Source organism: Narcine bancroftii, chromosome 10 (genome assembly GCF_036971445.1).
Source record: "Narcine bancroftii isolate sNarBan1 chromosome 10, sNarBan1.hap1, whole genome shotgun sequence".
NCBI lineage: Eukaryota > Metazoa > Chordata > Chondrichthyes > Torpediniformes > Narcinidae > Narcine > Narcine bancroftii.
Window position 1 is genome coordinate 73,232,381 of NC_091478.1, and position 72,089 is coordinate 73,304,469.

A 72,089-nucleotide genomic window follows, 5' to 3' on the forward strand; every position below is an offset into this window, starting at 1 on the left:
TGTTTTGAAAGACTGGCTGAACAGTGACATGGAGCCATTCCAATTTGCATATCGCAGAAACAGGTCTATGGAAGATACTGTCTTGCTAGCTCTTTATTGACTGAAGTTTGGCGTACAACAACGCCATCCTCTCAGAACTGATCAGCAAACTCAATTCGATCTTGGATTTCCTCACCACCAGACCCCAATCCATGCAGATTGGCAAAAACATCTCCACAATCTCCATCGGAGCACCATAGGGTATGTACTTAATCCCCTGCTCCATTCACTTTTCATCCATGACAAGGTGGCTCAGTTAAACATCATTTACAAATTGCCTATGATATCACAGTAGTGGGCATAAAAATAGGCCAGCATACAGGAGAGAGAGAGAGAGTTGAAACTTGGCTGAATGGTGTACTAACAACAACACTGCGCCAAGTCAAGGAGCTGATTGTAGATTTTAGGAAGGGAAAGCCAGAGGGGTGCAATCCAGTGATCATTGGGGGATCAGAGGGTGAGAAAATTTAAATTCCTGGGAAACACCATCACGGGGACCTTTCCTGGACCCAATGTACTAATGTCATTGTGAAGAAAGCACGTCAGTGCCTTCAGGAGTTTGTAGTGGTTCGATATGACATCGGAAACCTCGGCAAATGTCTACAGATGTGAAACATGAAAGTCTGCAGACACTGGGATTGTAATTAAAAACACCAAAATGGTGGACGAACTTAGCTGGTCTTGTCAGCATCCAAAAAAAAGCAAAGATATATTCTTGATGTTTTGGGCCTGAACCCTTCAAGGAATAAGCAGAATGAGCCAGAAGCAGGGTCTCAGAATTCAGACAATGCCGGCTGGGGGAAGAATCCAGACCAACCAAAGGAGTTCACTGGATATGATGAGGGAGGATGTAAAAATGTGTCTGAGTGAAAGAAGACAGGAAAGGGAGAGACTGAGTTGGGGGAAGGTGGTGGTGGTGGTGGGGGGTGGAGAGAGGTGGTTTAAAGAAAGACAGAGAAATTGATTTTAATGCCAACCTGTTAGAAAATTAGGTGTTCCTCCAATTTGTGGGTGGTGGCAATGCATGAGACTGGACAGACATGTCAGCAATGGGATGGGGAATTGAAATGGGTGGCCACTGGGAGGGAGATCCACGGTATTGCAGTGGATAGAGCCAAGAGGCTCAACAAAGCAATCTACAGATGTGTAGTGGAAAGTGTGGTGACCAGCTGTCTTACTGCCTGTTATGGGGGCACCAATCCCTCTGAACAGAAAGCCTTGCAAAAGGTAATAGACATATCTCTGAACATCAGGCAAAAGTCTCCCCACTGACGAGAAAATCTACATGGAACATTGCCATCAGAGAGCAACAGCATTTGTTAAGAATCTGCACTGAGGTTCTCACTGCTGCCATCAGGAAAGAGGTATAGGTGCCACAATGTATCACCATGTTCAGGAACAGCTGATACCCCTCCTCCATCAGGCTCCTGAATAACAAACTCAAATCAGGGACTCATTTAAGGACTCTTACTTTGCATGTTAATTATTACTGAATATTTATTTTTCTGTATTGTGCCATCAGTTTGTTTATATTTTTCTTTTGCATGCGTATCTTTTTCTTGAGTGCAGTTTAAAGTTACCGATAAGTAGAAATTCTGTCTATCCCATAAGAAAAAGAAACTCTGGGTTGTATGTGATGCTGCAAGCAATCTGACATTAAATCTGGGAATGAGTTTACATTAAATCTGGGAATGAGTTTACATTGAACTCTAGCTTCTGAAACGTACCAAAAATTGTAAACACTTGCCTCATGTAAATTGAAGCCATGAAGATTTTTGATATGTTCAACAAATAATATTTTTTGCATTTGTGTTCCCAGCTTCAATAAAATATTACTTTCATATTGAACTTTTAAGTCACTACTAATAATACACAATTAAGAAGGTTCTTTGGTTTACTATACATTGATTCTCTTATAAGTTCACATACTTTCCCCTTGTGTTTGGAACATTATGAATCCTTCCAAGAGGATATATTAATTTGGTATCATGCCAGCTAAATAGAAGACAGCAAATTTGACTGGTGTAATTATACTGTTGATCAGTTTTATTGATGGCTTAATGTTGCAATATATATCTAAACACCAGGTACAAGGACTGAACATAGCTAACGTGAAAGGATAACTTCAATTGTAGCCTGATATAGACTTTGATATTGGGATTTTTATTAGTGATCTTTAATCAAATGTTTGACTCTTTTTAATCTTGGTAAGATGTGTAAGCTGCTTTGAGGTATGTAGTTCAGGTGTAATGATCCCAGACTAAAATATCTTGCATAAATTTTATTTTGATTATTGAATTATCTCAAATATTTGTATAGTTGGTTATTTCTGATATTTTTAAAAACAAGAGGACAAAGTTTTCAGAGGGGAGGCAAGTGTAGTATGTTGACATAATTCTGGAATGAAATGTGGATAAGTTGAAAGCTGCCTTGAGCCTGCTCCAAAGTTCATCAATCACACCTGATCTGCTGGCCTATTTGTATATTTCTTCATTCTTTTAATATCCTAAAATCTGTTGCTCCTCTGGACTCTGACTAGGCTAGAGAATTTTCAAGATGCACCAGCCTATGAGGGAAGAGGCTTTTTCTTGATGTCCCCTCTTGTTCTGTGTGGAACCTTAAAACCTAAAAATCAGCACATCCCACCCACTGGTTCTGCCTCATCTCCTCTGCATAATACATCTTCAAAAGAACTGGTGAGTCGAACATGATTTTAGAATTTGTGGTGCATGCTATTGCAAGCTTCAAAATCTCTATTTCAATAAATCACTTCTTTCAAAACTTGGATCCAGATCATCAGCTGCTTGGGATGTATTTGTCACCAAGCTCATTAACTTCTCTGGTAGTGTTTCTTTACTAACACATTTGTTTTGTCATTGGCACTGAATTATTGGTATTTCATTCTTTGTGGGAAGTTGGTTCTGTGGTCATTGATGAAAACAGAATATTGTTTAAATGCCTGCCATTTCCTCCTCCCATTTCTCCCATCTCTGGCTACACTAATTAGTCTTTTTCTTAAATCATTCTAGTAGCTTTTACTGCTAGTGTTTCTTGCTACTTTACACTCTTTATTTTTTCATCAGTTCTTGAATATAAAAAATCGGGATTTACTACCAGTTTAAATTGTGTAAAGAATGCTTGGACCACTTTAAAGTTTTGTCTTTGCAGACCATATCACTATTTTACAATTCCATCATCCCCTTGTTTGTTAATCTACATCAGCACCAGATTTGAACAATGCCTCTAACTTTTCCAAATCCATTACCTCATTTTTGCATCTGTCAGCAAAACAACACATGGACTGGAGTTCCCCCAGTTCTGGCCACTTGAACATTGCTAAATTAAGTTATTACACCCTAGGCCACAGTGTCTTCAGCTGCCAAAATACTAAGAAGTATTACATTTCCAAAGTTGTTTTTGCCTTTCTGGCTCTACGTCAGACTGTCAGGTTGTCAGTTTTACCTATACTATGGTGAGCCAATGCATCTGGCACAAGTTCATTTATTTGTCATTCATTTGTACCGGTACAACCTTACGAAACAGTGCCAAGTAAGTGTAGAGACATAACATTTAAACAAATGATACACATGCAGAGTATATTAAAATGCATATTAAGAAATAGTCAAGTCACAGACTTGTTCTTAGCAGTCATTCACCAGTCTTTACTGCCTGTGGAAAGAAACTGTTCCTAAGCCTGGTGGTTCGAATACTTTTATATCTCCTATTGGGAGTAGCTGGAAGATTATGTTAGCCTATTTAAAAAATAAAATGATCCTGGTAAATCCCATTGATTTGGTGGGGGGGGGGGTGATCCTCTCTGCCACTTTCACGGTCCTGTGGATTGATGTCCGATCCGATACTCTGCAGCAATTGTAGTTCCCCAGTTGCAGCTGGCCAGAACACTCTTAACAGAGCTCCTATAGAAAGTTGACAGATGGCCTGTAGCCTTACCTGCCTCAGTCTTCCAAGGAAATAAATTTGCAGTTGCACCTTCCTGACCTGAGTTGTGTCCAGTAGGTCACTTCTTAAGTGGGCTCCAAGGAACATGGTGCTTTACATTACCAAGCTATTAATGTGTATGAAGGGTGGTTGTTTCTGGTCCTCCTGGAGTCCTCGGTCATCTCCTTCATTAAGACTTGGGTTGTTATGGTGTGAGAATATCATGAGATTTTCCACCTCTTTGTATTTCAACTCATTGTTAGTGATGAGGTCAACTGCTGTTATCTGGAAACTTGATGACACTGTTGGAGCTGGATCTAGCAATGCAAGTCGTGGGTCAGTCGTGTGAATGGGAGCAGCCTAAGTACACATCCCTGAGGTGTGCCAGTACTCAGAGTGATGATGCCAACCCAAACAGTCTGCTGTGTTTCCATTGGGAAGTCAGGAACCCAGTTACACAGAGTAGTGTGGAATCCAAGCAAGGGCAGCTTCTCCACTAGCCTCTGGCACACGATTGAATTCCGAGTTGAAGTCGATGAACAGCAGCCTGGCAAATGAGGTGTCATTCTCTAGGTGGGTCAAGATGGAGTGGCGGGACCTATCCAATGTCAAATGTTATTTGTACAGGCACTCTTGGCTTATTAGCTCAAAAGGTACAATATTTATGTTTCTTGAAGATGGTCTTTTTCCAAACAAAAATAAATGATTGCCTTAACTAGAAAGTAATGAGTTTGGGTTTAAAAACCATATAACTGTTTACAGCACAGAAACAGGCCATGTTGGCCCTTTGAGTCTGCACCAGTTCACTTGAATAACTCCACTAGCTCAACCCTCCCACTCCCTGCCTATAATCCTCCAACCCCCTCACATCCATGTACACATTCCAACCGTCTCTTAAATGACAGATGGGACACTGCCACAACTATCTTTTGAAAGATTGTTCCATTCTGCCACCACTTGCTGAGTGAAAAAGCATCCTCTAACATTTCTCCTAATGTTTTGCCCCCTTACCCTTAACTTATGCCCTCTTGTTCCAACCTCCCCTGCCCTCAGGGGAAAGAGTCTGTTTACATCTAGCCTATCTATTCCTTTCATAATTTTAAAAACCTCTATCAAGTTTCCTCTCAGCTGTCTACATTCCACTGAATAAAGTCCCAGTCTCCTTAATCTCTCCCTGTAATCCAGATGCTGTTAACCAGGCAACATCCTTGTAAACCTTCTCTGCCCCTCTCCACCTTATCTATATCCTTTCTAGAATTTGGAGACCAGAACAGAGCACAGTACTCCAAACCTGACCTCCCAAACAGCTGCAGCATGACTTCCCAGCTCCTATATTCTGCACCAGGGGTTCCCAACCTTTTTGTTCCTCTGTACCCCTTGGGCATTTTTATAGGATTAAGGATTTTAAAAAAAACAACGACATTGTGCAATCTGACCGCAGATGACAACACCATGTATTTATACAGTAGTGGTCATTCTCTCAGACCCCAATGAACCCCCTGAAAAGTGCAAATGTACCATTGGGGGTCCATGTACCCCAGGTTGGGAACCCCTGCTCTACACTATGATTTATGAAGGCCAGCATACCATACTCCTTAACATGAGGATCCACCTTCAATGAACTCTGTACCATAATCCCCAGGTCCCACTGCCCTCCCCTTCAGTGCATATGTCCTGATTATTTTTACCGAAATGAAAAGAGGAGAGAATATTGTAGTTGAGAAAGTATTAGATTCAGAAATATCCTGCCAGCAAGTTGGTGATATCTGACGTGAAATTCTGCGATGAAGGGTGTTTGAACAAGTGGCAGAGAGAGAGAGCGAGCAAGCAATCTCATCGCTGGACATTGAAGTGGATCCGAAGTGCTGACTCCGGGGCCAGTACATCACATGCTGACCTCCAAAGAGTTCTGTTTCACTTTTTAGTCGGAGCCTGCAGCTCGGCGGTGCCCAGTCAGGGGCCAGGGATCGCCCGGAAGGGTTGGAGTGGTCCGGATCGTGTTCAGTGGGCATCATGCAGTCGTTGTTCAGCGAAAACAAAAGAGAAACCCCAGAGGCGATCAGAGCAGAAATTCAAGGTGAGAAGCACGGCGAAGGTCTGCGGCGGAGTTGCGTGTTTCAGTTTGTAAGAGAGGCGATGAAGATTGTGCGAAATCACCCACCTCCTGAATTTTGGAGGCTGGTCAGTGCGATAAAGCACTGGCTCCCATGGATCGGGGGGCGAGGGGCGGGGGGTTGGTGACCCCCCTTGGGGAAGGCGGAGCGAGATCTTTTCATCCTGCGTGAATAACTTGTTTATAAATTGCGTCCATGTCAAGGTCTTTTAAAAAAAATCGAAAGCAGAGCCCGTCAACAAAACGGGCCGTTACTCCCCCCCCCGCCCACAATCTGCTCAACTTTCCAGCAAGTTTTCTAGTTCACCAACTTGTTGGAATGACATGGCACTCAGCCCGGTTCTTATCATCGCGTCGCGCCTGCATTTTGGCCAAAGAAAGTTACAAGTCTAACAAAATTTATTTGAACAGGTGAAATTCCAAATTGGCTACGAGGGATACTCATCCGGAATGGACCAGGCATGCATAAAATTGGAGACACTGTCTACAACCATTGGTTTGATGGGTTATCTTTGTTACATAGTTTCACCTTTGAAAATGGTATGTCCAGAAGGAAATGTTGGAGATCGCAGGGCGGTGATAGACTTGATCCATTTGGTTTTAGTTGGTGTGCTTGTCAACAAAGTAAACTGCAGCAAAATCCAGATTTGGGGGGGGGGGGGGGGGTGGGAAATAGAAGGCCCAGTGGCTGAACCACGCACATGGAGGCCACTCAAAATAGGTGATTGCAAATAACGAGGCCTGTGGCCGTTTCCTGTCAGGCCTTGACCTGGAGGCCGCCCGGCCACGGGAGCGGCTTGAAAACTTGGGACTTGCCTTTCACGCAGCAGCCCGGAAAGGCCGCTCCAGTGGCGCGTTCCTCTCGGGAGGCGGGGCGACGGGTCCCGTAGCGTCACCCCGCGGAAAGATGCGGCAGAGCCATGGCCGTCATCCTTACCCATAATCCCCCACGCAGCTGGAACCGCTCTGTCTTCCTCAATCGTTGTGCCGCGTTTTGAGCCTCGGAGAGCGACCCCGACAACTCCCCTGCCTTGAGGGGGGGGCGATAGATAGAGGGAGGGGGGGGTGGGGGGAGGGTTGGGGGGGAGGGGGGTGGGGGTCAGTGGGGAGATGGGTCGCAGGCTGACGGCATGTCACCCCGCCCCTCAGTAGCCGCTTGCAGCGGCTGCACATTCAGGTCCGGCTCCGCTGATCATCCTTCCCTGAGAAGGGTCGGAATTGGCGCCTTTAGCCCTGAGAATGAAGATCAGAATCTGTCGCCAGGCTGAATATTCACCCCCTGATCCCTACCCATCATCCCTGTGGCACCTCCCCCTGTGAACGCAGGGGATGTGCCCACACCTTCTCCCTCTCCACCCTTTTGGGGCCCTTCCAAGTGAAGCAACATTTTGGAAGGGGTCACCTACTCCATCCCGTTGAAGTCTACTCCACGTCGGAGAGACTGGGCGAGCTCTTCCTTGAGCACCTCCGCGCTCTCCGCCGTAATAGCATGAGGCACCCAGTGGCCATCCGTTTCAGTTCTCCACCCAATTCCCTTGCCAACATGTCTGTCCATGGTCTCGTGCACTGCCAGACTGAGCCCACCTGCAAATTGGATGAATAACAGCTCATCTTCCATTTGAGCACCCTCCAATCGGATGGCATTAACATTGACTTCTCCAGTTTTCATTTAAACCCCACCCCCTAACCCCTTCTTCCCCGTCGTCTTTCCCCCATCTCTTTCTCTTTTCCCTTTTCCCTCTGTCTCCTTTCACCTCTCCTCTTATCATATCTAATGAACTCCTCTTGTAGGTCTGGACCCCTCCCCCAACCAGTCTTCTGTCTTTATTCTGACACCTTTCTGTTCTTTGCTTATTCCTTGAAGAAGGCTCAGGCCCATAATGTATGGAAAACATTGTGATCCATCATATTTATGACCCTGGTTATTAGGATCCACTCTGTCTATCTTTGCTTCTATTCCCCTGTATATCGCCACTCAGTGTGCAGCAGTTCAATACAGAACCGATTTGAGCCACTCGTTCTCTGGTCAAGCCATTAAGCGAGTCTCAATCCTCTCATTGACTTTAACTGTAATCAGAAAGACACAGTTTAATTTTGTGAGGATGGGGAGAATGCAAAATTGGTACTAAAGTATATATTAAAAAGGCAATTCTATCTGGGAGATGAGTTGAATAGCCTTAGAGTGCATTTTCCACACACGTACATGTGCTGGAAGTTATTCTCCATAATTGGAACATGTAAGGAACTATAGGTCCAACATCTATTATCCAGCGGTCTGTGGTCCAGCACATTTTGAATCTGCTGCCATTAGTCCAAGCTCCTTAAAGAGAGCGCAGGATTCAAACCTTGGTCCCAATCGCTAGCACTGTAAAGGCCTTGTGTTACCCGCTGCACTAACCTGGATTTAGTTTGTGATCCTTTTAGCTCAGAAAATGAGTCTGATTGAGGCACCTGCCACACATTTGACAGCTATTTTCTGTGGATTTTCTATTTTCCGACATTTTCTGTGGTCATGCAATAGCCAGGTCTTAACTTCTTCGGGTTGGAGAGGTTGAACCTGTATTTTATAGTTGACACCAATGCTAAAACTCCAGGGAAACAGATGTCAGTTACTTTGAAGAGAAGAGGAATTGGGGTGGATATGAATTGTTCTGAAACACAAATGGAATGTGGTTTCAATGCATGTCCAATAGCCTTTGATCAGTTGAAGTAATGTAATTGTAGCAGAAAGGAAAGTTGAAAATTCTTTTCTGCCACCAACAATGGTTACTAGCTTTTATATTCTTAAACCTAGGTGAGGTGTTCTACAGAAGCAAATATCTCCAAAGTGATACTTACAAGCATAATATAGAAGCTAAAAGGATTGTCGTGTCAGAGTTTGGCACAATGGCTTATCCAGACCCGTGCAAGAATATTTTTTCAAAGTAAGAAATGAGATACTGATATTTCTTCTTAATTTTAACTTTCAATTGCATTGATACCATGTAACTGGAAATTTGCAGAGTCTTGAATGGAGTCCTCAACTTCCATCCTACACGAGTTATGTCCACCCACACATAGGACCAATTTTTAAATAAAATCTTTATTAAAACTACTGTACAAGTAAATATTTTGTATTAGATGTACTGTTTACAGCCCGACACCAGAGTCCAATAACTTTATACCAGAAGTTAATAAGGGGATTGGGGAGTATCTTTATTGAAGGTAACGTACATATGTTTACATTATTCACTAAAAATTCATTTGTTAAAAATCTTTTTAAACATTTCTTTATGGTCTCATTTAATCATGCGTGGTGGGCGAACCCGACTTATGACCAATCCATCAGTCCTGACCGGTCGTAAGTCAGGGACCACCTGTTGTCCTCTTATTGTCCCTTCCAAGCAAGCACAGGGAAAAAAAAATCATTTCACATGACAGCCCTTCTTCAAAAACATTTTTTCTCAGCCTCCTTTCATTTTTTAAAAAATAAAGTAATAATTAAAAAAAAAATTTAGACATACAGCAGGATAACAGGCCCTTTCAGTCCACGAGCCCGTGTCACCCAACTTACACCAATTGACCTTCAACTCCCAGTGTGTTATTGAATGGTGGGAGGAAGCAGGAGCCTCTGGAGGAAACCTGCGCAGACACGGGGAGAACACAAAAACTCTTTATATCAGCATGGGATTCGAACCATGGTTCCGATCACTGGTCCTGACCACTACCGCTATCTGTGCTGCACTATTTTGTTAATTTTGAGTGAATGATTTTTGTTATCGGTTTCCCAATGAGTGATGGCTTTTCATGATTGTAAAAGCCTCAATTTAATATCCCCATTTATTCAATGTAGTATCAATATATCTGTGAGACTAGTGATAACTCTGGTTTCCCATCTCTGGTAAACCTGTGTTTACCACTTTGACAGAGTAGCAACCACACGACCTCATAAATTGATGTTTGTTTCATAAATTGCAATAATGTTTTGGTACCTGTCAAAATGCAAAATTTTATTGTTGTTTTTGAATTTAAATTTTGTTCACAGCATGGTAAAAGCCGATTCTGGCCATTTAAACCGATGCCACCCAAATTAACCTACAACCCCGTACATTTTGGATGGTGAGAGGAAAGCAGAATGCCTGGAAGAAATCAACGCAGACGCAGGGAGAATGTGGAAACTCTTTCCAGACAGCCATGCCGCCCTTTTAACAATTTCCATCATCTTTCCTTTTGAAGATGCCAAATTGCCATCTCCATGTCCACACCTTAACCCAAGTTGCAAACAAACGTTTCAAGCCTTTCACCAGCAAATGCTGAGGGACAAAATGAATCAGTGATGATACTCAGAACTTTTTTTTAACAGCTCAGACCTGAAACGCTCATTATCAATCATTTTCTTTCCCATGTAAGTGGCATGATTGGTATAGCAGTTAGCGTAACACGTTTACCGCGCCAGCGATTGGGACTGGGGTTCAAATCCCACGCTGTCTGTAAGGAATTTGTACGTTCTCCCCATGTATGCATGGGCATTCTCTGGGAGCTCTGATTTTCTCCCATTATTCAAAAAAAAGTATTGGTGGGTGTAGGTTAATGGGGTCTAAATTGGGCGGCATGAACTTGTGGGCTGAAATGGCCTGTTACCAAGCTATATGTCTAAATTTAAAAAAAGATTTAAAAAGTGTGATTTGAGTTTCTCCAGCAGCATTATGTTTTTACTTCCAAACTATCAAACTGACATGCCATTCGAAATTCTGTGCTGGCCGCCACGGCAAACTTTTACATTTCTCAATGTTTTAAACATGATCTTGTTCGCAGCTCCTTTCCGTCGTTTATCAGTTTTCCCCTTCCCGTCATTTTAGAATAAACTCATCACATCCGCTAAATTTCCAGTCAACTCATGGTGAAAAATTTGCGCAGTGAAATTATCTTCAGAATCCCAACGAATCATGACTGATTTCTTTCATGCTCATAAGGACGAATAATCATCTATATCGGCTTCCATCAATTTTTCAAAACCAATCAATTTCTGTGGTAATCTCTACAAATTGTTACATTGTAATGAACTCAAAATAGTAAAGAAATGAAATAAATATAAATAGTGCCTGTGTTTTTCTATTTTTGCAGGGCAATTTCCTATCTCGCACATGTTATTCCTGATTTCACTGATAATTGTTTGATTAACATTATCAAATATGGCGAAAATTTTTATGCTTCATCAGAGGTCAACTATATCAGAAGAATAGACCCAAGGTCGCTCGAAACATTGGAAAAGGTAAAACTCTTGGTTTATATCATTGTGAACTACATGGTAATTATTACAACTATTTAACTGATGTACATTCTAAAGTGTAAAAGGTATCCTCTAATCTGTGACTTCAATGTGTAATAATGTAATATACAAATGTTTCTGCGATTTGAAATGCAATTGGATTTCAGAGAGAGTTAGCCCATTGACTTTCCAGATAAGCCATTATCTCGATGTTTTAGATAGGCAAGGAAAGGTGCATAAAAATGTAATGTTGATTGTCCTGTTGACCTTGTGTGAAACAGAGGTTGGCAAGACCTTCAGCAGACAGCTCTCAGCTCACTGCCCATGCCATTTGAATGTGCAAAGAACTATTCAACTCTCTTAAAAATGAGTCATCCCTTTGCTTATCTCATTTTGTCCATGGAAAAGGATCCAAGTTTTTTTTTAGTGGACTTTATCATGCTTAAACATCATCGAGCACTTGCACATGGGTGTGGAGGAAAATTAAAAAGGAAATATTCCAAAGTTCAAACAAAAAATGTCATTTTACCACCACTGAATCTTTTTAGGAAAGAATTGAGCTTCTTTGTCCAATACCCAGATGCAACATGCTTTTGTGAATGAAATTGTTTTCCTTTTAACTTCTTGATGCTTTCCAACATTCGTTGATTGAATTTTTTAAATAAGTTTCTCCGGAGAAAATTATAAAGGAATATTAGATGTTCAGAGGTGAAGAATAGTTTTTTTAAATTTATTTGGCATATTTAAATAGGTGGACTATGCAGATTATGTCCCTCTGAACCTGGCTACATCTCATCCACATTACGATGGAAATGGAAACACCTACAACATTGGCACCTCCATCGTGGAGAAAGGCAAAACAAAGTACCTGATTTTGAAGGTACCAACAATACAGCCAGGTAAAGGAAAATCAAATCCAAACGGAAGTACGAAACAAATGCAGAAAATATGGGAACTATTCAGCATGTCAGGCCACATTTTGGAGAGAGAATCAGAGTTAATATTTCATATCAAAGACACTTCATCATTTATAGTGGCCATTCTAAATTGGGGCAGCAGCACATTTAAGTAAAAGCCTTGCTTTCACCTCGCACTACATAAATATTTCATTTTAGACATATAGTACGGTAACAGGCCCTTCCAGCCCACGACCCTGTGTGGTCCCAAATGCTTTAATTAACCTCCCCCACTGGTATGTTTTTGAAGGATGGAGGGGAAACCGGACCACCCAGAGGAACCCCACACGTACACAGGGAGAACATACAAAATCCTGACAGACTCAACTGGATTTGAATCTGGGTTGCTGGTGCTATAACAGCTATGTTAGTTTTGCCCAGAGGAAGGGTGCAATACACGAGTCTGCTGGAGAAACTCAACAGATCATGCACCCTCCATTGGAGGTAAAGGGTAATCAACGTTGCTTCCCCTTAACTTCCAGTGGATGCTGCCCGACCTGCTGAGTTGAGATGTGTTGGGTGAATTGCTCTAGATCCCGGCATCTGCAGTTTTTGTTTAACTCCAATTGGGAGAAAGTTATTCTGCCGGGAACAGTTAATTCTGCGTCACTTCCCACAGATGTAGTCTGTTCTGTTGAGAGTTTGCAGCATTTTCTGCAGCTCCACGGACCCACTTTATGATACCTAGAAGTTTTTAGTTTTTGTCTGTAGGCATGGTTCATTGTAACTGTATTCAATGTTTCTATTGCCATCTGGATTTTTGTTCAGACGAATTACTCCTTGAAGCCGTCACACTGGAATAGTTGAGGGGTATTGATAAAATGGAAGGGGTTCTGGGATATTCACATTTTACCTGTACAACCCAATGAAGCAGCATTTTCAGGTTCTTGGTGCAAAATCGCATGAACACACAACCAGACAAAATGCACATACAGGCGAATGGTACATAGATAAAAATAAATAGTAGTGTGAGCAGTTCCTTTGGTCATTAGCTGTTCCTCAGCCTGGGGGTGCTGGCTCTAATTCTCCTATAACTCTTTCCCGAGGGGAGGAGCTGGAAGATGCTGTCCACGGGGTGGTAAGGGTCCTCAGTGATTTTTTTTTTTGAGTCCTCTTCAGACAAAAATCCCAATAGATTACGTCGATTGCGGGTGGGGGAGGGAGACCCCAGTGATATTTCATTAATGTATTTGCCCCATGCCTCATTCCATCCTTTACACCTCTTACTGCAAGTCAGAGCAACAGGGTCAGGTCTGAAGGGTTTCACAATGTCCTTGGAGGACAAATCATAGATCACATATGGAATCACATGCTGATTTTTGCTCCTTGTGATTCATTTGTTGATTGGACTATAAACTTCATTCAACACTTTTATGTAATTGCCATATTATAAAAAAATATTTTTGCTAATAATAAATCTTCTTTCTTCTTTCTTCTTTGGCTTGGCTTCGCGGACGAAGATTTATGGAGGGGGTAAAAAGTCCACGTCAGCTGCAGGCTCGTTTGTGGCTGACCAGTCCGATGCGGGACAGGCAGACACGATTGCAGCGGTTGCAAGGGAAAATTGGTTGGTTGGGGTTGGGTGTTGGGTTTTTCCTCCTTTGCCTTTTGTCAGTGAGGTGGGCTCTGCGGTCTTCTTCAAAGGAGGCTGCTGCCCGCCAAACTGTGAGGCGCCAAGATGCACGGTTTGAGGCGTTATCAGCCCACTGGCGGTGGTCAATGTGGCAGGCACCAAGAGATTTCTTTAGGCAGTCCTTGTACCTTTTCTTTGGTGCACCTCTGTCACGGTGGCCAGTGGAGAGCTCGCCATATAACACGATCTTGGGAAGGCGATGGTCCTCCATTCTGGAGACGTGACCCACCCAGCGCAGCTGGATCTTCAGCAGCGTGGACTCGATGCTGTCGACCTCTGCCATCTCGAGTACCTCGACGTTAGGGGTGTGAGCGCTCCAATGGATGTTGAGGATGGAGCGGAGACAACGCTGGTGGAAGCGTTCTAGGAGCCGTAGGTGGTGCCGGTAGAGGACCCATGATTCGGAGCCGAACAGGAGTGTGGGTATGACCATCTAAATAAGTGTATGTGCTGAAATTAACTGAATCAATGGGTTTGACACTTCCCGCTGGGAATACCACTCCCTGTGAGCTGATGCCATTATTTACAAAGCCAGCGCAAGGTTCTTGGTTACTTGCGAGATGAGTTGTGGGCCTGCAGCTCAGAGGCTAGCCAGAATCCTCAGCAGGCGAAGGAAATTAGATGTTTTTAAAAAAAAAATTATTAATGTTACTTACAACCTGGTAAAAGCCCATTCCAGTCATTGAAATCAGTGTCACTCAAATTAATTTTCAATCCCCATACGTTTTGAAAAGTAGGGGGAAACAGGAGAACCTCGAGGAAACCCATGCAGACACAGGGAGAATGTACAAACTCCTTACAGACAGCTTTGAATTTGAACTCTGGTTGCTGGTGTAATAACCGCTACGCTAACTGTGCAAAAATAACCATACGGTAAGACCCACTAAGGAGCTGATTGTTGACTTCAGGAAAGGAAAGCCTGAAGTTTACAATCCAATGATCATTGGGGGATCAGAGGTGGTGAGAGTGAGCAAATTTAAGTTCTCGGGAGTCACTATCTCGGAGGATCTTTCCTGGGTCCAACACGCCAACGGCATCGTGAAAAAAATAACACGTCAGCACCTCTGCTTCCTCAGGAGTTTGCAGAGATTTGGTAAGACACCAGAAATCCTGGCAAATTGCTACAGAGGTTTGGTGGAAAGTGTGCAGAACGGCTGCATCACGGTCTGGTATGGGAGCGCCAATGCCCCTGAGCTTAAAGTAGTGGTTCTCAACCTTTTTCTTTCCACTCTCATACCACTTTATGTATTCCCTATGCCATAAGTGCTCTGTGATTAGTAAGGGATTGCTTAAGGTGGTATGTGGGTGGAAACAAAAAGTTTAAAAACCATTGTTTTAATTGTACCTAATTGACTCGTTATGTGCACCGTTTCACAACTCCAAAGGAAATGGACCAATGACTATTTTTCTCAAGCAAAATATTTCAGTAACAATTGGGTCTAGAGCAGTGGTTCTCGTTCTTCCCACTCACATACCACCTTATGCAATCCCTTACTAATCACAGAACACCTATGGCAAAGGGATTACTTAAAGTGGTGTGTGAATGGAAAGAAATCCCTCCAAAAGGTAGTGGACATAGCCCTGGGTATCATAGGCAAAACACTCTTCACTATTGAGTAAATTTATAGGGAATGTTGCTGTCAAAGGGTAGCAGCAATCATTAAAGACCAACGCAATCCAGCACACACTCTGTCCTCGCTGCTGCCATCAGGAAAGAGGTGTAGGTGCCACAAGACTCACACCAGCAAGTTCAGGAACAGCTGCCATCCCTCCACCATCAGACTCCTCAATGACAAACTCCAATCAGAGACTCATTTAAGAACTCTTGCTTGTGCACTTTATTGATTTTCTTTTGCATTACATATTTGTTAACTATTTGCAGTTCTTTTATTTGTTTACATGTTTACACTGTGTGCAGTTTATTTTTGCACCCACAGGAAAGAGGAATCTCAGAGTGGTATGTGATGTCATGTATGTGGTCTGACAATAAATCTGAAACCTATAGGCAAATAATTGAATTTCACAGATACTTTAGCAAGGACTCGTTATGAAAACAGTCAAATCACTATCATTCTATAGCCAGTAAACCTGCTGATTTACCCAAAATACTTTATACAATTTTATAACTGATGTTTAATTCTCTTTTTAATCATACAGATGAAAAGAATGCTTGCTTTAAAAATCGTGAAATACTGTGTTCCATTCCTTGTCACTCACTTCTCAACCCCAGTTACTACCACAGTTTCGGTATGTCCGAAAACTATATCGTCTTCTTGGAACAGCCGCTTAAACTGGATATTCTTAAAATGGCCGCAGCCTACTTCAAAGGAGTGAACTGGGCCAGCTGTCTTAGTTGGCAACCAAAGGAGAAGGTAGTATTTCTTTTTTCTGCATTTGACATGTGTGGCAGTATCGTGGTTGAGTTATTGATCAGGATAAGAGCTTTGCTGCAAAAGCAAGAGAATGAATTGCCCTTTGGCAACAGGAGAATTTACCCACTTAATCATGCTTAATGGCTACATGACATCATGTTTAAACTTAGACAAGATTAGATGCTCAATTTCCGATTTGAATTTAAAATTTAAAACACTGAGGGGACCCCTTTTGAGTTACTTTTATAATCTTTGGTTTGTCATGAAGGTAGAAATGTTGACTAATGAATTAATTTATCACACTGATAAGAATTTTTTTTGGCCAAACAGATTCTTTCTTGGTAGTGGGGTTAGATTTTCCTCTTTATTATAATAAAAATAATACAATATAATCTGTTTGATTTAAAATGTGGGATACCTTGGATGAAATTATATGATTTAAGTGTAATGTATCTTTTTGACTTTTAACATTTATTATGTGTTTTTTGAATGTGAAATTTCTATGTTAATAAAACTTGAAAAAGATAAACTATGCTGTTAATATTATGCAAATATGCATCTTGGGGAATGAATTGTAAAGAGTAAAATGATTCATTTACGACATATTCTGTTTTAAAACGTACAGTGCTCATCTTTGACTCATGTTTCCTGAAGTTCCTAAAATGAATAGTACTTTTTTCTTCTAACTTGATCTAGTTTTACACCACAGAAGTTGAGAATTTATAGTTAGACAAGAAAGTCTGCAGATGCTGTGATTGTAGTTTAATACCCCAAAGTTCTGGAGGAGCTCAGCAGGTCACGCATTGTTCTTTTCGGTTAAGATACATAACCAATGGTTCAGGCCTGAGCCCTTAATCAAGGTATGAGCAAAAAGCAGGCAGGTGTCTGAGTAAATCGGTGGGGGGAGAGGGGCAGTGGGATGAGGACAGACCCACAGACCAGAGGTGGATGTAAGTGGAAGGACAGAAAAAAATAAAGCTGTGATGGAGGAATGGAGAGGGAAGGTGGAGGGTGAGAGGAAAGGAGACGAGGGTAGGGAAGAGGTGGACCTAATAGAAACCCGGGAAGTCAACATTAATGCCATCTGACAGGATATTAGGTGTTGCTCCTCCAATTTGTGGGTGGCCTCAGTTTGGGAGTGCATGAGGCCATGGGCAGACGCACCAGCGCAAGAGTTGAGCGTGGATTTGAAATAGTTTGCCATTGGAAGATCACTGCCGCTGCTGCAGACAGAGCTCAACGAAACGTTCTCCCAGACTGCAATAGTCTATGAGCTCTTGCCTGTGGGACTGTGCTCCATCCCCTCCTCCTCCTTTCTATTCATTTGCCTTCCTGCTTTATGCTCATATCTTGATAGAGTCAGGCCCGAAACATTGGTTATGCATCTTTATCTTTATCTGCATAAAGATTGCTGTGTGACCTGTTGAGTGTCTCCAAAACTTTTGTGGAATTGAGAATTTATGCAAGCAGCTGATAAACATGTCCCTGGCTTTGCCTCTTTAACAAGTGGATACATTTGGCATTCCTTTAGTGCCTGTTTTTGTTTTTGTACCTGAGGTTCTCCATTAACACAGGCACATCCTGTCTCTCAGTCGAGCAAGGAAGACCAGCAATATTGTGTTGACTTGAATCTCACGCACGCTACCAGTTGGCTTTTCCAACTGTGGCTCGTGCCTAACTTGGAGCCGCTTTAGTGACCAAGGTATGAATACTGGTTGAGCATCAAGAAGAACTCAGGTGTTATTGCTCCCCAAAGATTGTGAAGGGTTCTTTTAATTCCACTTTTCAGAGCAGTTGAGGCCTTGATTTAACATCTAATTGAAAAGATTCTCCACTCCTTTATTGTGGTGAACTATGGTCTGGTATCTAGGTTGAGGTATGACTGTTGTCCTTGGAGGTGAAGGTGCTAATCAACTATGTTGGCATAAGTATAAACTTCAAGTTGTAACATAATTGTTGATGTAAATATTAATTTATGACAATTATGTACTTAGAAATGTATTTAAATGGCTCTTATGCCCTTTGCATCAGTGGACTGAAGAATACTGCTGTCAGCCTCCCAGTATAAGTGTTGTCCACCAGACCCTTGGAGGTCGTTGCCAGATCTCCCAAGCTCAGGACATGTCTTTTCATTCCACATCAGTGGAAAATGAAAATGCTACAAAACCAGCTGCGCGTTCCTATGTCATTATTCTGTCTGTGCAAAGTGTCTGATAGCATTAATGAATAGCAGTTCAAGTGTCTGCTCTGTTGTTACAGTGCCAGCGATTGGAACCGGAGTTCAAATCCAGCACTGTCTGTAAGGAGTTTGTATGTACTCCCCCTGTCTGCATGGGTTTTCCCTGGGGGTTCCAGTTTCCTCCCACTGTTCAAAACGTAGCAGGGGTTGTAGGTTAATTGGGTGTAATTGAGCAGCACGGGCTTGTGGGCTGAAATGGCCTGTTACCGTGCTGTATGTATAAATAAAAAAAATTGGAATATAAAATGTCTGTCCCATGCGTACGAGGATCAGCTTGAAGGACATCCATACAATAATCCATCAAAGGCTTGCTTCCACCGCCACGTGTCCTTCCCGTCTCTCACCCCAGCATCAAAGACTGTAGGATCTTTACCAAAAATCAAAGCAGACAGATTCCCCTTCTTTTTGGTCTTCATCCATCCTTCAGACAATCAAACCATGAGGCTGCTCTAAATTTACGGGTTAAGTTTTATGTATAAAGTTTAAATTAAGACATTTGTGAATCAAATGATAGCTGAAAACCGTGGAAATTTTAGAAGGCATTCTGTTTCTTATCTGCTCCTCATTGTCAATTTATGATTTTCAGACCTATATTCACATCATAGACCGCAAAACAAAGAAGGCTCTACCCACTAAGTTCTACACGGATGCACTGGTAGTCTATCATCATGTTAATGCTTACGAAGAGAACAGCCATTTAATTTTTGACATCATTGCATATGAAGACAACAGTTTACATGAAATGTTCTATTTAAGAAACTTGGGCTTGCCTAATGATGAATTTGAAATGAAAGGCAAAAGCTTCACTCTGCCAAAATGCAAAAGATTTGTAATTCCCTTGGACATCGACAAGGTACAGATGCCTTTCTGCGTTATGCTGTGAATCTAGAGAATGCATTGGATGTCCATCTTTTTGAAATACGTGCACGTCATTCACACTATTCCAGGTGGCGTTTCTCATTCTGTGGAGATGGCAGAGCAGTATTTTTGCACTTAACTGTCCAAGCAGTTGTGGGTTTTAAATTATCTAGAAATTGCAACGTAATCTTAGTTTTGTTAGTAATAACCACAAAACCCGATGCCTTGTTATAAGGAAATTTGTATCTGCTTTGGCCTCACGTGTGGATCCTACAACCAACCGCATATGGTTGACTCTTTAAAATGCCTTCTGAAATAGCTGCACATTGGTCACTACCGCCATCAAGGGGCAATCAGGGATGTGTAATGAATGCTCATCTTCTCAATAAAACACTTAAAAAGATGATTAAGTCAAACTTCTCCGAATTTGTGTGGGATTGCAATGTTTTTTTTTAACGTTATCTGTCCAGCAAGTCAGCCCATACTTTATGTACAACTAGGGCAAAATAAAACAAAGACTCAGGTTTTGCAGCAAAAAAACAATTAGTTATGAACAGTACAATTAAGATTGTTGATGTGTGGACTAGTACTGTGCTTCTCTTTTAACCTGGGGTTTAAGGAGAGGGGACAGAAAGCTTACTTTCTGTAATTATCTGTTGCTTTCTTAGAACACAGAATTGGGGACAAACATGATCCGAATTCCCAGCACAACAGCAGAAGCTCGGAAGGAGCAAGATGGATGTGTATACTGCACACCCGAGATGTTGTTTGAAGGTACCAACAGTCCTTGTGTTGCATCCTTTTCAGCAGTCCTGAATGATGTGAAATATTAGGGCAAGTACTGAAAGTCTTGGTCATAAAGATACGAGTTCCAAGCATTCCTTTGAAGGAAGGAAAGGAGTTAGAGTATCAAAGAGGGCGAGGGAGAGAATTCAGGAGTATAGAGCCTTGGTTCTGAAGTCCCAGCCGCCACCAATAGAACAGTTAAAATTGGCGATAGACATGAGAATACATACCATGGGGGAACGATCTTCAAAGGCTGTGTATACTACAAGAGACAACAGAGCTGGAAAAGGTAGAAGAGGTGATAATATGTAGGTTTTTTTTTCCAAAATTAAACTTTATTAGCAAATCTTTATGGAGTAAAACCAAGGTGGTGACCAAAGATGTGATCAGCCAATTTTTACCTTGGGCATTGGAGTATTGAATTCACCTTAAGTTTGCAGAGAATGGAAAAGAATGCAAGCTGGAGGTGAGTTGTAAAGGTCCAGGTGTGGGTTTCCGCGGCAGGTGAGCACAGGTGGGCATTGGAAAGGATGTAGAAATAGACCATTCTCAGTAGTGGTTTGCATGGGGTTTGTAAATTTCAGGCAGCACAGCAAGGGCGAGGATGGAATCATTTGCTTAAGAGATAAATTTATTGTAGGGGACAAGGGCAATGGTTCTTCTCCTTCTACACTTAGTGGCATATTTTGCTTGTTCAAAGATGTCTGTTAGACAAGCAGCATTAAAATTGAGAAACAGTACACTGGTTAGTGTAGTGTTTAACGCAATGCTGTTGCAGCACCAGCGACCGGAGTTCGCATCCAGTGCTGTCTATAAGGAGTTTGTGGGTTCTCCCCGTGTCTGCGTGGGTTTCCTCCCACCATTCAAAATGAGGGGTTGTAGGTAATTGGTGTATTTGGGTGGCATAGGCTCGTGGGCCACAAGGGTCTGTTACCATGTGGCATTTCTAAATTTAAAATTGGGTGCAGGAATAAAGATGCGTAATAAGCCATACAATTCAATGCAAAACAGAAAATTAAGTCTTGGCATTTCAGATGTAAATTTGAAGATTCAGAATTACTTTTGTGTTATTTGTTAAATAATTTGATCCAAATATAGATAAATAATATCTATATTTATAAATATCTATAAATAAGATAATTGCATTACCTAAACTCTCTTTCCAGGAGTAGAGCTTCCTCGAATAAATTATGATCACAACGGCAAAAAGTACAGGTACTTCTATGCGTCCAAAGTTCTGTGGCGGCCAATTCCAACCAAGGTAAAGTTTTAAATCCTGTATTCATGAGATGAAACTAAACTCGAGGAAAATCATTCAATTACATGTGGAGTCTTCACCAATGAGGAAAGTTTTTGCTTTTGTTGCAAGCTCTTATTTTTTTTCAATGAGTTACTTTGGAGGTGAGAACAGGTTGCAAACACTCACAGATATAATAACATTTTCACAGAGGAACAGCCACCTAAGAAGGCATATACAGAGTTAATGCTCTCAACTAAAAAAACTAGAACAATGGTTGTTATTCCAGGACACTTGAAGAGAGTGGTGAGTAAGACCAGATAGGACCTTTGCAAATGGTATGTTTATGACTCCTGCTTTTGGGAAATTGAAACTAAATCAATATTGATCAAGCAAGTCATGTGATTGAGACACTTGAAGAAGCAGCATTTAGTATCATCAGCAAGTCATTTGAAAAGACACAATTGTGTGAGATGGACGCTTCTGCTCTTTCTCTTTGTCAGAGGGAAACTGTGATCTGCTATGACCATTGTAATGGTCATTATTGATAGACTTATGTCTGGGTAAAGGAAACAGGATCATGACCATTCTGATGGTCATTTCGTTTAACCCTTGCTTGGGTTCATGGAATCATCATGGAAGTCACAGGTTTCTTAAACCCTATGCAAGGAAAAGGGGAGTTTTGACAATCATCGTATGAAGGAACATTTCTTTGAAAGCAACTCGACAAGAATTCATGAGTTTTGAGAAGTCTGATGACTCGGTGTCTCGCCTACTTTATAATTACTTCTGGACATCATTTTAAAGGTTTTGAGATTCAACATAGGATTTCTAGGACTGAACTTTGAATTGACTTTCCAGAATTGTGCCTAAGCTATAATGGATTGGGTAATCCATACACACACATACACATTTGTGCATAGTTGGGGTTAAGTTTAGATTTAAGCAAGATGTTATATTATTAGTAATTTTTAAAAAAATATTGTTTTAAAAATACCATTGTCTTGATGAATTTCTATTGTTGCTGGTTCATGAGTTAAATTGTAACATCTGCTTTAAAATGGGTGGTGACTTGTGTCCACCATCCCTTCATTAAGGTTTTGTAGAAGATAGAAGGCCAATTTGCAACTGAATCAAAGACTAGCATACTTTTGCAAGATCTAAGGATGTGTTCTCTGCATTTGGTTTGCTTCGTAGTCCCAATGGTTAAGGTTAATTTGCCCTTGTCTATTTTAGATTAGATACTATTTATTGTTATGTAATAAAACGGAAATGTAACATTACACAAAATCGTCTTTAGTCCTCCATAAGGTGGACAAAGATTCACCATTAGCATTACCTGGCACCCTTTACAGTCAGAGAAAGGGGGAGATTCAAACTGGAGGACATGGTTTAAGACTGAAGGGAGAAAATTATAAGGGGAACATGAGGGGAAATTTCTTTATGCAGAGGGTGGTGGGGATGTGGAATGAGCTTCCGGCAGACGTGGTCGAGGCGGGATCATTGGTTACATTTAAGGAAAGACTGGATCGTTACATGGATAGGAGGGGACTAGAGGGGTATGGACCGGGTGCTGGTCAGTGGGACTAGGAGGGTGGGGATTTGCTACGGCATGGACTAGTAGGGCCGAACTGGCCTGTTCTGTGCTGTAAGTGGTTATATGGTTATATTAAAGTGAAGCAAAAGAGAGTCCCTTTGGTCATTGAGTGTCCATGGATTCGCCTCCGTTCTCCCACAGCTTCTACAGCCGCACAAGATTCCACTCCAGTTCAAACCATCAGCAAACCTCCAACCCAATCAGAAAGTCTTCAGCGCCCAAGACCTTTGGGAGCCTTCCTTGCCCTCAGCACCCTCTTGAATCCCGGTACGTGGTTCTCAGGAGCCAGTGTCCCTCAGCCCGATAGGAGTCCTTTGATCTCAATTCGCCAACAGCTCACTGCCTTTGTGTGGTCCTTCAGGTGCTGAGCCCCACGCTGGTCTGCCACCGTTGTCACCATCCTTGGGGTGATCTCCCCTGCTTCTCCTTCTCAGCAGGAGGTGCTACTGGTGCCCTACATCAGTCCCCTACTCCCCTGGAGTCTACGACCCCTTGTGGCTGCTGCCAAACACAGCCATCTCTGGTTTCCTCTCACCCTCCAAATCATACAGGTTAATTTGGCTGAAATTGGGTGGTACGCGTTTAAAAGGCTGAAATTGGTTTCTACCATATTGTAAAAAAAAATGTTTTAATTAGACATACAGCATGCCAGCAGGCCATTTCGGCCCATGAGTCCGTGGCGCTCAATTTACACCCCCGGTACGTTGGGAACAGTGGGAAGAAACTGGAGCCCCCCGGGTAAAAGCAATGCAGATGCAGGGAGAAAGTATAAACTCCTTACAGACAGTGCAGGATTCGAACCCCAGTCCCGATCACTGGCGCTGTAAAGGTGTTGTGCTAACTGCTGTGCCAACCGTAAATTTTTTAAAAATTTAAATATTGGGCCCAGACCCTGCAAGCACTGGATTTTTTTTTTTGCATGAAAGTTTTCCATCCAAATTAAATGTAGGTACTCCCTGTTCTTGCGATGGGAAGGGAGTCTACAGTTAATCCTTGGCAGGATGGTAGTGAGATGTGTGCTTTACCTGAGTTACACATTCAAAAGAAAACTTGTATATTCCACTACAATCCTGAGATAAGACATTCTGAATAAGCTTTAAAAATATCTTAATCTTGGAACTTACAGAAACAACATTCTAGAGTGTTGGATCTGTGCCAGCTGAATGGTGCACCATGGTTTCATTTCTCTTACTGCTGTGATCAATGGATTCTGGGTCAAAAACACCACCAGAAGTGAAGCGGTAATGCATTATTTTTATTCGTCTGTGTGCTGAATATTACCCAAGTCTGGGAGCTCAGTTTACATCGTTGTGAGATTGAAATTGCACAAGTCCAAACTTAAGGAAATGGGGAGGATTAACGAAACCCAGATACGTATTCTGTTACTCCTTCAAGCTCTGGAGGCGATGTCGTGGCCTCCCATATCCTGGGATATCCCTTCACTTAATTCGAGACATTCTCCAAAATCTCTGACCTGCACCAGTCTTTTGTCATGACACTCCCAGTGTTGATCAACAATTTGGAATCAAGCTGCGACTTTCTAGCCCGCACAATTAGTGGATCAGTGGCAATGAGGGTAATTTAATAATGATGAGAACTTATTGTCATACACATATTATTCAAAATTGTGGCACTGCTGCAACGGAAGTACTGCTGCCGATGTGGACTCACAAGAGCAAGGGGTGGAGACAGCGATCCTCCGCACAATGCATCTGCCCGGTCGTAATGCCAACGGCTCTGTGCAGGTTTTAAACGGCCTGTTAAAGGAGCTGATGGTGTTTTTACTTTAGATCCTGGAATTGCCCAAGATGGTAACACCTTTGCTGTTAGTGGACTTGAGGAGTACCAGACTCTGGGGGAGCAGCAGTCCGGCACAGGGCACCAGAAACTGGGAGACACCCCCCCTCCCCCATTGAGAAGAAGCAGAGGACATCCTTCTATGAGGACTATCCTTCTGACCCTACAGGACAGTGACCACGACAGCAGACCAGCAAGGGTTCAGCAGCTGAGAGACCACACATGCTGCAGGCTGCTGCAGACTGGCTCATGGGAACCAGGTATTGGAACCAGGATTCAAGAGGGTGCTAAGGACAAGAAGTGTTCCTGGAGGACCTTGGGCTCTGAAGTCTTGCTGATTGTGTCAGAGGATTGCTGACGGCTTCAACTGGATTCTGTGCCGGCTGCAAGAACAGTCACTCAGTGTCTGAAGGGATTCTCTTTTGCTGCTTCTTCACTTCCTGTAAGGAGGGGTGTCAGGCAATACTAATGCAACTCTTTGTCTGCCTTATGAGAGAGTAATAGCCTGAATAAGAAGTCTAATAGCTTGAATAAACACGAGATTGTCTGATCTTGGAAGTTAAGCAGGCTCAGGCCTGGTCAGGACTTGGAGGGGAGACCACCTAGGAACACCAGGTGCTGTAGGTTTCAGTGAGGGGCGCTGGACAAAGTGATGACTCTCTGTGTGCAGTAGACAAAAGTCAAAGAATTTCATATATGTTACGTTCAAAATGTAGTATTACATGACAATAATGGGATCCTTACCTTTGACTAAAGGAATTTTGTGTAATTACATTTTCTGTTTATTACATGACAATTAAAAAAAACTTGAATTTTGAAATATAAGGTACAGATGGCTGGAATTCTTTCTTGCTGCACAGGTCCATACGATGCACTAAATACGAGGTATATTCAGGTGCTACCCTACTTACTATGGTCCCACTTACAATTTTTAAAAAAGTTACGATGGTTCGAATCTATACTTTCAATTTTGAATTTCGATCTGCTTGCGATATGCAATACGCTGCTCTTGCAATGGCATCGAATAGCATAGTCTCTCGCGAAGCTAACTCGACCACGCTCGCAGTCTCTAGCGATCACGCGAACGAGTGCACTGTAAACAACCCATCATGTCTACAAAACACCCATGTGTGTTCTGCGAGCATCTCATCAGATGAGGGTGAAATTGATGACCCTGTCACTTTAGCACCATCCAGCAATTAATTTTAGTTCACTGCTTCAAACACCCTTCAAGCCCAGTGTGCTTTCAGCTGTGTACATTAATGTTTTTTTTAAGTGGGGAATAAAGATATTCAAAATTTAATTATAAAAAATGGTAGGTGTGGTATTCTTTTTTTGACGTGAATTTTTTCGACTTAATGTAACCCCACCGTAGGTTGAGGAGCACCTGTGTTGAATGAGACCTAAAAAGAGATCAATATTAAATAATATATAAATATTCACAGTTGTAGTTAGTACAAAAGAAATCTTGTAATTGTGCAGACAGATCTTTGGTGGCCCTGGTGTAGTTTATACTTGGGGTGGTATGGGAAGTTTCAAGGGCCTTTGATGCTACTGAGGACCAGAACTATTCTTGAACCTAGATTTGGTGGACATCATGAAGGTAGGGTGATAGGTAAACTAGTCCTATCCTTTCCAGTCCACCCATGCAGCTACCCTTGTGGCCCATTGTGCATAGAGTCTCTGATGCATCGTGAGGTCCTGTTGCAGCTCTATAAATACCTGGTAAGACCCCACAGATTATTGTGTTCAGTTCTGGTCACGTCATTACAGGAAGGATGTGGAAGCTAATGGAGAGGGTACAGAGGAGATTTACCAAGATGTTGCCTGGATTGGAGAACGTGCCTTATGAAGTCAGGTTAACAGAGCTAGGAACATTTCTCTTTGAAGCAAAGAAGGATGAGTGGAGACTTTATAGCGGTCTATAAGATTCTGAGAGGCATAGATAAGGTAGGGAGCAGCACATTTTTTCCCTAGAGTGAGAGTAGTAAACACCAGAGGACATCTGCACAAGCAGAAAGTTCAGGGGAGACAACAGAATTATGTTTTTTTTTACAGAGTTGTGGGTGCCTGGAATGGATTGCCAGGGAGTGGTAGAGGAGACTGGAATAATAGGGGCCTAAATAGGCACATGGATGAATGAAAAATAGAAGGTTATGAGAGAGGGATGATCTTAGGGTTTTTTAAAAAAAAGATATATATATAGGTCGTAGGCCAAAGGGCCTGTACTGTGCCTGTAATGAGGTTTTGCCTTTTGATGTTCACAATTGTTTTTCTTTTTGTAAAGTTACATTTCAAAGGTGTTGGGAACTAACCACTGAACGGCCCATTCTGTGTCTCATCTCTCCAAGAATATGAAGTAGGTGTGTCGGTGTAGAGCTTGTGCAGGAGAGTCAGTCTGTGCCAACTGGAGTTGGTGTCTGAATCTTCTTTCCTATGTGGCTGAAGTTTTATTTTAATAAAAGAAGTTTTAGTAATAGTATTTCGCAGGAAAGAGAATCTCAGGGTTGTATGTGATGACATGAATGTACTCTTACAATAAATTTGATTCTTGTAATATATTACAGCATGGTGTTGTAATTGTGTCTAAAAATTCTTTTTTTTAGATAATTAAATGCGATATTCAGACCAGAAATGAACTGGAATGGGAGGAAGATCATTGCTGGCCTGCAGAGCCAGTGTTCATCAAAGCCCCTGATGCCAAAGATGAGGATGACGGTGAGAGCAGCTTGTGTGCCCACTGAAAGGGTTTGCAGAAGAAAACAAAAGATGAGCTCTGCAGGGAATTAAGAAAAAAGATACTATCTTCCACAAAGTGAAATGGGGAGGGAACTGAATTTGGCCTCATTGATAAAATAATATCCTACTTGAATCTTACTTAAGTTGGGCGAAAAGACAGAAATTTGAAAAGAAACAATTTTAAATGCATAACTCTTTACGCAGGCTGCATCACCTGCTGTCAGGCTGAGTGTAACATTCACAAAAGGAAGGCAGCCGACACACTGACCGACACGACGCAACAAACCCATAATTCCCCAAATATAAGTTTCATATAAGTTTGTTGTGAGAGTTTTGGTTATTGAGCATAAGAAAAATGTTCAATGTTGGTGGGGGGGGGGGTGGGGAAGGAGAATTAAAAGAAGAATTTAAACTCTGAGATGTTTGTATTGGAATTAACAAGTATGACATGTAAATAATGTTGATAATGATATTAATTATATTGCTATTCTAGTGCTCCAACACTCTCTGGAATTCAAATATCTAACCAACAGTGCTTCCAAAGTTGCTTCTAAAGATTTTTTTTTGCACCACAAGATTCTTGCACTACTTTTATGGACCATGTTGTCACCAACAACAGAGGCATAAAGGGAGACAAAGTCCTGTGGGCAGAGTTTAGGATGGAGGTTAGAGAGCAAGACTCCAAATTTCTACCAGTGCCATGAGCTAGTGAGTGCATAGAGAGGAGGATGAAGCAGGTGAATGCAGGACTGGAGAGGTGGTGCAGAACTTCAGGACTGGAGAGGTGGTGTGGGACTTCAGATTCCCAAAGATGTTGGGACCTTTTGGGGGGGGGGTCATATTTCTTCAGACAAGATGGAATGCACCTCAACAGAAGAGAGGGGTGGGGGAAATGATGGGACCATTGGGTAGTCTCTGAATGAAGAAAACCTAAGGTGGAAATGGAATGGAAGAGTTCAGGAGAGAAGGTATTTAGAAAGGTGAAGAGAAAGTAATTGTACAAAACAACATGATCATAATGACCAGAGTATATCAGAAGATATCTGGTCTTTACCGTGCAATGCATGATCTGAACGACAAATAAAGGTGACGACTTGAGAAAGGGCAGCGTGCACATGCTTACTAGGTGAGAGAATTAGGTAATGTGATATAAAATAAAAAGGTCCATCTAAATTCAGACAGCATTCAGATCATGGCACACAAAGAATTAAACGGTGTGATTTACTAGATGCTATGAATAAATAGTTGCAAGGCTGGAAACTGAATGTTTAAGAGTATTTGATATTTCCAAAAGATGAGCAGAAAAAGAGAGATCAGTTCATAAAGAGAGAAGCTCAAGATACAGAACCTGTTTGGGTGGAAATAAGAAAGAGTTGGGGCAGTGAGAGTAGTACATAGGCCCAAAAAGTGGGTGATGCTAATTCTCATTTCGAATTGGCAAGGGTTACAGGAATTGAACAAGAAACAGGCCATTTCAAATGTGGCATTTTCCAATGAGACAGGATTAATTGATGTTCCTTGATGCCCAAGGAAAGCATCGTCATGGAGCTTAAAACTTCAGCTTTAGGGTGGGAGATCTGCAACTGAAGTTAGTGTCCTGCACCCTACTGGGTATGATTAGGGAACTGAGGGCTGTGGGTATCTGGAGTTGAGACCTGGAGTCTATTATTCATGATTACATTGAATCAGGGAGAGCAGGCTTGAGGGTCCTGGTGTTCTCCTCTTTTGTGGTTTTTTCGAATAGTTATAGTTTTTCCACTCAAACTCCAACAATCGTCAATATAATTAATATCATCAACATTATTTACATTTCATACTTGTTAATTCCATACAAACCTCATAGAGTTTAAGTTCTTTTTATTCTTGTAACCACCCCTGCCCCAACATTGAACACTTTTCTTACACACAACAACCAAAAGTATGAAACATGTATTTGAGGGATTATAGGTTTGTTGCGTCGTGTCAGTCAGTGTGTCGGCTGGCTTCCTTTCCCTATGGCTTTCCCTGGTTAGAATGGGATAGACCCCCTCCACTCCCCCGCCAACTGAGGGGCGAATTAGAAGGGTAGGGTAGGGCGGTGAGGCATGGCAGTCCACGCTACAATTGTGCCCCTATGTAGTTTAAGTAGGGCTGCCAGACCTTGGGGGAAAAAAAAGTGCTGTTTAGTTTCCTTGGTTTATAAGTAATTTCATCCAGAGGAACATAGCTCTGCATTTCTGTGTTCCAGCGTTCAATGCTCAGGTAGGAATTGGACTTCCAGGCAACTGTTATTGGCCACTGCCAATGCAATCATGACTAATTGGATTTGAAATTTTGACAGCTTCATTGTTAAGCCTTGTGCCCATTATTATTTCCCAACAGGAACTGCTTTGGGTCCTGTGGGAATTCTTTACCTATGATTTTTTTTTCCAGGTCTTGGCCCAATTCCACCCAAAAGGGTCTCAACTTGGCACATACCTAGGTTGCGTGCACAGAAGTTCCTGTCGCAATGCCACATCTAAAGCATTGGTCTAATAATTCAGGTTTAAATCTGTTCAATTTTTGCACCATCAGGTACAGCTAGTGCAGAAAATTGTATTGCACCAGCCTGCACAGCACGTTGATGACTGCAGTCATGTTGATCTGGCAGAGATCCCCTGATCTCCTGTGTTATTGTGGGATATGTTGTTAAGGAGGCAGGAATTTAAATTTAGAAATCAGAAGAACATTCAGACAGCGTCAGCATCGTTTTATGAAAGGAAATGGTTTGACAAATTTTAGATTGAGCTGTATGGCATGGTTACAGGCCATTTTGGCTCATGAATCCATGGTGCCTAATTTATACCCATTAATCTGCACCTCAGTGTGTTTTGAATGATAGGAGGAAACTGGAGCCCCCATGGGAAAACCTACACAGACATAGGGAGAACGAACAAACTCCTTACAGACAGCGCAGGATTCGAATCCCAGTCACTGGCGCCGTAAAGGCTTTGCGCTTTGAGGGTTGAAGGGATTAAGGTGCCTGTGTGAGAAAATCACTAAAAGCTCGCAAATAGTAATCAAAAGATTATGAATCGTTGACAAAAGCCCAGGAGATTGGAAGATGATGGAAATCTGAAATTCAAAAAGAAATTGGTGGAATTACTTCAGAAGTCCAACAGCATCTGTAGGATGGGAGGAGATAAGTGATCGTCAGTTCTTCATAGTTGTCCAATCGGAACTACCTTCTCACTTTTTTATACAAAGACCTGAGATTCAGAATAAATTGGTAATATTGGTAAAATTCTAGATGAATGTATTAATGATTTTCCAAATTGACATTGGATGTGTTGCATTATTGGACCTGAAGCAATTTTCTTCATTTTAATGAAATATACAGTGATTTACTGTAATTACAAATAAAACATTGTGTGAATCTAGATTTTGGGCCAACTTTAAGCTGCAGAACAGTAGTGGATTATTTTGTGGTTTGTTGCACATCAGAAAGTAATTAATACTGTAGAGATTTGGCCTGGGTGTGCACTGGGCTACCTTAAATGAAGTAAATGCATATATTTAAAAGGTTTGAATCTACATATATTTGCAGGTGTCCTGTTGTCTTCCATCGTGACTACTGATGCCAAGAAACCATTTTTACTCATACTCGATGCAAAAACATTCACAGAGGTGGGCCGTGCCTCAGTGAGTGCTGACCTTCATCTGGATCTTCATGGCATCTTCATTCCTGAAAAGGAACTAAATCCAAGAATGTAAAAGTAAATAGTTCTTGAAAGAATGCAGCCGAAGTCTACTCCGTTGAGCTTTCGCTCTTTCATTTGACCAAAGCAATACCAGTCGTTGGACAGGAAATGAAGCTCTCAGATTTTTGCCAAGCCTAACTTCCTGTGAATAACTAGAAATTAATTGAAATTCAGATTCAATCCTGTGAAGTGAATTGGTTGTGAGAAATGTTTTAGTTAATCTACCCTCGAGTCATTAAGTGACCAAAATGCAATGAAAAATGCATGACTTGGGAGATTTAGCAGTGAAAGACACAGAATAGATTCACAGTTGACTAGAGGTGAATTTGGTATATTTAAAACAGATTAATATGAAGGATGATTTAAACTTGCATATATTAAAGTACTTCCTGTGATACTGGAGACTAATTGAAATTCAGATGTAATCCTTTGTCGGATGCCTGGGTAATTTCTGCTGATGGTGAATTTCGTGTAATATTACATCTGTTTGATAACATAATAGAATCTTGAATGTTGAATTTTATTGCTGGAAGATAAATAGCTATGATAAAAAATAATTTAGTAAAGGCTTTATGGTTTGTGCTTGATCTACTGACATCGTCAAATCTTAGCAGCAGAAAATTGATATTAAAAAAAATTCTCTTGTGCTTATTAATGATGCTTTCAAAATAAGTGGAACTGCTGCAGCCTCTAAAGGATTTTAAACTGGGAGACTGCAACCATTCGGGGATCATTCAGGGAAGGAAAAAATAGTACAGGTTGTACTTCTCTTATCCGGCCCTCTGTGATCCAGCAACTCCCATGGTCCAGCATGTTTGAATCAGCTGCTGTTAGTACAAACTCCTTACAGACAGCGCGGGACTCGAACCCTGATCCTGATTCTTTGGCTTGGCTTCGCAGACGAAGATTTATGGAGGGGTATGTCCACGTCTGCTGCAGGCTCGTTGGTGACTGACAAGTCCGATGCGGGACAGGCAGGCACGGTTGCAGCGGTTGCAAGGGAAAATGGTGGGTTGGGGTTGGGTGTTGGGTTTTTCCTCCTTTGTCTTTTGTCAGTGAGGTGGACTCTGCGGTCTTCTTCAAAGGAGGTTGCTGCCCGCCGAACTGTGAGGCGCCAAGATGCACGGTTGGAGGCGAGATCAGCCCACTGGCGGTGGTCAATGTGGCAGGCACCAAGAGATTTCTTTAAGCAGTCCTTGTACCTCTTCTTTGGTGCACCTCTGTCTCAGTGGCCAGTGGAGAGCTTGCCATATAACACGATCTTACTGGCACTGTAAAGGCGTTGCGCTAACCGTGCTGCCCACAATATTATTTCCTGTTTTAAGCTTTGTTCTACCTTTGATATGTTTACATAGGGGGTTCCCTTAGGGGTCAATTTCTGTTTTCTGGCATTTTCTGTGGTCTGGCAGTGGCCAGCTCCCAATGTCACTGGATTAGAGGTACAACCTGTACTACAGGATAAAATACAGAAACACATTCAAGTCCTGAAATAACATGGAAATAGATGCAGAAGGAATGCCCTTTGGAGAGCCAAAATAAAGTCAGGGGATGAAACATTTACTGCTTATTTTGGTGTTACATTCCTCTGTCACTGAAGTCTAATTCAATTTCCAAACCAATGATCAGATTCACAGCTAGATTTCATAGAATCAGGAAAAAAGGTGTAGGAGAAGTCCGCCTGATCTTTGGACACCTATATTTATAAAAGAGCTGCTTTTTAAAAAAAAGTTTTAATTTTTCACACTATGATCCATATTAATCAAAATACACACAAACATTTGAATATACACAGCGTCCTTTTCTCCCCTTTTTCTTCCCTCCCTCCTTCCCACCCCCCTCCAAACCCATTAAACGTTCAACATATACAATACAATGAACCCATTAAACAATGTCATCACACAATGAAAATAAACAAGAAAATTGAGTCATCTACTTTTACACACTGGGTCAGTTCATTTCGTCTTCTTCTCATTCTATCATTTTAGGGGGTGGAGGTCCGAAGCAAGCCCTCTCTGTTGTGTTCCATGTACGGTTCCCAAATTTGTTCAAATAATGTGAATTTATTTTTTGAATTATATGTTATTTTTTTCCAATGGAATACATTTATTCATTTCTATGTACTCTCAGGCTCTCTTCTGATTTCCAGGTTGACATTATACATTTTTTGCTCCAGCTAAGGCTATCATAATAAATCTTTTTAGCGTTTCATCCAGTTTGAGGCCTAATTCTTTACTTCTTATATTACTTAGAAGAAAGATCTCTGGATTTTTTGGTCTGTTGCTTTTTGTGATTTTATTTAATATCTGATTTAGATCTTCCCAAAACTTTTTCACTTTCTCACATGCCCAAATTGCATGTACTGTTGTTCCCGTTTCCTTCTTCCAGCAAAAACATCTATCTGATACTGTTGGGTCCCATTTATTTAACTTTTGGGGTGTGATATAGCCTGTGTAACCAATTATATTGTATCATACGTAACCTCGTGTTTATTATATTTCTCATAGTTCCGGAGCATAGTTTTTCCCATATTTCATTTTTTTCTTTATGTTTAGATCTTGTTCCCACTTTTATTTGGGTTTATAGCTTCTTTCATCATTTTCTCTTTACAAATTAAATTATCAGCCATTAATGAAGAAATTATAAGATGACTTAGAACATTGGAAAAATTTACCACTAACACTGATAGGAATGGTAAATTGCATTAAAATGAATATCTTCCCAAGGATACAATACCTATTTCAATCATTACCAATTCCCTTAACAGAGAAATTCTTCAATGAGCTAAAGAAAATAATAAGGAAATTCTTATGGAAAGGGGGGAAACCGAGGATAGCGCTAGATAAATTAACAGAATGGTACAAACAAGGGGGCTTACAGCTACCAAACTTTAAGAATTATTAAAGAGCAGCACAATTCAGATGTCTATCAGATTTTTATCAAACAAGAAAAAAACCAGATTGGACCAGGTTAGAGGTAGATAAAATAGGGGAGAAGGTACCAGAACATATACTTTATAAGTGGGATAAAAAAACTGGTGCAACATAAAGTTCACCAGTACTGCACCATCTGCTCAACATTTGGAAGAAGATTCACGTAAAAGGAAAAAAAACAAATTACCATCTACCAAAATTATTATTGATGCAAAATCAACTAATCCCTTTCACAATAGATAACCTTTCCTTTAGAGAATTGGAGAGGAAAGGGATCAAAAGAATAGAAAATTGTATTTTGGGAAATAATTTATTATCTTTTGAACAAATGAAATACAAATATGGTATAACTCACGGTACAATGTTTGCATACCACCAACTGAAAACCTACTTAAAGGACAAATTGGGAAGCAGTCTGAGATTACCAAAAAGAAGCAGCTTTGAATATGTGATGACAGACACAATGATAATTAAAAGATTTATAACAACATGTACATCAAGCTGCAAGAGAAAGAAAATAAAAGAGCTGCTTGATGCACTATTGCCTTGTTTCAGAAAAGATTGAATTTCTCCACAATGAGGGTAGGCTGTGATAAATCTGTGATATGGGTCAAAGTTACAGCTTGTTTCATTTGCAAAAGCCATCTATCAGGTGGAATCTAATTCACTGTGATGAAGTTGCTTCTGGAATGTGTGACAGAGTATATAGAGGTGTTTGGGAGATAAATTGGGAAAGGTTTGTTCGAGCAGGTCACACACAAACACTTTAAAACAGAATTTTTGCAGGAACTTTTGCAAGAATGATCAGACTCATAATGGACTGTTGTTTGTAAAAGGGCAACAAATGTAACAACAGGCAGTAGCAGCTTTGTCTGGAAAACAGAACCTGCTGTCTGGAGGATCATGTGATCTTTGCAGGCAGAGAGCAGAGAAAAAAAGCAGGCTTTGCTCTAGAGTTGGAGAGTGGCAAGCTTTGGAAGATGGTCTGGTCAAAGGAGAGGACTGGCTGAATGGTGTTTCCCTTGGAATAGGAGAAACGGAAAGGAACTCTGTGGTGACCTGAAACAGGAAAAACTCTAAAAACCAGCAGGAACCCTTCTGAGTGGTAACCATTTACCTGGTGAACTTTATTAATGTTAACTAATGTGCACAGTATAAGAATTGCCTACAAATCATTGAGATTGGACTGTGAACCAAAGAACTTTGCTGAACCTACACACACATTACACACATGTGTGCTTAGAATTAGATGGGGGTTAAATAGATTAAGTGAGTTAAGTTCGTTTATTCTATTTTCATGTTCAAAGAGAATTAAAAGCAACTTTTGTTTAAATAACCTTTGTCGTGGTGCATATCTGTTGCTGCTGGGTTTTGGGGTTCTCTGGACTCGTAACAAATGGTAAAGCAAAGATGGTTTCACTTATTGTTGCCGAAGTGTACAGAAGCTCCATGATACATTTGGTTTTGCAATGGAGCAGTATAGTGGTCTCTGCTGCTGACGGAAGATTTTGATGTGCTAAGTAAACTGAGGGAGAGAAATTTTAAAAATCTACTTGTGACATCCTGTTGCTGCCTTAACCGTGTAACTGTCAACATAAAACCAGAATTTATCAAAGTAATTGTCATGTTAGTACATGCAACAATAGAACAGATTTGTACCTTGTCCTCTATTCAATCATATGCTCATTCAGTAAAGCCACAATCATTTCTCGCACTTCTTTTTCCATAAAGAACATGTATTAAAGTTGTAAAGATTTTAGAGATGAATGCAAATAGATAATTTATTGAGAAAGTAAAAGTGTGTGTGTGTGTGATTAATACATGAACTTACTTCTAATGCAACAGTTTATTTGTGATTCGGTATTAAAGAAATCCGATCCACACTCTGGGTTTTCACCAGTTGAGAAACAGATCTCACTCAATGCAAGAGGAATATCAATTGCTCATTTCAATCATTTCTGGAGATCCCCTCGATCCTTCAATGAAGCTTTAACAATCTTCACACTAAAATTCGATGTAGAATGGCTTACTGCAACTGAAATAAATTCATAATGACAGTCACAGTATAAAAAAAGCAGCATCAAGGAACTGTTTCCTTGTGTACAATTGTACGATGATACACTTGAACTTAAAACAAATAATCATGTTTATCTGATTAAACAAATGTGGCCATCATTCTGCTTCGAGTTGTGTGGTCAGTGCTGTAACCTTCCAGTGGTCCTCAACCTTTCTCTTTCTACGCACACACCACTTCAATAGTCCCCATGCCAGAAGTGCTCTGTGATTAGTAAGGGATTGCTTAAGGTGGGATGTGGGTGTACAACAAAAAGAAGAGAATTGGCGGACAAAAAAATACAAATAAAAATACACTACAAATGTATAAGGTGGAGAAGGACATAATGAAGACAAAGCAGAAGAATTATGAGCTAGGAGAAAGAAACGCACACAATACTGGCTTGGCAGCTTAAAACAGAACAAGCTAAAAGAACGGTATTGGCATCAAGGAAAAAGGACAAACAAATTATATATAACCCAACGGAGATCAAGGAATTCTACGAGCAATTATACCGAACTGAGAATGAGTGGAAAGAAGACAAAATAGATGAATTTCTAGCTAAAACTGAACTACCAAAGTTGCAAGAAGAGGAGTAAAACAAATTGATAAAACCATTTAAAATAGAGGAAATACAGGATATATTAAAAAAGCTACCGAACAATAAAACGCCTGGAGAGGACGGACTCCCAATAGAATTCTATAAAACATTTAAAGACTTATTAATTCCTCTTCTCCTGGAAGTAATGAACCAGATTGAAGAAACACAAAACATGCCAGATTCATGTAAAACAGCAATAATTACAGTAATACCAAAGACTATTAGCAAACAGTTTGGCCGACTGTGCACCAAAGATATTAAAACTAGATCAAACTGGATTTATTAAGAAAAGACGAACAAAGGACAATATCTGTAAGTTCATCAACTTAATCCATGCAGTACAAGCAAATAAGACGCCAACAGTGGCGGTTGCTTTAGATGCAGAGAAAGCCTTTGACAGGGTAGAATGGAATTATTTATTCAAAGTACTACAGAGGTTCAACCTACCAGAGAAATATATTAATTGGATTAAAGCATTATATAAGGGACCATTGGTGAAGGTGACAGTAAATGGATATATATTGAACCAATTTAAATTAAGCAGGTCAACTAGGCAGGCATGTCCACTATCTCCCTAACTGTTCGCTTTCGCTTTGGCAGAACTGATAAGAACAGAAAATAAAATAAAAGGGATAAAAATAAAAGAGAAGGAAGATAAAATCAATCTATTTACAGATTAGATCATACTTAACTGAACCAGAGATATCAATAAAAGAATTACATAAAAATTCAAGGAATATGGAAAGATATCGGGGTACAAGATCAACGCAAATAAAAGTGAAGCGATGCCAATGAATAATGTGGATTTCACAAAGTTTAAGAAAGAATCATCTATACAAATTAAATTATCAGCCATTAATGAAGAAATTACAAGATGACTTAGAACACTGGAAAGATTTACCACTAACACTGATAGGAATGGTAAATTGCATTAAAATGAATATCTTCCCAAGGATACAATACCTATTTCAATCATTACCAATTCCCTTAACAGAGAAATTCTTCAATGAGCTAAAGAAAATAATAAGGAAATTCTTATGGAAAGGGGGGAAACCGAGGATAGCGCTAGATAAATTAACAGAATGGTACAAACAAGGGGGCTTACTTTAAGAATTATTATAGAGCAGCACAATTCAGATGTCTATCAGATTTTTATCAAACAAGGGAAAAACCTGATTGGACCAGGCTAGAGGTAGATAAAATAGGGGAGAAGGTACCAGAACATATACTTTATGAGTGGGATGAAAAACTGGTGCGACATAGAAATTCACCAGTACTGCACCATCTGCTCAACATTTGGAAGAAGATTCACGTAGAAAAGAAAAAAAACAAATGACCAACTACCAAAATTATTATTGATGCAAAATCAACTAATCCCTTTCACAATAGATAACCTTTCCTTTAGAGAATGGGAGAGAAAATGGATCAAAAGAACAGAAAATTGTTTTTTGGGAAATAATTTATTATCTTTTGAACAAATTAAGTACAAATATGGTATAAATCATGGTACAATGCTTGCATGCCACCAACTGAAAACCTACTTAAAGGACAAATTGGGAAGCAGTCTGAGATTATCAGAAGGTAGCAGCTTTGAATATGTGATGACAGACACAATGATAATTAAAAGATTTATAACAAACATGTACATCAAGCTGAAAGAGAAAGAGAATGATGAAATAAGCTGAAAACCCAAACAAAAGTGGGAACAAGATCTAAACATAAAGATAAAAAATGAAAAATGGGAAAAGCTATGCTCCAGAACTATGAGAAATACAATAAACATGAGGTTAAGCATGATACAATATAATTGGTTACACAGGCTATATATCACACCTCAAAAGTTAAATAAATGGGACCCAACGGTATCAGATAGATGTTTTCACTGTAAGAAGGAAACGGGAACAACAGTACATGCAATTTGGGCATGTGAGAACGTGGAAAAGTTTTGGGAAGATCTAAATCAGGTATTAAATAAAATCACAAAAAGCAACATACCAAAAAATCCAGAGATCTTTCTTCTAAGTAATATAAGAAGAAAAGAACTAGGCCTCAAATTGGATGAAGCACAAAAAAGATTTATTATAATAGCCTTAGCTGGAGCAAAAAAATGTATAATGTCAACCTTAAAATCAGAAAAGAGCCTGAGAGTATAGCAATGGTACATAGAAATGAATAAATGTATTCCATTGGAAAAAATAACATATAATTTAAAAAATAAAGTCACAGTATTCGATCAAATTTGGGAACCATACATGGAATACAACAGACAGGGCCTACCGTGGACCTCCACCCCCTAAAATGATAGAATGAGCAGAAGGTGAAATGAAGTGACCCAGTGTGTAAAAGTAGATGACTCAATTTTCTTGTTTATTTTCATTGTGTGATGACATTGTTTAATGGGTTCATTGTATTGTATATGTTGAATGTTTAGTGGGTAGGGAGGAGGGTGGGAAGGAGGGAGGGAGAAAAAGTGGAGAAAATGACATTGTATATTCATGAAGGAAATGTTTGTGTGTATTTTGGTTAATATGGTCCATAATGTGAAATATTTTTAAAAAAAAAGGTGGGATTTGGGTGGTAGGTTGAGAATCACTGCTTTAGACCCAATTGTCACTGCAATATTTTGCTTGAGAATAATTGTCATTGGCCCATTTCCTTTGGAGTTATGAAACCATGCACATAACGAGTCATTTAGGTACGATTAAAACAGTGGATTTCAAACTTTTTCTTTCTATCCACATACCACCTTAAGCAATCCCTTACTAATCACAGAGCACCTGTGCCATAGGGACTATTGAAGTGGTATGTGAGTGGAAAGAAAAGACTGAGAACCACTACTTTCAGCATGACATTTCCCAACGCTGACCTAAAATTAATGCTGCATTAGTTTCTATTTTAATTTTAAACATTTTTATTCCCATGCATTTTGATAGTATGAAGCAACATGTATTTAGAGCATTTATACAGGGCCCTTCTGATTCCTTGCAGGATTTTTCCAAGAGCATCACCACATCACATCTCAATATGGACCCACAGCGGTACAGAAGGCTGACCATGAAGGACGAGCTGAGTGAGTGATTGGGAGTGAAGGGTGATGAGACAGCACACCAGGGAGGGAGAACAGACTGAGTCCCGAGGCAAACCATGTCGGGTTAAGGGGTAGCGGACAACCTAGTGGCAGAGTGTTGTTGGGGGAAGTTGGGGTGTGAGAGATAGCAGAGTGGAAAAGTGGGTGAGGTGTGACGGGGGTTTGAAGGGTGCAGATTTGTAAGGGTAATCTCCATCACTGGGCGTGGAATGGAGCACCAAGGGACCTGGAAGCCACACGGCAGTGCAGGGCGTGCAGACGTGGAAGGATGAACCAGGTGAAGACTGCACAACGGGATGTGGCCGACGGAAGAGCGGGGATAATGGTGAGGGAGACGAGAGGCAGAATGATGATCCCATGGACGCAGCACTGGCCTGCAGTGAGAGCAAGCCGGCAGGATGGAATTGGTGAGGCTAGGAAACTTGGTGGGCCGAGTGGTCTGTTTGTACGGAGGTCATAATCAAGCAGGTGTTAACCATTATGATTTAACTTGGTTGAAAACTAACCATAACATTACAATAAAGGAAATGTAAGCCACAGTTCACTGATACTGAACCCATTCATCCCTGAAAACTGAAGTTAGAATGCTGGTGTGCAGTTATTAGAGTGACACTATTAGCGTAGCGGGGAGTGTGGTAGCGCTGGTGACCTGGGTTCCAATCTTCCACTGTCTGTAAGGAGCTTGTACATTCTCCTTGTGTCTGTGTGTGTTTCCTCTGGATGCTCCTTCCACCCTCCAAAACATACGGGGTGAGAACAGAAGCATGAAAGGAAGAAAAGAAAGAGTGAGGTTGGCCACACAGGTCCTGCCTTTCCACTGGATTGATTGTCAACAACTCATCCAGCTCGGGTAGAGTGAACGCAACCCCCTTCCTCATGTACCAGTTTGGCAGCTTCCCACATCAATGTCCTTGAGATGCTCCAATAAGAGCCAACACAAATGCAAAATAGCTCTACCCATTGATCAATCAAATGATGCTCCACTGGGCAGAGATGATAACTGACCACCTGTGTGGATTCCCTGACTCCAAATTATTCTCTGGCTGCCAAAAGGTGAGTGCCAGAGCTACTGGTGGGAGACGAGAGAGAGCTACACTACCTCGTGTGGAAGAGAGCATGCTCACCACCTCTGGATTAGCGGTAACAACTCAAGGCTGGACCATCCTTGCATATTGCTACCCGACTAACTCTTGGCAGGAAAGCATGAAGAGGCCTTGCATCACTTGAATTATTTATTGTATTTATCATCTCAGGTATGCACGTAATCTAAAGTAAATGAGAGGGGTGGTGGGTTCTCTGAATATGAAAATGCCAAGTGCAGCCAGGGCAGACATGATGAGTGTGACTTTATCTTTTGTTTGCTTAAGTTTCTGCATTGAACCTGGAGTTTAAAGAAGCAGTCTCCTGAGGAAGCCTGAGATTGGCCAGTGAAATATTGGCAGGATTGCCTGAAATCTTACACCTCCCCCTATCCCCAACAAAGAAATCATACTCCAAGATTGCAGTGCACTTTGTGTGGAGTTTGGACTCATCCTTTGAAGCATATATTTCTCCAGAACCAACACCACTGGCAAGAGGGCTGACAACCAGTCTCTCTGGTGGAGACCAGAGCACAAAGAAGATCTGCTTCCTGCACGTCAGTCCGTCTACTGCGAGCTCACTTTTGTGCCATGAGTTTTTATTGATGTATATGGTTACTGTCCAAAGGGCTTGCGGTTTGAAGGGTGTTTTAGCACTCCCATAATCAGCCATCCAACAGACTTCTCAGTGGCTGAGCTGTTACCTGAAGGGTCGGCAATGGTCTAATTCAACAAGAATCTGCTCTCCTTTCCCAGCCGGAAGTATCTGCGGCCTCTCTGAGCACGCAGGGCCAGGAAGCCAGCCAAGAATGCAGCCACTCATGGCTCGTTGATGGAGCTGGGGTATTGGGCAGGGTCAACCAGAACCATCTGCAGTCCTGTGTACTGGGAGCGGTCAGCCTTCTCCTGCACCGATGGAGGTGTCACTGTGCAGGAGGTCTCAGGCCGACAAAGGATCAATTGGAGTCAATTGTCAGGGAATGCACACGGGTGGTCAGTTACCATCTCTGTTCAATGGAGCATCATTGAATTGATGAATGTGTAGAGCTATTCTTCCTTTTATTTTTGTATCATGTTCTCGTGGACATTGACGTGGGAAGATTCCATGCTGGTAGATGGGTTGTTGACAGTCAATCCAGTGGAAAGGCAGGATCTGTATGGCTTGCCTCACTCTTCCTTCTCTTCCTTGTGCCTTTCATACTTCTGCTCCTCAGCTGCTCGCAAGGATTGTGGTGCAGGATGAGCCCTTCTAACTATGAAGGGTAGTCACAGATCTCAACAGCGACTCATTACTGAGTTATGCAGGGTGCTACTGGGCCTCAGGAACATTGTTTACGAATGACAGTGGTCGGCGCACTCCCTTCCTGTGCAGCTGAGTGTCTGCGGAATGGCACAGGAGATTCATGAGTGACCTCATCAATATGACAATGTCCCCATGCTCTGCTCTGAGATGAGTCTCTGCAACAATAGGGTTCGGGAGGGAGAAATTCCTCAAATGCCTTTGCATTGAGACCTTTTCTCCTTCAATCTCCCTCTTTCCCCCAAACATCCTGCCAATGAGAGATTTTTTTCTCTCTCTTAAATTTCCCTCCCCCAGCATCTCATCCTGGTCATTCTTCTCTTGTGAGCTCCCTGATCATTCTTCAAGATTCCTTTATTGTCACATAATAGCACATAATATCTGCCTGCCGTAATGCAGTTAAAGAGTCGCCGTTAGGTTCGCCCAGTGCCCCCTTATAGGAAGAGAGAAAGTGTGTCCCTTCAGAGACACTGAGTGCCCACTGGATTTGCCTCCAGTGCTCCTGCAGCCTCTGCAGCTGCACTGTGCCCTGTTTGATCCATTGGCAACCAGAGCTCCAGATCCAGACACGTTCAGCAAGGCTTCAGCACCCGAGGACCTTCAGGAGCCCTTCTTGCCCTCAGCACCCTTTCAAATCCCATCTCCGGTTCCTCATTCCCATGAGCCAGTCTTGAGCAGTCTCCCAGGCTAGCTGTAGTCCACAGTTAATGTCTGCTTATACACCAGTGTCTGACACCAAGATCCTTCAAAAACAAGACCAAGATCTATGGACTTTAAGTCACTTTAAGTATTTTTTTTTAAAAAACACCAGCTTTCAAAAATCAGCCAGCAAACCTTTTTAACCAGTTGTTCCTCTTGATATAGTTTGGATGAGACACTTCCCACTGACATTTGGATCCGCAGGATAGAAAAGGTCCATTTGAGCACTTAGCTTCAACATTGGTTTCAAATTAGCACTGTGGACTGTTGAAGATCAGAGTCCTTAATTCCATCTCATGTTCCCTGCACAAATACTCTCCCCAGTACTGTGTCTGACAGAACTCAAGTTACAATTATTTGTGAACATTGGAAGCTGCTTTGGGAACTGATACTGAAACTGAAGTATCCAAAAATTAGTCAGAAATAGAGAGAACGATTAGAGCCTGTGGTGGTCCACCACAGGCATACTGTAGGGGTTAATCTCTGTACCTGAGGAGTGTAAGGGGACAGGACAACACCTGGCCGGCTGTCAATCAGTCGGCCTGAATGGATCAAGCCCCACCCGGTCGGGTGTCAATCACCCTCCGAGATATAAGCCTGCGCCGGCTTCCCGAGGCCTCACTCAGAGTTGTTGCAGCTACAGCCAGCCTGGCTCTGTCGAAGTCTTTGTGGATTAAAGCCTGTTGTACAGTCTTTATCTTTGTGTGTGTCTGATTCTGGCTGACAGTGCACCACAGAGCCAAAGTCTCTCCTCTGTAATGACTTCCGGGCTACTGAAATGTAGTGACTGTGCCAATCACATGCCTGTTTTCCAGCGTCCTGTTCCAAGGTCCAGCCACAGTAAGTGGACTCTGACTCAAATTGAAATGTGGCACATTTATATCCAGTATATACTGAAGCAAGATAATAATGTGGGTGAAAAGCACAAAGTCATTGACGTGCTTCACAAAGTGCTTTTGTTATTTCGTGAGGTAATTTAGCAAGTACAGCACAAACTTACATCTGACTTCATGTGATAAGCAAAGGAAGTGAAAGCAATAGATTGGTGTTGTCTGGCTTTGTGCAGGCCGTCAAAATGTCGAGTAAACAGAAACCTCGGGCAAGGAACGTGTGTGGCAATCAGACAAGATATCTTTAATGAATATGATAAATCCTAGTTTGGGGGATATAGAGAGATGCCGCATAGAAAAATGCTCTTTGACCAGTCTGTGTTGGTCTCTCATCGGCCTCGTGCTCTCAATCACCCACACTCTCATCCCCTGTATTCTCCACTAAATGCCCCTTGGCACCTATCCCTGTGACCGCAGGAAGTGCCGCACTTGCGCCCACAACTCCTCCCTCGCCACCATTCGGGGCCCCAAACAGTCCTTCCATGTGAAGCCACACTTCACATGTGTATCTGTGGGGGTTAATCGACTGCATCCGGTGCTCCCGTTGCGGTCTCCTCTACGTTGGAGAGACTGGACACAGACTGGGAGATTGTTTCGCTGAGCACCTTCTCTCGGACCTTATCGATGACAGTGACCTCGCAGAGGCCAGCCATTTCAATTTGCGCCCCACTCCTACACTGATGTGTCTGTCCATGGCCTCATGCACTGTCAAACCGAGGCCACCTGCAAATTGGAGGAGCAACATCTAATATTCCATTCTCCAACAGATGGCATTGATATCGACTTCTCCCATTAGGCTACTCCCCTGTTTCCCTCTCTTCCCCATCTCTCACTTTCATCCAGCTCTCCACCCCCTTCCCTCTCCATTCAGAGCTATCCACTCCCCTGTCTCTTCTCAGCTTTTTTTTTACCTCATGCCCTCACACCCATATCCACATATGACCTCTTGCCTGTGGGCCTGTGCTCCTCCTCCTCTGCTTCCTCCCACCATTTTGCTTGCCCAACCTGCCTGCTTTTTGATCATATATTGACAATGGGCTCTGTGGTGCACTGTTAGCCAGAATCAGACACACACAAGGTAAAGACTGTACAACAGGCTTTAATCCACAAAGACTTCCACAGAGCCAGGCTGGCTGTGGCTGCAGCAACTCTGAGTGAGGCCTCGGGAGGCCGGCGCAGGCTTATATCTCAGAGGGTGATTGACACCCGACCGGGTGGAGCTTGATCCATTCAGGCCGACTGATTGACAGCCAGCCAGGTGTTGTCCTGTCCCATTACACTCCTGGAGGTACAGAGGTTTCCCCCTGCAGTAGGCCAGTGGTGTACCACCACAAACTCAGGCCTGAAATGTTAGTTATATGTGATAGTCAGATTCTATCACCAATTTGTAGAGATGGTAGTGTAGGATGACTGTGATTGGCTGAGAGTGTAGCCACACTTACTGGCAGGTCTTAAAGGATTGCTCCTAGCCAAACCAGGTCATTCTGGTTGACCTACTTGTGATGCTCCAGTCTTTTAGTTAATAAAAGCCTTGGTTTGGATCAACAAGTTTTTGGTTCTTTCGACGCGCACTACATTATATATCTTTACCTTTGCTACATAAAGAGCGATGACTTGCCGAGTCTCTCCAGCGTGACTTGCCGAGTCTCTCCAGCATTTTTTGTGTAAACTACAATCACCGTGTCTGCAACTTTTCTTGTTTCACTGTATTTTCCACTCACTTTGCACTGGGGTTGATTTACAGCAGTCAATTTACAACCTGCTAACCTGCAAATGGATTTACCAACTTTCACATCTTTGCAATATGGGAAGAGACCCACACGATCATTCTCCCTGTGGAGAATAGGTTTCCTCCCAGTGGTCTGGTTTCTTTCACTGGGGTATTTTGGCAGCACAGGCTCATGGGCCAGAAGAGCCTATAACTGTGCTGCAGCTCTGTAGAGATCGTCGAAAGAACCAAAGACTGTTGATCCAAACCAAGGCTTTTATTAGCAAAAGACAGGAGCTCTTCACAGGTGGCCGACCAGTCCGAAATGATCCGACCTGGCTAGGGACACAACCCTTTAAGGCCCAGACAGTAGGCGTGGCTTAGCTCTCAGCCAATCGCTGTAAGCACAGTCTAGATACAGTAGCTATATACACTATGTACATTGGTGATAGATTTGTACTATCACAAGCTCTAAATTGTCCAAAATCACAGGAGAATGTGCCAACTGCCTGCAGGTAGCACCCGAGGTCAGGCCTCTCACATTGTGAGGCAGAAGCTCTCCCAACTGAGCCACAAAACCACCCATGAATATTGTACCAAGTAGTCACAGATGGGAGGAAGAAGCAGACGAAACAACCCTTCAGTACGGTGACCACAGCAGTGGACGAGCGAGGAGCTCAGAAGCCAAGGGACCCACACAAGGTTGATCAACTTGTGGTGTACTGGAGACTAGGCCCTTTCAAACTGTTGTGTAAAATGGGGTTAATCGGTCAATTTGCCCAGTTAGCGCCCCAGTTACATGCAGTTTGAAAGGGTCTGATCCAGTCAATCCTATCGGAATGCAACTGGGTCCATGACCTACCTCAGAGGTAGTCGGGGAACCCAGTTAAACTTACCTAGGTCGCACCCTCAGGCGATTTGAAAACTAAAATGGCCGACCCACTTATTCTGGTGACATCAGCACTTGCATGCATGTGTCACCGGGCAGCCAGCATCTAAACATGCTGCTGTACTTCCGGTGAGCACGTGACACGTTATTGCAGGAGTGGGATCGCCATTTTGGCGATTTAATAGGTAAATTCCCCCTGCAATTTAAAAAGTGCTTCCAACGCCTTTGGCCCAGTAATCAGCACCCAGGTGCTGCAGGTGCTGCAGTTTAAAAGAGGTGACTGGCTCATGGGAACCTGGTATCAAAGCCAGGATTCGAGAGGGTTCTGAGGGCAAGAAGGACTTCCGAAGGGCCTTGGTCGCTGAAGGCTCCCTGATCAGAAAACTGCCATGTTGCCATCTGCCTTTACCATCTAGGTTTAACAATCACTCTTAGACCATCGATCTTTGAATTGAGTCAACGAAGAACAATTACGAATTGAATTTTGCTGTAAGAGGTTATTTTAATGTCATTCACTTAAGAGAAAACATCATTTTTGTTTTGATATCTTCTTGTTCAGGTAAACTAATAATGTGACAACATAATTTCATCTGATATAATTTAATCAGAGATAGTAGATGTGGATCATCCACTCTTGAAGTCCGCATTGAATTAACATCATGTTATGATGGGTGTTGGTCTCTCATTCTAAGTTTGGAAGAAAAATTAACAGAAAATAATAGATTATTTTCTTGAGAAAGCATTTAGTCCAAATGAATGATCCTCATTAGGAAACTCATGTACATTAAGTCCATGTGACAGACCATGGGAATAGGATTTCTCCTTGTGTTTTGTAATTATTGTGTAATCCAGAGAGTAATGTGTAGTTCTCAGAAATGGATAAATCAGAATATAAACAGCAATTATTCAACCATTCTGATCCATCGCGGTCACCTAACAATAAGGTCATTTGTGTAGCTGGTTAGCTCTGCTGAGAGCTGAATGGTCTATCTGTGTTTCCAGACAAATGAAAGACTATAGCCTGAATAGTAAATCAACAGCAGTGGGACCTATTGTCAGCTGATAGGAAAGGGAACCCATTAAAATTTGAATGTCATTAATTATTAACAAAAAAAAAGAGTTTTTGTTTTCTCAAGGCAATTAATTTCCCATGTTCAAAAGGTTTGGCATGCCAAATTCATTTTCCGAATTCATGCAATTATTTCCACACGGCAGTCACTGACAGCTCATTGCTCTTCCTCCCATCTCTACCTCCCACTACATAAACCTCCTCAAAATAGGCTGCCATGGACATTTTCCACCGAAAATAGGTAATGGCTTATAGAGGGTAAACGCAATTTAGAATCTAGGCAGATCATAGAAAGTTTGGAGAAGACCAGTTTTGCAATGTCAAAAAGAGAAAATACAGCCAGACCAAGCAGCAATAGAAAATCTCAATGCAGGAATAAAAAAGAAATTACATTTTTTTTGCAGCAAAAAAAATTTGCTCTATTCAAAAACAATTTCCAGTTTTAAGAAGTCATACCACAGATCTTGAAATAATGCTCAATTTTTTAGAAGTCATTCTATTCTTCAAAATATATGAGATAGAGGTTTTTTTTTAAAATTCTTTAGGTAACGCATCTTTGGATACGTAGATCTTCTTGTGGCATTTCACCTAAAAGACACTCCACAATAATCTGGGCACAGCTAATACTGATTGGTAATTTAAAAAAATGCTATTTATGGGGCAGACGCACATTTAAAAGTAGTCAAATTCTTCCAACTCATCTCACATTTTAACAAAGGGATCTTTTATGTAATTAATCCAAACTGCATTTGAATTGAACTATCCCAAAGTACTTTGAAGGCAATTGATTAGTTTTAAATTTACCATATACTTAGGTCGACCCCCCCCCCCCCCCTTTCTTAGCCAGCATATAAGTTGACCCCTATTTTTCAGGCTGTCTGGGTCACCCAAGAACAACCCAAATATTTTTAAAGCACCCCAATTGCAAGTAACAAAACTGTAAAAGAGAACTTCAGTCTAGAGGGCAGCAGTGGCGATGGCCCATGGAGATGGAGCAGCGACATCGTGCTCCAGCGACAGCAGAAACCTCGGCCTACCAGGCAGGAGTGCTGATGGTGTCCTCAGTGTCCCAGATAGGAGTGGTTATGGGGGTGCTGGTGGTGGGAATGTGCTTCCAGCTGAATCGACATCAATCTGTTTTTTTTAGGTGAAATTAAGATCTCAAAAGTATACTCAGTGTATAAGTCAACCGCCTCCTGCCTTTTGAGAAATTTTTAGGGTTTTGTGACTCGACTTGTATGCTGAAATATATGGTAGATTTAAATTTAAAATGTTTACATTTAAATTTTTAAAAATTTAGACCAATCGTTTTCTACCTTTTGCTTTCCACTCACATACCACTTTAAATAATCCCTATGTCATCAATGCTCTGTGATTAGTAAGGGATTGCTTAAGGTGGTATGTGAGTATGCTCTGGACCCAATTGTTATTGAAATATTTTGCTCGAGAAAAATTGCCATTGGCCCATTTCCTTTGGAGTTATGAAACCATGCATATAACGAGTCAATTAGGTAACGATTAAAACAGTGGTTTTCAAACTTTTTCTTTCTACCCACATACCACCTTAAGCAATCCCTTACTAATCACAGAGCACCTATGGCATAGGGAATACTTAAAGTGGTATGTGAGTGGAAAGAAAAAGGTTGAGAACCACTGATTTAGACATAAAGCTCCGTTACAGGCCAATTCAGCCCTACAAGTCCGTGCCGCCCATTTTACACCCCATTAACCTACACCCTGGTACTCCTTTGAAGATTGTGGGGGAAACTGAAGCCCTGGGAGAAATCTCATGCAGACAGGGGAAGAACAAAAAAAAACTCCTTACAGACAGTGCGGGATTTGAACCAAGGTCTTGTCCTGATCGCTGGTGCGGTAAAGGCGTTGCATGAACTGCTATGTTAACAGAAGAATGAGAGCATTAAGAGATCAGATGGGCCAAAAATGATATACATGAGTACAAGTTGCGCTAAAATTCTTAACTTACTGCAGGCACACAAGAATGTAAGATACACCCATTACAGCAGTTAGTATAAATTAAATTTGCCACATATGCCAAGAAAAAGAAATAAAAAATGTTAAAGAATAGATAAATTAATTATAATCAGTTGTATTTAGTGCATTTCACAAATGCAGACAGATCTTTTGGTGGTCCAAAAGATATTGGAATTTCAGACCGGATATTGAAGGGAGATTGCAACTGTTGGAGATGCAGATTGAGGAGATGATTTTTGAAGATGTTACAACAGACAATACGATTTACTCAAAGATCTTAAAGCTTTCTGTAGACTTCAGACGAAGTTGCATGACCCACATCAAGGCATTAGGACCGAAGACTAGAACAGATCACAAGTCAACCTTGCGAGTTAAGGAGAATGATGCCTCCCTTCCAGACAGTCTGAACATCTTCTATGCACAGTTTGATGAAAAAAACAGGATGATGCTGAAAAAAACCTCTTGTTGTCTCCCTGATGAACGGGCTCCCTGCATAGCTGCGGCTGAGGTGAGGAGAACCCATTCCAAGGTGAATCCACATAAGGCAGACACCTGGTTGGGTACTGAATGACTGTGAATTACAGATACCTTACTACAGGAGTTTATCATTCTTGTAGGGCTCAAGGCAGCCACCATCAACCTGCTACCCAAGAGGGCAAGAATAACAGGCCTCAATGACTATCGCCCTGTGGCACTGTGGCATAGGTGAATTCACCTATTGGAATTTGGTTGACACATGCGTGAGCGTTAAGGGTGAAAATTCAATATCATTGGGGCACTTAATGGTCGCACATGTGCCAACCGAACTCCTATATGAGAACTCACCACGCAGGTGCCAACCGAAGACTCACACGTGCAGAGAGGAGTCAAGATGGCTGTGCCCAGCCTACGGATCCCGGGACGCCAACTATCAAGGTAATCATGGACCAGAATGTGGAAAGATTCACCAAGGCTGATCGTCAAATTCAGGAAGCTTTAGGTTGTTAGCGTCAAATCTATGATGAAAGAAAGATTTGATTAAAATGTTTGCTTTAAGACTTTGGTACTCCAAATGTGCGGGCAAAATTCAGACTTGCGTCACTTCGAGATACAACAGATCCTTCGATCCCAATTGCAGTCATTAGTTGGGGAGTACCTGTAGATCAGGGGTGGCCAAACCACAGCTCGCAAGCCACATGCTGTTTGGCATATAATGTGTGTTTCGTGGAAATAGGTTGGATGATACAGGAATCGTACGAGCTGCTCGCAATGCAGTTTTAGTTGGCATGGCTGGTGATCGCGTGATTGTGGCGTGTGTGGCTGTGTTGTGGGTAGCAGAGTGTTAGTATGATACTGGCTGCTGTAGAGTTTGGTTGCATTCCACATGTTGGTGCTTATTGTTTTTTTTCATTTTAATTTTGCTACAAATGTCTGTGAAAATATTGTGAAGGAAGATGGAGTCATCAAATTGCAAGAAGTGAACGTATAATGCAACATCCTTACAAATGAACACATGACAGACATAACTGACAACAAATTAACTGGATTTTCAACAACTTACTGCCAGAATCAGTCAGGATTTTGAAAATATTTGATGATTGAAATTACAGTACTACAAATTAGCATTATAAAAACAACATACATGAATAAATATTATGTACATGTATTTCTTAAATGTTTGTATAATTTTTTGTATCAAAATATGCTTGTAAGAATAAAAATGTGTCTGTAACATTTTTTCATGTGCTGTGTCTCTAAATCAGAAGTTTATCGTATGTGGCTCTTCCATTAAGCAAGTTTGGCCACCCTTGGTCTATATGAATACTTGTCCTGCATGTGTATTGTTTGCCTGTATGTGTGTTATGTCTGGTTGTGTGTCGTGTTTTGCACCGAGCACTGGAGAACGCTGTTTCATCAGGTTGTACTTGTTCAATCAGATGGCAATAAACTTGACTTGAAATAGAGTGAATAATCACCGTCTGCTTCCCAGGATAGGGAAGTCTAAACCTAGAGAGCATTGATTCAAGGAGAGAGTGGAATGATTTAAAGGGGATCTGAGGGCAGTTTCTTCTCTCAGAGGGTGGCCTGCCACTGGAGGATGGGTACAATTATGATATATAAAGGATATTTAGGCAGATACATGAAGAACGAAGGATTAGATGGGCCAAATATAGGCAAATGGATCCACCTCAGGTAGACAATTTGGTTGTCGAGGACAATTGCGACCGAAAGGTCCATTTCCATGCTCTGAGACTCAGAAGTAAAATAGATTCAGACTGAGTTTGGTGGGTTTTAGTCATTTCCCGCAGTAAATCACACATTGGAAATGTATCTTCATTTTGTTTTTTGTTACACAACAGAACTAAATGAATAAATTTTATTTCTTTGGCTTGGCTTCGCAGACGAAGGTTTATGGAGGGGTAATGTCCACATCAGCTGCAGGCTCGTTTGAGGCGATATCAGCCTACTGACGGTGGTCAATGTGGCAGGCACCAAGAGATTTCTTTAGGCAGTCCTTGTACCTTTTCTTTGGTGGACCTCTGTCTCAGTGGCCAGTGGAGAGCTCGTCATATAACACGATCTTGGGAAGGCGATGGTCCTCCATTCTGGAGACGTGACCTACCCAGCGCAGTTGGATCTTCAGCAGCGTTGATTCGATGCTGTCGGCCTCTGCCATCTCGAGTACTTCGATGTTGGTGATGAAGTCGCTCCAATGAATGTTGAGAATGGAGCGAAGACAACGCTGGTGGGAGCGTTCTAGGAGTCGTAGGTGATGCCGGTAGAGGACCCATATTTGGAGCCGAACAGGAGTGTGGGTATGACAACGGCTCTGTATACGCTAATCTTTGTGAGGTTTTTCAGTTGGTTGTTTTTCCAGACTCTTTTGTGTAGTCTTCCAAAGGCGCTATTTGCCTTGGCGAGTCTGTTGTCGATCCTTGCATCCGATGAAATGGTGCAGCCGAGATAGGTAAACTGGTTGACCGTTTTGAGTTTTGTGTGCCCGATGGAGATGTGGGGGGGCTGGTAGTCATGGTGGGGAGCTGGCTGATGGAGGACCTCAGTTTTCTTCAGGCTGACTTCCAGGCCAAACATTTTGGCAGTTTCCGCAAAACAGGACGTCAAGCGCTGAAGAGCTGGCTCTGAATGGGCAACTAAAGCGGCATCGTCTACAAAGAGTAGTTCACAGACAAGTTGCTCTTGTGTCTTGGTGTGAGCTTGCAGGCGCCTCAGATTGAAGAGACTGCCATCCGTGCAGTACCGGATGTAAACAGCGTCTTCATTGTTGGGGTCTTTCATGGCTTGTTTCAGCATCATGCTGAAGAAGATTGAAAAGAGGGTTGGTGTGAGAACGCAGCCTTGCTTCATGCCATTGTTAATGGAGAAGGGTTTTATATAGAATGATGAATTAGCCCCTGATTTTAACAGAAGTTACACTGAGAAGACACTAATATGTTTTTCATTACTTAAAGTAAAACCAACCTTTTTACATTAATATCAGTTAGATATTTTGGAAAGTCTTAGACTTACTGATTGATCTGTTGTAGTCCAACAAAAAGAATATTTCCTAATGAGACCAGCTTCATATAGTCTCCAAAGTCTCTCTTATGGAACACTGAATCCTCATCCTGGAGATGTTGATTGCAGAGTTACAAACTAATTGGTTGTGAATGTAGGAATGCAAATTGGGTCAGATTTATTTCCATATAAGACATGGATTTTCCAGCAAATATTGGGGGATGAAAGCAGATTACCCATGATCTATGCAACAGAATGACAAATGGAACTTTCACCCCTGAATCGATTACTCAGTTCTATGATGGTGAAAGATAGAGCTGGTCAGTTATCCATACAGGATAGCAACAGGAGAACACTAGGAGAGTTATATCATGGACAATAGAGACAAAACATAATGGTGCTTCTTCGTTGAAACAGTCAACATTGTGACAGAATGATGGCACTCACTTACATTCAGGTTGTATCTGATCCTTCAGCTGTGCCATTATAATGAAAGCTTCCCTTTTTAATTTAAACAGTCTCTCTTTGCTGTTTAATTAAGGCCAATTATCTCAACCCTGCACAATCCCAGTAATGAAAAAAGGACATCTGTTTGTGTTATCTCTGACATGCAGTGGGCAGGGGGGGTAATACTTAACCTTAGTTGGTTGCCAGATGATTTCATGCAATGGTTTTTCATGGGTATTAAAACTTTGCTTGTTGTCCAAGGCTGTAATACATCAATAAGCTGTAATTTATTGTTGCCATCCCAATTTGTACTGGAGCTTGGTGGGGCTTAGTTTCAGTTTGGAGTGCAGTTATACAGGGAGCTCTGCTCCCTCCCAAGCTCTTTTAAGACACTCAAACTTCAGGTTGGTCAGGGATGAGACTTCTCCCTTTTTTCATCCTAGCCTTTACAAACCTTCACGTTGATGCAAGTCCTTGCTTAGAATCACAGTTGGTCTTCCAAAGAAGCTGCTATGAAATCATTCGGCTGTCACGCGATTTTCAGGGCGCAGAGAAATGGTGCGAGCGAGGCGGGGGACACCTTGCCTTCATTCTGGATCAGGAAACACAGGAGTTCTTCCAGGACCAGCTGGAGGTGGAAAAGGGCTGGTGGATTGGACTGGCTCCATGGAAACAGAACTTAACCCAGGATGAAATAACCTCAGAAGGTAAGAGTTCATGAGAACAAAAAAATGTGGGAAAGTGTGGGATTGGGATCATTGTTCCCTTTTCTCTGCATTCCTCACTAAATTCAGCCTGTCAATCCGTTAACCTACACAAAGTGAGCCTTTAACAAAGAGATAAAAATGATTGAATGTAAGAGTTAATTCCATCAGGGACTGTTTCAATTTATGAATTACAACGTCATTGAAAATTTTCAAGGCATCTATGAAGTTTTGTTTTCTGAAACAGTTCATTGCTGGTCTTTCCCTTTTAATATTTGAAGAGTTTTTCCCTGAGCTTTCCTGCATTCTTCTATTGATCAATGCCACAGAAAAATGATATCACTGCTGGTGATGTCAACTTTCAACCTCATCTCCTTTGAACTGAATTGTGTGTTGCTTCTTATTCTAAGGTGTACAGAGATATGGTGAAAGACGCTTCTTATTCTAATGTGTACCGAGATGCGGTGAAAGACACTTCTTATTCTAATGTGTACTGAGATATGGTGAAAGACGCTTCTTATTCTAATATATACCGAGGTACGGTGAAAGACATTGTTTGCGAGCTATCCAGGCAAGTCGTCATATTTAAATACAACAGGTCACGCAAAATAAAAGTGCTGCAGTGTGTTCCAGAGAAAATTGCAGATAAAATAATGCAGGAAGGGTTCAGTCCCGAAATGTCTTTACCTCCTCTGGATGCTGCGAGACCTGCTGAATTCTTTACTACAATCACAGTGTCTTTTGTGTTTCACCTCAGTTCTCAATGAGATGCGGGAGATAATCTTTTGTGTATCGAAGGTCAATTCAAGAGTCTGAATACAGTGGGGATGAAGCTGTCCTTGAATCTGGTGTTACATGCACCTTCTGCCCCAATGAGCAGATGGTGAAGAGAGCATGACCAAAGCAAGATGGGCTCTTTAATACAATGGCTATTTTTCTAAGGTAGCAGGAATTGCAGAAGGGGGTCAGTGGAAGGGGTGGGGGTGGGGTTTGTGCGATGCCTTGAGCTGCATTCACAACTCTGCAATTTCCTGCAGGTCAGGATTGAAGGAGTTAAAATTTAAGGACTCTTACATTTGCACTTTATTTATTACTTTCTCTCTGTATTGCGCAGTCATTTTGTGTACATTCCTTTCTTGTTTACTTGTATATATCTTCTTGAGCACAGTTTTATGAACGACCAATAAGCAGGAAAAAATATCTCAGCGTTTTATGTGATATTATGTATAGACAATAAATCTGAACTTTGAACTTTATTGCCTTAAACCACAATTTGTGAAATGTTTGATCGTGAGATAAAATAAAAACACGTTAAAACAGTTTGACTTGTTCCAAGACTTATGGGAAAGTTTAAATATTAATTGGGATGGGTTAACCTTTCTACAGCTGAACTCATTGTTCACTGAAAGAACTCAAATCAGTCAATAATCTCAACATGTGTAGCGGCAGCTACTCTGCTCCTAAAGAACTCACACAACCAGACGGTTGAGCTCAGTGAGCAGACTAGTTTATTGCAGGCTGCTGGCTGGACTTATACTCCCAGGCCGTACCTGGGTGAGAACCGCACTGGAGGGCACTGATGCCACCCGGGCGTCACGTGGACCCCGGCACGGGGCTTCTGAGTCACGTGGACCCCGGCACGGGGCTTCTGAGTCCCGTGCTGGGAGGAAGGGAAAAACCCCCGACAGCGCCAGTTTGGCTGGCTGCCCCGTCGCGTGGCTTACAAGCGGGGCCGGTTTGCCTGCCTAGTGGTGACCCACCACACATGATTCTTTTCAACGATGTAAACTTCAAAATTCCAAGGGTAGACAGCAAGGATAACTCTGAGTGTTGGAAGTAGTTTATGACTGAAGTATTCAGATTTATAGCACTGAAGTCCATTTGGCCAAAATAAAAGATATTTAGTTTAACACTTTCAGGCCTGCCATTAATCTATTGATTTGCAATTAATAATCTGAATGAAGTTAATGAATTTGGACTATGGTTGTCTGAAATCCACTTTCTGGATTTATTATTTTCACCACATTGCCTGAACTATTTTTGCAGTAAAAGGACGACCTACTATGTCATCTCACTCCCAATGAATGGTACACTTCTTTTCCTCACTCAAATTGGCTAATTGGTTCTTCATTTGTCTCTGCATCCATGATTATTTAACTGATATCACATTGTCCAAATTCAAGCAGCCTCACTGGGGAAGAGTTGGGTTTTAGCACAGGTGTGATTTGGTTCATCAATATGAATGTGGGTGTCCAAGTGCTGGGAAATATGAAGCCATTTCATATGTAACGAAATGGAGCTGTGGTGAAAAGGAATTACCATTTACAATCATAATTTACAATGTGCTGCATTTAATTATTTTTTTACATAAGAAGATAAGAAATAAGAGCAGGAGTGGACCATCTTGATCAGTTTTCAGGCTATAAATTAAACTTGCAGAAGAATGAAAAATTTGTTTTGAACTTTTTCTGCACCTTAGATTCTTCTGTCTCTTTTAAAAATCAATTTAACTATCGAGGTATCACTATAAAAAATTAATAATTTGTTTAAGGAAAATTTCCTTACCTTTAATGGGTCATATTAAGAAGTCCCTATCTCAAGAGTCTCCTCTTTCGATGACTTTGGATGTGCTAATATTATCAAAATGAATATTTTCCCTAAATCCATATACATCTTTCTTTTGTTCTTAAATCTTTTTTTCTTTTGATTCATTGGATTTTCTCATTTCTTCTTTTTGTTTGGAAAGACAAATGCCCCTGCCTCAAAAAAAATTCCTTCAAAATATGAAAATAAATGGAGGTTTGGCATTACCCAATTTTAGATTTTATGACTGGGCAGTGACTATTAGATATATTACTATTTAGATTCATCATAATGAATGCTAAGGTGCTTCAAAATGGATTGACCTAGAGATTAAATCTACTAAAATGTATTGTCTCCTTCCGATACTTGGAGCACCCTTGCCTTTAATGGTCATTTGATAATCAGGGACATTTTGGGAATTTGATTTCAATTTAGAAAACATTTTCATTACTATAGGTTTTTATTGATTAGCCCTATTCTACATAACTCTTTTTTTAATCTTTGGTCTAAGATATTGTTATACTCAGTGGCAATCTTTTCTAGATCTACATGTTGACCAAAATTTTGCCTCTTTCGAACAATTATCTGTTAAATTTAAAATGCCTAAATGTCACTTTTTTTTGTTATTGACAGATTAGGAGCTTCTTAAATTCTTTAACGTTGAAGCTTCCCCAGGACTTACGATGTTAACCTTATATGGGAAGTATATAATTTTAAACCTAATCATAAAGGATTGCTTTCTGCCCTTTATGAATTACTTTTAAAATCTTGGAATAGTTCCCTGGGTGGTATTAAGAAGTTATAGGAACAAGACATTCAACAAACATTTGCTGAAACTACATGGATTCCATTTTGAAATGTGTTCACTCATCTTCTCTTTGTGCTACGCAATCATTAATTCAATTTAAAGTAGTCCATCGAGCCCACTTTTCCAAGGTTTAGTTATCTAGATTTCATCCTCGAATTTCCTCTAAATGTGATAAATGCATAACTGAGGAAGGTACATTTTATCATATGTTTTGGCTACGTCCCTCTCTCTTTAATTTCTGGCAAGGGGTATTTCGTACCTTGTTGTTAGTTCTTAATATTTAACTGGACTCCTAGCCCTTTCATTGCTATTTTTGGACTGAGTGGGCTAATGGATTTAATAGTGACCTTTTCACAATCCCATGTCGTGGCTTTGCTTCTCTCATTGCTGGAAAGGCCATCTACTGCAATAGATCTTAAATTTCTTTTTCTTTGGGGTCCTTTTTTTAATTACTTTCAAAACTTGTAGACTAATTATCTTTGATCTATTTTTTCATGACCCCATATCAGTAGTGGACTCCTTAACTTGGCCAACACCCCTCATGATTTAGGAATACATGATTTTTTTTCTCTCTTTTACTTTTTTCCATTTAATAACATGCACCTTGTTCATTGTTATTTGATACTTATAACTTGATATTAATTTACTTTATTATTATTACCATATATGCCTATGTATTTTGCATAGGTTAAAACCAATAAAAAAGATTGAAAAAGAAAGGAGTAGACCATCTGTCCTGTCGAGTCTGCTCCACCATTTAATAAGATCAGCTTCACCAATCTGCCTTTTCGCACATAACCGTTAATTCTCCTCCAATGCAAAAATGTATCTTAAATATGTTTAACGAGGCAGCCTGTGCTGCATCCTTGGGCAGAGAATTCCCCAGGTTCACTGCTCTCTGGGAAAAGCAGTTCCTCCTTTTTTTTTTAAACTTTATTTAAAATTTTATGACATGAATAAAATAAAAATTACATTTAAAGAAATAATAAAAAATAAGATAATAAAAATTAGAATACTACATCATTAAACTACACAAATTAACCCACTCAATAATTATAACACAACATTAATCATCTAATTTAAAATTAATCCAACCCTCCCCCCAAAATAAAGAGTAAAGAATTAATTAACAATGTTGTAAATAAAATAGAAAAAACCCCACTTACAAAAAAAGGATAAAACTTAACAACAAAAAAATTACTAACAACAAAAAAATATCAATTCTAAAATAATACCCTTAAACATATATTTAAATCAAACATAATACATGCATTTAACAAATGAAATCCACTTTAAAACTAAGTTCAAATATTAAAATCATATATCAACAACATATCTGTTATACAAAAAAATCATAATTAATAATACATAAATACAGAATTTCCATTAATACCAAGTTTCCTTTATAATTCATCGAGAGAACAAAAACATCCCTTAGAAAAACAATCAGATAAACTTTTTATTCCCTTCCCCTCCCCTTATATAAAAAAGAAAGAAAAGAAAGTTCAAACTCTTATAAAATTCTCCATATTCTTCATTTATAACATCTTCAAAATTCTCTATCGAAATTAACTTAATTTTATTAAACTCTTCTCCCTCAATGTATTTGTACTTGATTTTCTTCTTTTTCTTCTTATCACCTTTCCCCTCATCTTCCTCTTCATCTAATTCAACATCCTCAATTTTTGACTTATTATCTTCTGACATCATCCTCTTAAAAAAGAGAGAAAAAAGAGAAAACCCCCCTAAAAAAAAGAGAAAAAAAAGGAGAGAAAAAGCCTCCTAATTCCCTCTCAATTACAATCAGAAAACAAAGAGTTAAAAAAAATTATTTATTTAAAAAAAATAATTTAAAAAAAACCTTCACTTCTTAACCCAAAAATTAAAAAGAAAAAAAAACATGTCGGAGGTCACGACTACCTCCTCCTGTTTAAACCGCCCAAAGCGGTAACTCCCCCAAAATATTTGGTGTGAGATAACTCACAGGTAGCTGATGACTTCTGGAAACTAGTGCCCACCCAGTTCCCTCTCCCAACTCCAATTTCATTAAACTATCATCATTATTTAAACTATTTAAACTCTTCTCAAAAAAAAGATAAAAGATTTATTTTTTTAAATCAACGTTACCACTTCGGTCACCATTGCTTCCATTTCTTTTAAAAATCTGGATCCCACCTTACATCTCTACTCTCTTTGGAGACCTTGAAGGAGTACATCGTTCCTGAAACTGCATGATTGGGAGAGACTGCGCAAAGTCCATAACCTCTTTAGGATTGTCAAAGAACTTTGGCTGATTTCCATCCTGAAAAATCTTCAGTACCGCAGGATACCTGAATGTTGCCTTATGCCTTTTTTCCACAACCGTTCTTTCACAGAATTAAATTCGCGTCATTGAAACATAATTTCTTGACTCAAATCTTGATAGAAGAAAACAGGATTATTCTGAACCATCAAAGGAGATCTATTTTGCTGGGCATTTCTAATAACCGTACGTAAAATTATCTCTCTGTCACAATAGTTTAAACAGCGGATCAGAACAGGTCTTGAATTCTGTCCTGAAAAAGATTTTCTTCTTAAAACTCTATGAGCACGTTCCAGTATTAAACCTTCAGGAAATTTATCCTGTCCTAACACTCATGGAATCCATTGAGTAAAAAATTTTATTGGATCTGGTTCTTCTATGCCTTCTGGCAAACCAACAATTTTCACGTTGTTCCGTCTAGATTGATTCTCCAAATAATCAACCTTTTTTGCTAAATTTTTATTTTGGATCTGCAATGTTTCAATTATTCTATTTTCATCTTGCAGTTGATCCTGTACATCGACTAAACCTTGATCACACATTTCAAATCTTTCAATGGTTTCAAGCTTAAAAGCTCCATTAATGGCTTCCACCATCGCATTAATCTTGGAAATAAACAGGTTCACAAAATTAGCTAAGTGACTCAATACAGAATATATCTTATCTTCAAGATCCTTAACAGACATTTCAACAGAAGTAGATTCAGGCATAATGGGGTTTTGCTGTTCCTTAGAGACCACGGGATCTTCTGTCTCTTCCCTTAATTTAGTATCTTTTCTAGCAGTTTGACTTCGTATAAAAATCCCTCTCAAATTCCCCCCAGCAATGCCAGGAGACTGAAGATCAGGGTTATCTTTAAGCCAAATCTCTTTAATCATCTTGACTGAATCAATGTCTGGAAAAACCGTTGTAATTGAAGATGCATTTTGCAGCGCCATCACTACAGCAGTCGAATGACAGCTCTTTAACTCTCCAGCTGGTGGCGCCCCAGCTGATTCAACTGTCAAAGTCTCAGTAACAGCACTCACAGTGGCCGTTGTGTGAAATACTGGCACCCGGCCAGCCCTTTGTTCTGAAAGCTGCTGAATGCGACCTTCAGAGAGCCTTACCAGTATAAAACGGAATTTCAATGCCGAATTCTGTACGTCTTCTTCTGGATCCATTCTACGCTGAGTCCTGGCTTCTTGTAAACAAGTAGGCTCAGACAATTTTGGAAAATGTAGTTTTTTAACAGTCTGTTGATGTTTTCTTTTACCTTTTTTTTTTGCATATAAACTATTAGGCACTAATCCAGCACCTCTTATTATTTATAAACTTTTAAAAGAACTTTAACGGGCACTTAAAGACAAAACAATAAATCAGAGGCAGGAGAGGTCTGGAAGGCACGTCTGTTCCCTATGCCATCTTGCCACGCCCCCCAAAAGCAGTTCCTCCTCATCTCTGCCCTAAATCTACTCTTCCAAATCTCGAGGCAAAACCTCCAAGTTATGGTCACACCTACCAATGGAAACAACTTAACTGCCTCTACCGTTTCATGATTTTGTTTTGATAAGATCCTCTATCATTCTTCTGAATTCCAGCGAATATTGTCCCAGATGATTTAATCTCTCCTCAAAGATAATTTTTTTAGATCAAATATACCCAGCTGGGAATATCTCTTAATCAGAGATGGCATTTTGACATCTGTAAAAGTTTTACATTGAAGATTCTAAGCAAGAAGGCTGTGGAGATTCTATCACTGGATATCCTTGAATCAAAGATTAATACATTTTTAATCTATAGAGAGAATCTAGCAATATGGATTGAGTACAGGAAAATATTAACCATTATCTTATGGTATAGAGGGGTGATTAGCTGAACCTTGCTGCCACATTGTTTTTTAACTTTCGTAGTGTAACTAATAATTTGCCCACGCAAATACGCTTTCGAAGCATCCCACAATACAAAATTACTATTTACTGAATTAATACTCTCAGCCAAGAATAAAGCAATCTGTTCCTTAACAAAAATAATAAACTCTGGTTTCCTCAGCAGCATTGTATTAAACCTCCATCTATAAGACAATTGCACCAGTTCTGGACTTGCACAGGAGAAAAACAATATCGAGTGATCCGATATAACCCGACTTTTATATTAATCCTGTAGTACTCTACCCTGCAAATGTGCCGATACCAAAAAAAAATCTATTCTAGAAAATGAATCATGTCGAGATGAATGAAAAGAAAAGTCTTTCTCTGTAGCATTTACTCTCCTCCAAATATCCACCAGATTCAAATCTTTCATCAGAGCTCCTATTTGTATTGCCGTCTTTGATTTCCTTATACTTTTTGGAGGATCTAAAACACAGTTTAAAATCTCCCCCAATCAAAATATTTTCATTGGCCTGATTTAACAGTAGAAAAGCCTCCAAAATCTGTAAATACTATTTTTAACCGCTTTTACAGGTTTTAAAATCAGGTATTTATAAGTCTACCTGGGGAAAGGTGGAACTGCACGTCTTCCCTCTATGCCATCTTGCCATGTCTCCTGATTAGCTGAACCTGATTTCTTTCTTTTAAATTTGCATTTAAAAATATCTCTTTATGACTTTGCTCCAGGAACCCTGGCCTGGCTGGATGGTACAAATGTGATGTATGATCACTGGGCTCCCGAACACCAGCCTTCTCCATCAGCAGCGTGTGCTTACGTTCTCAAAAGCTCTAGTTACCACTGGATGAGCACTGACAACTGCAGCCAGGAGCTTCACTTCATTTGTGAATATGGTAAGTAATGTTACTTTCCATTTCCTTCAGTGATTCCGGCATGGCACATCCTAGTTATTTGGTGCATTCACTGAGGTGCTCAATAGAGGCAAAATGATCTCTTCCCATACATAACAGCCAGCTTCCCCTCTCTTCCCATTCTATTGCTGTTTCTACAGATCATATATTTTCAAGTTGTTCATCCATTTCCATCTATTTTTTCCTCTACCATCTGTCTTTTCTTTTGAAAAGTGCACTTTTTCTACCAGCATTTCCTTACTGCTCCCAAATACAATCTTCTATTTATTCCATTATTTCATTTGTGACCCAGGATGATACAGTAATATGGCCTGTTTTACAAACATGTCAATAACTAGGTCTCCTGTTTGACATGGGGAAGCAGGAGGGGAATGTGCTCAACCTCTTAAACCAAGGGAGTGGGTCAAGAGTATTGGTGAATATCCTGCGCATGTTCGCGGAGGTTGGATCTGTTGAGAACAAAAATTAAAATCTGTGCAAATGGCCAACAGAAATCATCACCTGAAGACTTGGATCCAGGGATCTAAAAAAAAATACATCAGTATAATAGTGTATTTGGCCAACATCTCTGAGGTTTCTTTGTCAAGATTGCAGAAAAGTAGATGGAGGTCCAGATGGCATATGAAGTTGGGATTCTTCAAACTGGCAAGTCTTTGCCAAAAATGAAATTCAACCACTTTAAGGCAGATTAAAAATACTATTGGGGCTATTTGGAGATGGGTTGGGGCAATTTCCGGAACATATTTAAATATAGTGTCATGGGCCCTGGATAATTTTACTTTAGGACCAGGGACAGGACTGAACCTATGGGGGAAAAGAAAGGATCGTGCACTGCTGTGAAGCACTGATATAGCACTGGGAAAAACTGACCGCTGCATGTGAAGTGTTGAAACAATGTGCTGAGTCTTTGAATGGGTTGGTCAGTTGGTTGGAGGGCAGTCAGTCAGACTGTCTGTGCTCACCTATTAGTTTCAGTGGGAGAAAGAGGACTGAGGTACTTTGTCTGTGGGGGCTAGTGCTGTCGTCCTGACAGCAGTTTGCGCCACTCTGATACCCAGAGTGTGCCTGTGTCTGTGTGGTGCCCTGTTAGCCAGAATCAGACACACACAAAGATAAAGACTTTACAACAGGCTTTAATCCACAAAGACTTCCACAGAGCCAGGCTGGCTGTGGCTGCAGCAACTCTGAGTGAGACCTCGGGATGCCGGTGCAGGCTTATATCCCGGAGGGTGATTGACATCCGACTGGGTGGGGCTTGATCCATTCAGGCCGACTGATTGACAGCCGGCCAGGTGTTGTCCTGTCCCCTTACACTCCTGCAGGTACAGAGGTTGCCCCCTGCAGTAGGCCGGTGGTGGACCACCACAGTCTGACCTGGGCTTCCCCAGTCTCCTTCCCAAAGGAGGACTTCGAAAGACAGGAATCACTTGATGACCCAAGACAGGGTGTTTATAGGGTAAGACCTGTGTGGCAGAAGGTCACTTGTTAACCCTAAAGTGGGTCTTGGAGGCATGAATCTTGTGTAGTGACTAGGAGGTCACTGGGTGAAGATTCCCGTATGAAGAAATCAAAGGTGATCATTGCCACATTCGAAACTCAGGAAAGTTGTAAGTCTACAGTGATCACAGCCATCTGTCTCTACCACCAACTAAAAGATCAACGTGCAACCAAGCCTGGAGACCAGACTCTGTGTATTGTACCTTTTATGACCGACATACTTGACATGACTGACTTGAGGTTTTGTTTTGGGAGTTATATTTTGGGGCATTTTGAGCTTGGACTGTAATGGTCTGGGTTTTTTTTCCCCACATGCACCTTATAAAAATCCGTTGTGAATGTAGAATTGCCATAAAGGCTTATGTTGGGGAGTTAAGTTTTTTGAGGTAATTCTATTACATTAATTTGTTAATACATTTTGTCTTAAACTTAACCCTTCTGTTTAAATTGCTGCTGGTGAGGCGTAACAATAGAAATATAGAAAACAGAAGGCCATTCAGCACATGGTTCTTGCCCCATCATTCACTGCATGGGTGATCATATGACTTCAGTACCCTATTCCTGATTTCTCTCCATATTCCTGATCCTGAAAGCCAATCTCCTAAATATATCTAATGAACTGGCCTCAACAACTTTCTGTGGTAGGGAGTTCCATCAATTCACAACTCGCTGAGTGAGAAAATTTCTCCTCATTCTCAGTTCTAAGTGATAAATATCTTGAAATAGAAGGAAAAAACATTGTTGTATTATGAGGAGACCGGCTGGAGATCTCTGTTAACATTGTGACGATCCAATTTTTCTAAAAGATAAACTACCCATTTACCTTTAGTACCATTGTGTTTGTATCAGAGTCCAGCCGAGCCTTCGCCTGTGATCACTTCAATGCCACCCTGCAGTGCGAGTCTGGGACAGTGATTCAAGTCAATAGTAGTTTTTACGGCCGCAAGTCTGCCACTTACTGTGCCCTGGAGGCTGTAACCCCATCCATCTCTCAAGAATGCAGCTGGACTGATACAAGAGATAAAGTGAAAGGTAACATTTTTGTAACATCTATTTAAAGACGAAGAGAACTGTTCAGAACTCCAATATGGAGTCAGAGGCAGAAGCATGATGGGTAATTTCTCATGGAGTGAAAGCTTCTGACGTCTGCACGCTACATAAAGTGCCAATAAAGTACCCTGGGAAGATGATCAGGAGTAACCTGTTCTTCCCTTCACACTCTGCAAGGCATCATTTTCTTTTGTTGTTTCGGGACTTCTCTTCTGGATGAACCATAGAACATTACAGCACCGAAACAGGTCCCCTTCAGCCCTTCTAGTCAGTGGCAAGCTATTTTTTTCTGCCTAGTCCCACTGATCTTCCCCCGGATCATACCCCTTCCTCTCCCATCCATTTACCTGTTCAAATTTTTCTTGAATGTCAAAATTAAGTCTGCATTCACCACTTCAGCCGGTACTTTGTTCCACATTCCTACCACTCTCTGCATGAAGAAGTTCCCCCAATGTTCCCTTTAACCTTTTCTTCTTTCACCCTTAACCCATTTCCTCTGGTTTTTATCTTTCCTAACTTCAGAGGAAAAAACCTGTGTGCATTTACTCTATCTATGGCCCTCATGGAGACCAAAATTAACAACCCAAAGTATGAGCTGAAGCCTCTACTTAATGAAAAACACTGAGTGGTTTATCTTGCTCTGGTTAATTTTGCAACCCATCCAAGGCACATGAAATTAGTGGTACAGATTTGTTGATGAGGGTATGTTCATATTGAGAAGTTGCATGATTGCATGCTTATTTAACAGCATATATGCCCCAGATGTCATCAGATATAACCTATGTTTAAGGTCAGTGCCATGGACTACAGGCTTGCCAAATTAGAGCCGACAAGACTTCCTTTGGTGACCTTTGTCCAGGCCTGGGCAATTACCTCGTTGTAGACTACCATTGCAAAGAAGGTAAGAAATATTGCTGAGAAATGCTAAACGACATTATTCTCACAAATATTAATGGAGTTAAATCACACTGCCTGAAATAAAGCCTTGAATGTTTGCATTCAACTTCTCTACCCGATATCTAAGTGGAGATATTGTGACCCATGGGAAAAAGAATGTCAGGGTTGAATCTGATGTTATGTATACACTCTGACAATAAATCTGAACTTTGAAACTTGGCAAAGGATCAAAACCTCCTGCAACCAGCAATCAACCTGTGGATGTGGACATGGAAGAAGCTGAACACGTCATCAAAGCTCTTGGTCAGATTTCCTAAAATAAAGCCTTAAGTCTCTGTTCCCAATGTATAAACCATATTTATATACTTGTGATAATACAGATTCTATCACCAATGTGTATATGTACATATGTACAGATGGTAGTGTAGGATGACTGTGATTGGCTGAGAGTGTAGCCACACCTACTGGCAGGTCTTAAAGGATTGCTCCTAGCCAGACCAGGTCATTCTGGACTGGTCGACCTACTTGTGATGTGCTCCAGTCTTTTAGTTAATAAATTTGTAAAGCTCGTTGAAAGAACAAAAGCCTTGGTTTGGATCAGCATGTCTTTGGTTCTTTCCACGCGCATTACAATACTAAAGTGTTGGAGAAACTCAGCAGGTCCCACAACGTCCATAGGAGGCAAAGATCTATAACCAACGTTTCAGGCCAGAGCCCTTTGTCAACCCCACACTGCCTGCTTCTCCCTTCTCCCCAAGATCCACAAGGCAAATTGTCCCAGCAGACCCATCATCTGCCCCTCCAAACTGGTATCTACTTACCTCTACTCCATTTTGTTTCCCCTGGTGCAGTCCCTCCCTACCTACATCCACGTACCCTCCATCACTTCAACAGCTTCCAGTTCCCTGAACTCGACTGCCTCATTTTCACCATGGATGTGAGCATCCAATCACTACACCTCCATCCCACATACTGAAGGCCTCAAGGCCCTTTGTTCCTTCCTTGACAACAGACCCAAGTTAGGGACTCTCCACCACCACCCTCCTCTGGCTGGTAGAACTTGTCCTCACCCTCAATAACTTCTTTAGGCCATTTTGATAAGAAATTGCAGAAAAATTAACCAGGATAACATGAGTGGCTTTCACGGGTGACCTGGAGCTTTATCTATTAGGTAATTTCATGTAAATAAGTGACAAATTGACCAAATATCAAATCTCATTTATAAAAATAGCGCTGGCCATAGCGAAAAAATGTATCGTGATCACTTGGAAGTCCGACTCCCCTCTACGTATAGCACGATGGACTGCGGAAATGTACAGCTGTATAACTATTAGGAAAAAAATCACATATAACTTAAAGAATAAATATGACACTTTTGTAAAGGTTTGTTAACCACATAGGGGCCCAGATGCAGTAATAAAAAGAAACAAAAAAGGATATAAAAGTAGCTATTATATATAAAAATGTAGTTTCCCCAACTCTAATCTATATACTTAAAATATATTTAAGCTCATGGTGAACGGATCTGTATGTATGGAAGGGGAGGGACTGTTTGGTTTTTGTTTGTAGTGTTTGTGAGAAAGTTTAATATATCGTAAAAAAACAAAAATAAAATATTCAAAAAATAGCTTCTTTGAATCATCGCACTTTCTACAAGTCAAAGGGGTAGCCATGGATAACCTCACGGGTCTCAACGATGCCTGTCTTTTGGCTGACCACGTGCGACAAGCCGACATGGGCAAAGATCCCCAACTCTTCCTTTGCTCCATGACTACCTTGTTGTTGCCTCATGCATCAACTTAGAAAAAGACTCCTCTGGACAATGCTCGACCTGCTACGTTCCTCCAACACTTTTGTGTATTAACTAAAATCACAGCAGCTGCAGACTTTCTTGTTTCACATGCACGAACAATAGCCAACTTAGCCTTATGCAATGCTGTAAAAATCTGGTACTTGATTGATTTCCATCTGTATCGGAATCATTAGCTGAAAATGTATCAAAATCATTCAGGTGAATTCGCTACAGCATCCTCCTTTAAGAAATAATACTGCAGGATTGCTTTCTTCTGCCATCCACCATAGTGAGGTGGGTCCGAAGATAAAACTTATCATTTTGGTTGATATTTTAATTAGGTCTCCATTTGCTACTTGGTGATGTGTACAGAGTCCAAGAAAATATCACTATTTCGCAAAAGTGGTTGCTGCATCCATATTCTGGGAATCTAACCTGCACCCTCAACACTGGTGATGGCTTCGTAATTGAACCCTATAATCCACTGCAGTGAGTATTGCTTGAAAATGTAATTGGCTGAAATAATGGAAATATAAATCAGAGTTATTGTTTTCATTTTAACAATTTCAAGGGTGACACAGTTGGCACAGCGGTTAATGCAATTCCTTTATCGCACCAGCGATCGGGACCAGGTTTGAATCTCACGCTGTCTGTAAGGATTTTGTACGTTCTCCTCGAGTTTTCCCTGGGGGCTCCAGTTTCCACCCACGGTTCGAAACGTGCTGGGGTGAAGGTTAATTGCGTGTAAACTGGTTGCCACTTGTGGGCTGAAATGGCCAATGTATGTCTACATTAAAATTAAATCAAATTAAAATTAAAGGTCTGGCAACTTTTCAGAAATCGTCTCTCTGTAGCTAAATTGTAAACTTAGGATTCAGGTCATCAGCAGGTGAGTGGTCAGTGCAACACTGTTATGGTGCCAGCTACTCAAGTTTGAATCCAGAACTGCCTGCAAGGGTTTCCTCCTGATGCTCTGGTTTGCACACACCCTTCAAAGTAGGTCAATTGGGAGCACAGAATCGGCTTCTACAATGCTGTAAATAAAATTTAGATCCAAAGGATTAATCGACTGTTAGTTCTCTTAATTTCCTCAGGATTTTCTTTTTCATGATATTGATTTCAGGCATACCATGTATAACATGGTTTTGAAAAGAGCTGGCTTTGATATAATGTGGTTTGAACTTTCTGACCTGCAGTTTTAAATTTTTATTAAAGTTTTATTGTTGTTGCTATTTAAACCACCTCATTATACTGTACTGTGCAAGACTCTAGTTTAAAATATTTGAAATATAGGTGCTGAGCTGTGGAATAGAGAGAGTTAAGTGACTGTGTTGAAAATTATTGCTGTCGCCATTGTAATTGGGCTCCCTGAGCTCTCCCACAACACGCTGCCCTGCACTGATGGGAACCTATGGCTTTTTCTGTCTCTGTTCTGATATGGCAGACCAGCGAGTTTCCAAACCACCGAACAATGCCAGTTTGTATGGAAAGGAACCCCTGGAGGTTGCTGTGGAATAGAGAGAGTTAAGTGGCTGTGTTGAAAGTTATTGCTGTCCCCACTGTGATCGGGCTCTCTGTACTAACCCGCAGCAGTACCGACCTAACTTTGATGAAATTCTCATATGGCCGATTTGACACAAAGCTACATAAGACAAATAATTTCTTAAATTAACAATGTTCACTTATTGCCAATAAAGATCAGTTTTATGTATCCCCTTTATAGGATTGGAATTTATTACAGTAAAGTACATTGTAATGAACTTGCTTGGAACATATTAACTGTGTTATACAGGGTATGCCTTTATTTTGTCTATATCTGCAATGGCCGCCACTATCTTTGCTACATGTATTGCATCAACTGAACTAAAATCAGAAATAAATTGTTTGTTTAATGACAATGCCTTTGTTTCCAATTACACAACACATTCCCTTTCATTGATATGCTGTGATTCTTAACTTCCTCTTTTTTCTTTTTTTTACAGGTCCGCTGGTAATATGACTTACCAGTATCAGATTCCAGGAGTCTTCACTATCAGTGTTGAATGTACAACGAGTGAGTGGCATGTGACAGCCCAGAAAATGGTCTCAATCCAACAGCCAATCAGTGGTTTTGGAATCAAGTGCTACAGTGCCAATCAATCGGAAGATATTAATGACTGCACAGTTCAATATGGAAATCCATTGTGGATTCAGCTTATAGTAGAAGAAGGTAAAGTTTATTTTTGCATGTAATTTTATACTTTGATGCAAATAACACTTCTTCAGGGTGATGATGAAGGCATTATGCAGCACATTGTGGTAGGTTGGTGATTACGTGACTGAATCCATCCACCCAGCGTAATTCAAGGCTCAAGATTCCATTATTGTCATGTAATGGTACAGAACAGGTAATATTGCACAAAATTGTTTTCTGCCTGTCGTAATGCAAAGAATTGCAATTAGTGTGGCCTGGGACCCCTTACACAAAGAGAGAAAGAGGAGCAAAAGAGAGTCAGTTTAGAGTCACTGAGTGTCCGTGGATTCGCCTCCAGTGCTCCCGCAGCCTTGGCAGCCGCACAGACTCCCATTTGATTCATTGGCAATCTGAGCTTCAGATCCGAACTGATCATGTCAAAGCACCCCTTCCCTTCTGAAGTTATTAGGCAAGCACAGATAATTTCACTACCATTAGTAGAGCCTTCAGCACCTGAGGTTCTTCAGGAGCCCTTCTTGTCCTCAGCACCCTCTTGAATCCTGGCTCTGATACCTGATTCCCATGAACCAGTCTTCAGCAGCCCGAGCCCGTGAGGGACCCTGACCGCAAGTTGGCCACAGCCTGTGTAGGTCTCGCAGCTTCTGCATGTGATGAAGTCAGATGGCAGTGTGTGGAGTTTGCACATTCTTTCTGTAACTGTACAGGTTTTCTATGAATGACCTCGCTCCACCCCTCATCATAAAGACCTGCAGGTTGGTCGGTTAATCAGCTATTGAAAATTGCCTTTAGTTTGTTGGTAAGTGATAGAGTTAGAGCAGTGATTTTCAAAATGCTCCCCTAAACTCACATTCCACCTTGAGTAATCCCTATGCCACTGGTACTCTGTGATTAGTAAGGGATTGCTTAAGGTGGGATGTGAGAGGAAAGAAAAGGTTTGAAAACCACTGTTTTAATCGTTACCTAATTGACTCGTTATGTGCACAGTTTCGTAACTCCAAAGGAAACGGGCCAATGACAATTTTTCTCAAGCAAAATATTTCAGTAACAATTGGGTCTAGAGCAGTGATTCTCAACCTTCCCTTCCACTCACATCCCATCTTAAGCAATCCCTTACTAATCACAGGGCACCTGTGGCATAGAGATTGGTTAAGGTGGGATGTGAGAGGAAAGAAAAGGTTTGAAAACCACTGTTTTAATCGTTACCTAATTGACTCGTTATGTGCACAGTTTCATAACTCCAAAGGAAACGGGCCAATGACAATTTTTCTCAAGCAAAATATTTCAGTAACAATTGGGTCTAGAGCAGTGATTCTCAACCTTCCCTTCCACTCACATCCCATCTTAAGCAATCCCTTACTAATCACAGGGCACCTGTGGCATAGGGATTGCTTAAGGTGGGATGTGAGAGGAAAGAAAAGGTTTGAAAACCACTGTTTTAATCGTTACCTAATTGACTCGTTATGTGCACAGTTTCATAACTCCAAAGGAAACGGGCCAATGACAATTTTTCTCAAGCAAAATATTTCAGTAACAATTGGGTCTAGAGCAGTGATTCTCAACCTTCCCTTCCACTCACATCCCATCTTAAGCAATCCCTTACTAATCACAGGGCACCTGTGGCATAGGGATTGCTTAAGGTGGGATGTGAGAGGAAAGAAAAGGTTTGAAAACCACTGTTTTAATCGTTACCTAATTGACTCGTTATGTGCACAGTTTCGTAACTCCAAAGGAAACGGGCCAATGACAATTTTTCTCAAGCAAAATATTTCAGTAACAATTGGGTCTAGAGCAGTGATTCTCAACCTTCCCTTCCACTCACATCCCATCTTAAGCAATCCCTTACTAATCACAGGGCACCTGTGGCATAGGGATTGCTTAAGGTGGGATGTGAGAGGAAAGAAAAGGTTTGAAAACCACTGTTTTAATCGTTACCTAATTGACTCGTTATGTGCACAGTTTCGTAACTCCAA

The 72,089-nt window shown here is 41.1% G+C and overlaps 2 protein-coding genes across 4 annotated transcripts in view; both read left to right on the top strand.

The window, feature by feature from the left end:
• Positions 1 to 5,687: 5,687 nt before the first annotated feature.
• Positions 5,688 to 33,484, top strand: LOC138744740 (beta,beta-carotene 15,15'-dioxygenase-like). 3 transcript variants are annotated; one of them, XM_069901332.1, is made up of 11 exons: positions 5,688 to 6,055; positions 6,503 to 6,631; positions 8,886 to 9,015; positions 11,195 to 11,342; positions 12,091 to 12,238; positions 16,086 to 16,300; positions 19,126 to 19,392; positions 20,066 to 20,171; positions 21,350 to 21,444; positions 27,421 to 27,532; positions 31,119 to 33,484. In XM_069901332.1, the coding sequence occupies exons 1-11, from the start codon at positions 5,992 to 5,994 to the stop codon at positions 31,283 to 31,285; spliced, it is 1,581 nt and encodes a 526-aa protein (XP_069757433.1). In that variant the 5' UTR covers positions 5,688 to 5,991; the 3' UTR covers positions 31,286 to 33,484. The 3 variants fall into 3 exon arrangements, with proteins under 3 accessions (XP_069757433.1, XP_069757434.1, XP_069757435.1); XM_069901333.1 differs by having other exon boundaries at positions 5,689 to 6,055; positions 6,503 to 6,550; XM_069901334.1 differs by lacking the exon at positions 6,503 to 6,631 and having other exon boundaries at positions 5,690 to 6,055.
• Positions 33,485 to 50,441: 16,957 nt separating this feature from the next.
• Positions 50,442 to 72,089, top strand: part of LOC138743838 (polycystin-1-like protein 2) — a 22,599-nt gene continuing 951 nt past the window's right edge. The window contains exons 1-8 of the mRNA XM_069899440.1: positions 50,442 to 50,485; positions 50,784 to 50,890; positions 53,956 to 54,219; positions 62,507 to 62,671; positions 65,036 to 65,218; positions 66,027 to 66,137; positions 68,267 to 68,411; positions 69,908 to 70,134. Of these exons, the coding sequence (XP_069755541.1) occupies positions 50,442 to 50,485; positions 50,784 to 50,890; positions 53,956 to 54,219; positions 62,507 to 62,671; positions 65,036 to 65,218; positions 66,027 to 66,137; positions 68,267 to 68,411; positions 69,908 to 70,134 (1,246 nt within the window). The remainder of the gene's footprint in view (positions 50,486 to 50,783; positions 50,891 to 53,955; positions 54,220 to 62,506; positions 62,672 to 65,035; positions 65,219 to 66,026; positions 66,138 to 68,266; positions 68,412 to 69,907; positions 70,135 to 72,089) is intronic.

Bases quoted from the DNA above. Each gene is read 5' to 3' on its own strand.
- LOC138744740 (XM_069901332.1), top strand. From the start codon at position 5,992: ATGCAGTCGTTGTTCAGCGAAAACAAAAGAGAAACCCCAGAGGCGATC. The intron at 6,632-8,885 runs GTATGTCCAGAA...TCTTAAACCTAG, and splicing joins TAGTTTCACCTTTGAAAATG to GTGAGGTGTTCTACAGAAGC. The intron at 12,239-16,085 runs GTAAAGGAAAAT...TTAATCATACAG, and splicing joins GGTACCAACAATACAGCCAG to ATGAAAAGAATGCTTGCTTT.